This window comes from Ranitomeya variabilis, chromosome 4 (genome assembly GCF_051348905.1).
Source record: "Ranitomeya variabilis isolate aRanVar5 chromosome 4, aRanVar5.hap1, whole genome shotgun sequence".
In the NCBI taxonomy this organism is placed as follows: domain Eukaryota; kingdom Metazoa; phylum Chordata; class Amphibia; order Anura; family Dendrobatidae; genus Ranitomeya; species Ranitomeya variabilis.
Window position 1 is genome coordinate 276,518,023 of NC_135235.1, and position 72,089 is coordinate 276,590,111.

The 72,089-nt window shown below is 44.3% G+C and overlaps 1 long non-coding RNA gene across 2 annotated transcripts; it reads left to right on the plus strand.

Annotated features, from left to right (window-relative positions):
* Positions 1 to 20,779: 20,779 nt before the first annotated feature.
* Positions 20,780 to 53,482, plus strand: LOC143768818 (uncharacterized). Of its 2 annotated transcripts, XR_013214047.1 has the most exons (4): positions 20,780 to 20,964; positions 25,572 to 25,708; positions 25,924 to 26,029; positions 53,390 to 53,482. It is a non-coding gene; the product is annotated as an uncharacterized LOC143768818 (long non-coding RNA). The 2 variants fall into 2 exon arrangements; XR_013214046.1 differs by having other exon boundaries at positions 25,572 to 26,029.
* The last annotated feature ends 18,607 nt before the right edge of the window (positions 53,483 to 72,089 follow it).

Sequence of the window (72,089 nt, forward strand, 5' to 3'; positions counted from 1 at the left end):
TAAAATTGCCCTCCGCCCCAGAATCCACGCAGAGCTCTACCGAGTGGGAGGATGAGCCAAAAAATATTGTCCCCTTAAAGGACAATTTGGTGGCAAACGTCGCCGTGTCTAGTGTACCTCCACCTACAAGCACTAGACGCTGACGTTTCCTCGACCGCTGGGGACATCTGGTGGCAAGATGTCCTGACTGCTGGCAAACATGACAGAACTTGTGTGCACAAGTGGTCCGGGACTTAGATCCCTCATGTGACACTTCCATGGCCTCATGTGACTCAGGAATCAGGACCGGAGATTCCAGAGGTTTGGCAAAGGTGGGAGCCAGCCGAAACCTCTGCCTACACTGAGCTCGCTCTAACCTCCGCTCGTTAAAACAGAGGTCAATACGAGTAAAGGACAGATATTAACTCCTCCAGTGTGGCAGGAATCTCCCTTGTGGCCAGAGCGTCCTTAACGTGACCAGCCAGCCCCCTCCAAAATATGGGCCGTATCATGGGTGACTCGAGGTCCTAAAAAGACCTGTTTCAGAGTGCTCAGGAACAGCGGAGCACTCTGCACCACATGATCGCCACGCTCCCACAGCGGTGTAGCCCACTCCAACGCCCTGTCCGACAAGAGGGACACAATAAATCCCACCTTAGCTCGCTCTGTGGGAAAACGTGCAGCCAGGAGCTCGAGGTATATAGAGCACTGACTCACGAATCCCCTACAGGACTTGCTGTCTCCAGAAAATTTCTCTGACAGCGGAAGGCGAGATAATGTCGGAACAGGGGTGGCAGTGGACAAGGTTGCTGCAGCCATGCTAGCAGCCTGTACAGCAACTGCAGTAACATCCACAGCTGAGGTTGAGCTCTCGAGAGCCGCCAACCTACCCACCAGCTGCTGGATATACCGCAAAGAATGCTGAATGTCCGCCATTTACTAGCCAGACCCTGGCGCTAGTATTATGTTAGGGCTAGCGGAACGCACCAAATGGATATAGAGACTTTATTATAATATATGCGTTCGCAGCCTGGGGTCCACCGTGCAGGAGAACCTGCTGCTAGCAAATGGCGGAAGTAAATTGCGGTATGAGCTACCTCTGTTACTTCACAGAGTAGCCATGAACTCAAAGCACTGCGCCCTGTTAACCTTCACAGTGGCACAGGCTAACTACCCAAACAAGAGCAGTCAGTGGTCATGCATGCACACAAAACTCCTCGCCGGAGGTGCCAGCATGCTAGGGCCTATTTCAGCCAGGTCCCTGAATACTCAAACACACAAACTCCTCGCCGGAGGTGCCAGCATTCTAGGGGCTTAGTTCAGCCGGGTCCCTAAACACAATCATACGTGACCACACTGGCGCAAAGTACAACATAGAACAATACTAGCGCATGGTCGTGCGGCAATGCGAGCCTTAAATAGTTGCAGCACATACAGGACCTTCCTAGAAGGACCAATGAGAGGCTGCCACAGAGAGTGAGCACCTACAGGACCTTCCTGAAGGACCAATGGCCTTAGCTGCAGTGTCCGATCATGTAACACTCGATCTCCACTGAGAGATCTTACTCTGGGCATGCTCAGAACGAGAAAAGCAGGACTTAGTCCCAGAAGCATCTGCTCGCTGCTGCCCAGCACTGACTCCAATGGCAGAAGCAGGAAAAGCAGCAGTAACTCTCTGTACAGAGTCAGAGTGAGCGAGACGCTGGGACCGACGTCTCTGCTGAGCAGGCCCCACTGCGGCAGGAGAAGAATGGGAGACTGCAGCGGAGATGGCCCGAGACTCCCCCTGTGCAGAAGTGGGAACTCAACCCCTAACACAAACAACAGTACTAATGGTTGGAAAAGGTGATTGACTATCTGAGCTCTTGAAGGCCTAAACCCTGTAAGAATATCATACCAGTGATGTTCAGTAAGGTGACCTATAGATGAACACAAAGGAACTAGCTTATCTTTAACAAAAACTGCAACTGGGATTTCCCTGGTAGTCTACAATATAGAAAGAGATCATGTAAAAAAAAAAAACCTGAGTGGTCAATGGCAGAAAAGGTTATATGCCCAACTCTCTTGTCGTGTAAGGCAGAGTAAGGGTTAAAGGGAGTATCACTGGAGAAATAATGCAGATAAAGGTTCTATCTAAATTTCTCTAATACAGTAGTTCTCCATCTGTATCGATTATAAAGGTGAGTTCAAAGAGTGAGTAAAGAGGACAGTACGACATCAACTATATCTCAGGAGACTTTCTCTTTATGATCAGACACAATGCTTCATCAAGGTTCTGCCCAATCAATTGGAAAGGGAATGAAGAAAGTAGACTTTCTTTTAGCGGAGGGAACTTTTAGATTCCTTGGTCACCTCACAGCTAACGGGGAACGGTGCTCATATTGTAACTATCATACAAGTCGAGCTTTTAGTTCTTTTTTGCTATTTTCATCTAGCACGCGGAAATCTATGAAGCTAATGGATAAGCCAAGCTTGAATACATGAGTAGGCTGAAAATTCAGAAACTCTCAATTTAATATTTTGGAAAGCATTAAGGCAGAAAGATAATGTTCTGTGTTTATTGTTAGCATTGTGCCGGCACAATTAGAGTTTCCATAGATAGACCAGAGAATGCAGAATTTCCAAACTTACAATTTATTATTGCCCTGATATTACTTTCTCTTCTGGAGTAAAAGTGGCATTTACGGTAGGGTCATACAAATGTTTTTATCCCATCAGAGAAAAATCGATCAGACTATGCTAATTGCAATCTGATTAGAGTTTGATCACAGTTTGATCAGAGTAGGATCAGATTTAGTCATGAGCGAACCCGTGGAAATTCAAGCTTGGCAGGTTTGGCCAAACTTGAGTTAAAAGTTTGGGTCGGGTCTGAACTTGACCCTAACCCGAACCGAATAGAAATCAATGGTAACCCAAACTGTGGTGTAAAATGGTCATAGTAAAAGCTACGGGGCTGCAAAAGGAAGCAAGATGGGTGTAAGAGCAGGACTACTGTCCTGTAAACAAAGGTAGTTAAACAAATGACTTAAATCACTTAAATTAGTCAGTAAACATTGAGTTAATTATTTTAGCCAACAGGCTAGATAGAATCAATAGAAAGGTGTGAGGCTAGACAGCACACAGTCCAAAATCAATGTAAGTCAATATAGAATATTCTTTTCAATGTCATGTGTAAATATCCATCTATTCATTGAAACCCAGCCAGAGTTAAATTACATCAGTATGAAAAGCAGACAATGGTGAGCTGGTGTTAATATTCTGGGAAGGGGTCATTATCCATAAAGGTTTCTAGCCTTTTAATAACAGCTCACAGCTATCTGCATAGCCTTTACAGGTTAGTAAAAAGGGGTACCCACCAAAAATGATGTGGATCCTCTCTATTTTTAATAACCAGCTGAGGGAAAGCAGACAGCTGTCAGCTGATGTTATTATTCTGGGAAGGGGCCAATATCCATAAAGGTTCCGAGCCTATTCATATCAGCTCACAGATGTCTGTTTAGCTGTAATAATTATAGGGGATAACTCAGGAGACTCTTTGCGTGGAACAAGACAACTACAGGACACAGTTTTATAAGTGGTAAAGTCTATATTATCACACAGTGATTCAAACAGGTGCAGAGAGAAACTCAATTCCACAACACTTGGTGCAAATAATAAACGCAGCTTAGCAGTCTATAGGAAACTTCAGAGCAAAATGCAATCAAGCAGAAAGTCTATGAAGCACAGTTATTCTTGTGGATACTTGACACGAATAAATCCTTGTCTTAGTCCAGACACAGATAGATATGCTTATAGGCAGTTCAAATCATATCTTAGCTCAACCAGGGAGGCCTGGTAAAAAGTCTCAGGTTAATGCAAAGCAGCAGCAGCTTACATGTCCAGCAAATGCAGGTGGAAGTAAACACGAGCAGCAGATGAAGGAGGATTACTGGAAACTTGTGTATGCAGCAGGAACTCAGAGCGGAGTAGCAGGATAACCACACAGGTTCACAGGAGCAGGTGTATAGCCAGGGAGTAATCAGAGATCAGAAGCTGGATGCAAGGCAGAATACTCTAGCACAGACTGAAGGCTGGGGTGGAGTTTTATAGCAGGAAGACACAGTGCACATGAGACCAAAGATGCCATCTTGGAAAAGGGCAGTAATGCACAAAAGGTAAAAAATGTTCAAAGTCCTGACATTACTCCCTCCTTAGAAGTGGCCTCAGGACGATCCTGGACCTGGTTTCTCAGGGAATCTCTGATGAAAATGAGAAATCTTCGGTTGGACATTGATGCTTTCCACAGGTTCCCAAGAGTCTTCCTCAGGGGGATATCCCTGCCATCTTATCAGATATTGGAGCCGATTCCTGCGAATCCTGGAATCAATAATTTCCTCCACCACAAATTGTTCTTGCCCATCAATCACCACAGGCTGCGGAGGTGGAAAAACACGTCCCTGGAAGGTATTAGGAGATACAGGCTTTAGTAAAGATACATGAAAAACTGGGTGTACCTTCATTGTCCTAAGCAGCTTCAGCCTGCAGGCCACAGAGCTCACAATACCGTTGATCTTGAAAGGGCCAATGAATTTCTGTCCAAGTTTTTGTGAAGGAATGTTTAACTTCAGATTCTTAGTTGCTAACCACACGGAATCTCCAACCTTGAACATGGGTGCAGGTTTACGGAATCTATCAGCTGATCTCTTATAACGTTCTTGAGCTGTGGTCAGGGATTCCTTCAGAACCTCCAGATTTTGCCTCATCGCAGTCAGCCTTTCCTCCACTGCCAGAACCGGAGAATTAATTGGAGACCTAGGTAAGATACACGGATGATAACCCAGATTGGCAAAGAAAGGTGTAAATTTAGTGGAGGCGCTCTGAGAATTGTTCTATGAAAATTCGGCTAACGGCAGCAACTCCAACCAATCATCCTGGAGATGGCTGACATAGCATCTTAGATATTGTTCCAGCGTCTGGTTGGTACGTTCAGTCTGACCATTTGTCTGGGGATGGTAAGCGGAAGAGAGACAGACATTAATATTGAGTGCAGAGCAAAACCCCTTCCAGAATCTTGAAGTGAACTGTACTCCATGGTCAGAGATAATCTCACCTGGAACCCCATGCAACCGAAAGACATTCTGTATAACCAAGTTCACTGTATCTTTAGCTCAAGGGAGGCCGGTGCACAGAACAAAATGAGCAGCTTTAGTCAGACAATCAACTACCACCAACCATGATTGTATTCATGCCCCCTGATGTAGGCAGCTCCACAATAAAGTCCATTGATATAGACCCCCAAGGGCAGGATGGAACAGGTAATGGTTGTAGAAGAACCATAGGTGCCACATGAGGAGTCTTGTAACGAGCACATACCTCGCAAGAGAGAACATAGTCCTTGGTATCCTTCAGGCAAGTTGGCCACCAGAAGAATCGGCTCAGGAACTCTTGTGTCTTCTGTACCCCCTGTGACCAGCCAACTTGGAGTAATGTACAAACTTGAGGATCTGCAGACGGACGACCTCCGGGACATAGATACGTCAATCTCTGAACCACATGCCACCCTTAAAGACAAGATTAATATCCACAGGTGGGTTGGCCAGAAAAACATCACCTTCATAGGCCTCTCTGCACTCCTTCCACAAGTCCTGATCGTGGATAACTCCGATGAAATTGGCATCAGATAGAATGGTCTTGGACGGGGCTCCAGGTACGGAATCCGCAGCATGGATTCGGGATAAAGCATCAGCCTTCCCATTACGAGAACCTGGACGGTACGAGATAACAAAGTTAAATTGATTTAAAAATAAGTTCCAATGAGCCTGATGAGGAGAAAGACATCTAGCGGATCTAAGGAACTCTAGATTGCGATGGTCAGTTAGCACTATGATGTGTTGTGCAGCTCCTTGCAGATGATGCCTCCATTCCTTGAAAGCCGCAATAATAGCCAGCAATTCCTTGTCTCCCACATCGTAATTCTTCTCTGCTGAGGTTAGTCTACGGGAAAAGAAAGCACAAGGATGTAGCAGACCCTTCTCTCCAGTTCTTTGGGAGAGAATAGCCCCCAAAGCATTATCAGAAGCGTCCACCTCCACAATGAAAGGAAGTGTTGGATCAGGGTGTATCAACAACGGTGCTGATGTGAAACAGATTTTAAACCGATAAAAAGCTTCTTGAGCCTGTGATGACCACTTAAAGGGCTTTTCCTTCTTTGTCAAGGAAGTAATGGGATGGACAATATCAGAAAAATTTCGAATGAAGCGTCTGTAGAAATTTGCAAAACCAATAAAACGTTGGTCCTCCTTAATGTTCTTGGGTACCGGCCAGTCAAGGATAGCCTGAAGCTTACCAGATTCCATGTTCAGCCCCTGGGGAGAGATGATATAACCTAAGAACTATATCTCAGAATGATGGAACTTGCATTTCTCCGGTTTAATATACAGATGGCTCTCTTTCAGACGTCTTTAAACAGTTTTGACATGTTCTTCATGTTCCTGTGGAGAGTCAGAAAAGATTAGTATATCGTCCAAATAGATCACCACAAACTGGTCCAACAAATCTCTGAAAATGTCATTAGCAAGGTGTTGAAATGTTGCAGCGGCATTACAAAGCCCAAAGGGCATCACAAGAGTTACAAAGTGTCCATACCGGCATCTGAATACTGTCTTCCACTCATCCCCTGGACGAATACGCACCAAATTATAAGCCCCACGAAGATACAATTTAGAGAACACCTTAGCATGGCGGACTCTTTCCAGTAATTCGGGAATCAGAGGCAAAGGGTAACGGTTTCGTACGGTTACCTTATTGAGTTCTCGATAGTCAACACAGGGTCTCAGGGTCCCATCCTTCTTCTTTACAAAAAAGATAGGTGCCCCTGCTGGCGAGGAAGAAGGACGTATGAAGCCTTTGGCCAGATTTTCATCAATATACTCTTTTAAGGCTTGAAGCTCAGGTGCCGCCAAAGGGTATACGTTACCAAAAGGAATGGCTGCCCCGGGAAGCAGCTCAATGGGACAGTCATAATGCCTGTGTGGAGGAAGCTGATCTGCATTCTTCTTGTCACAGATGTCAGAGAACTCCTTATAAGCTGGAGTTAAAGAAAATACCTGTACATGTGGTTCCGGGGAGTCTCTTTGCTGAATTTTAATACCATGTTCCTTGGCAAATGCAATATCCATGAAATTGCCACCTGCACCAGAGTGAATTATAGCTGAACTGGAAATCCACTGTCCTGAACACAGGATCTTAATAGGGAGATAACAGTGAGAGTTCTTTTCCTTCAGCTCCTTGGGGGGTGAAGTCATAGAAAGTGAATGGAATACAGCATTTAAAGGCAGGCTACATTCAGAGATGTCAGATTCATCATCACAGTTGTCATACTCCCCTACTGCTGCTAGCACCTTGTTAGGCCGTAAGTGGTCAGACTGGCCGCAGTAGAAACATAGACTTTCACGAAGGCGATGCTCCCAGCGATCATTGATCTTGCGCCTCTGAATGGAATCAATTTGCATGGGCACCTCCTCCACCTCCCGAGAGGTTTTACCTGCAGGCTCTTTGGAAGGAAGGGAAAAGTTAGACACACGGTTATATGCAGCAAATTTCTCCTGCCTACGCTCAGTAAGGCGAATGTCTATGTGCACACAATGCTGTATAAATGTCTCTAGCTCTTGTGGTGACTCAGAGCGGGCTAGTTCAACTTTTACATTACTAGACAGACCCCTTTTAAAAATAGGCAGTTGTGCATAACTGTCCCAATTGGTATCTACCGCCAATCTCCTGAATTCAGTGGCATACTCAATAACAGAACGTTTAGCCTGGCGTAAAGACAACAAAGCAGATTCAGCGGTTGCACGGCGATTAGGGTCATCAAACATTAATGCCATAGCGGCCAAGAAATCATCCAAGTCATTTAACCGTGGGTCACGAGACTCAATCATCGGATGTGCCCAGGCGAGCGCTCGTGAGGTCAGTAGCATTATTACACACAATACTTTGGATCTATCAGTAGGAAAACGGTCAGCATGCACATCAAAATATAGCATACATTGATTCACAAAGCCACGAAATTTGTCGCGATCACCATTAAATCTGAATGGGGGCGACTTAGGTGGGCTAGCTGGTGGCGGTTGCCCAGAGGGTAAAGTCACTTGTGCAGCTATTTGCGTGCTTATGTCCTGAAAAGCCCATCCAAACTGGGACTCTATGCCAGCAAGTTTTTTTTCCTGGGCTGCCATGCGGTTGCTGAAGTCCTGCAAAGTCTGTCCAAACACTTGTTGATTGAGTTCAAAGCTTCCAAACTTCTTTTGGAGACCTTCCACATCTTTCTGCAGTGATCTAATTATGGAAAACACCTGCTCTAATCTGCTCTCTGCAGTCATTGTTCCAGCAGTCTCCTTTTTTTATGGCTAGAGTATCCTGTAATAATTATAGGGGATAACTCAGAAGACTCTTTGCGTGGAACAAGACAACTACAGGACACAGTTTTATAAGTGGTAAAGTCTATATTATCACACGGTGATTCAAACAGGTGCAGAGAGAAACTCAAGTCCACAACACTTGGTGCAAATAATAAACGCAGCTTAGCAGTCTATAGGAAACTTCAGAGCAAAATGCAATCAAGCAGAAAGTCTATGAAGCACAGTTATTCTTGTGGATACTTGATACGAATAAATCCTTGTCTTAGTCCAGACACAGATAGATATGATAGGCAGTTCAAATCATATCTTAGCTCAACCAGGGAGGCCTGGTAAAAAGTCTCAGGTTAATGCAAAGCAGCAGCAGCTTACATGTCCAGCAAATTCAGGTGGAAGTAAACACGAGCAGCAGATGAAGGAGGATTACTGGAAATTGTGTATGCAACAGGAACTCAGAGCAGAGTAGCAGGATCACCACACAGGTTCACAGGAGCAGGTGTATAGCCAGGGAGTAATCAGAGATCAGGAGCTGGATGCAAGGCAGAATACTCTAGCACAGACTGAAGGCTGGGGTGGAGTTTTATAGCAGGAAGACACAGTGCACATGAGACCAAAGATGCCATCTTGGAAAAGGGCAGTAATGCACAAAAGGTAAAAAATGTTCAGAGTTCTGACATTAGCCTTTACTGGTTATTAAAAAGGGGACCCCCCAAAAATGATGTGGGGTCCCCCCTATTTTTAATAAGCAGCAAAGGTTGAAAAGACATTGCAGACTGATCTAAATAGGCTGGTAAAGGGCCATGTATATTGGCCCCCTCCCAGCCTAATAACATCAGCCCTCAGCCACCCTTATTTGGTTTGAGGAAAAAATATCAGACATATGCATTCTCATTGAATAACATAGGTCGGAGTGGTATACGATATTTTGATCATACTTGGACTAAAACTGTGGTCATCTGCATGAATCTGAAAGGAAGAATCAGACTGCTGTATAAATTGGACGGGGAATGCAATGCTCAGACTGGCCGGCGACTCTCCCCGACATGAGTGTGACAGTATTTCTCTGCAGCTGTGTGTAAGGATTCCAGACTTTCCTGGTGTCTGTTTGCCCTGATCCAAGATGGAGTCTTGGATCTCACCCTGTCATGGAACTTCCTGTCTGTCCTGACTATTTAAGTCCGGGTCTTGTGTTCACCTGTGCCTGAGTATTTTGTGCTGCTGGCTCTTGAGCATTTGCCTTTTTGCTGGTTAACTCCCTGCTTCTGCTGCTCACTACTCGGTGGTCTGCCTCACCCTATTCAGCTACCTCTCTCCTCTGGAACTGCTGTGACGGGCTGTGCACCAGTGGAAGGATCTCCTTTGTTTACAAAACTTTTCCCAGTGTTGTGCCTCTTTGCACAACCACACCAGGTGAGCAAGATTCAAGCTGTGCTTTTCTCTCCAAGAAAGATCTACTCATCTACTACACTTAGATAGCGCTCTCCCTCTTTCTCCCCTCATCCTCTCTTTTCCAGGATGTCATTCACATGACGCATCATCGGTGAACAATTGGACTCCTACTAACAAGTACTTGCACACGTGTGAGCAAGTTTTGCTGGACTTCATCATTTAAGTACTGTGTGCATTCGCACTAATAACCTTATTGGACTTCCTTGTTTAAGTGTCTTGTTTGCTTCCACATCATTTCCTTGCTGGACTGGTTCACATTAGCGGTCGCGCCCCGCTACTCTGTTTGCTGTGATTTTCTATATAGAGCTGAGGACCTCGTTACTGTTGAAGGAATATCTGTACTATGTTTTGTTCGCTACTCTGTTTGCTGTGATTTTCTATATAGAGCTGAGGACCTCGTTACTGTTGAAGGAATATCTGTACTATGTTTTGTTCGCTACTCTGTTTGCTGTGATTTTCTATATAGAGCTGAGGACCTCGTTACAATTGCAGAAATATCTGTCAGTTCTGTTTACATTTCTGTTTTTGAGTAAATACATCTTTTGTTGCAACTTCGCTCTCAGACTGGCTTTATCCCATGCTATCAGATTCCGTAGTACCCATATAATTATTACAGGATACTCAGGCCATTAAAGGAATCTGCTGGGATAATGTCGACTGAGACAAAGATGGATCAGTTGTTCTCTATGATCCACTCTTTATAGGGGTATATTGAGGCTTTGCAAAACAAGGTTGCTAACTGGGAGGCTCATTTTAAACAGGCTCTTCAGGACTTAAGTAGTCAGGTAGCTGGGCAGATGACTGCACGGGCACCTCCACCCCCAGTACAGCCACAGCCAATTACTCCTCCAAAGTTACCACCATTTAGGTTCAGTGGGGACCGTTACAAGTTTCGTGGGTTTGTAAACCAATGCCTGTTGTATTTTGATGTGCATGCCGCCCATTTCCTTACTGATTGATCTAAGGTTTTATGTATTATCATGTTGCTCACTTCCCGAGCTCTTGCATGGGCAAATCCGCTTATGGAGACTCATGACCCTCGCTTGAATAACCTTGACGATTTTCTTGCTGCAATGTCTATGATGTTTGATGACCCTAATCGTCACACTACAGCGGAAACCGCCTTGTTATCACAACATCAGGGTAAGCGTCCTGTCATTGAATTCGCTACTGAGTTTAGACGGCTGGCGGTGGATACGATTTGGGACAGTTATGCCCAATTACCTATTTTTAAGAGGGGATTGTCTAATGTGTTAAAGGATGAACTAGCTCATGCAGATGCTCCGGAAGAGTTAGACGCTTTTATACAGGATTGTGTATGCATAGATATACGTGTTACTGAGCGTAGACAGGAGAGATTTGCAGCCTCTAATCATGTAACTAACTCTTCCCTTCCTTCTAAAGAACCATTAGGCAAATCCTCTTGGGAGGCTGAACCAGTTCCCATGCAGGTGGATGCACTAAAGCGGTGCGAGAGTAACGAGCGCAGGGAGCATCGTTTCCGGGAGAGTCTATGCTTTTACTGCGGTCAGTCAGATCACTTTCTTATCAATTATCCCAAGCGGCCTCGCAAGATACTAGACACAGTTGGGGAATTTGATAATCAGGATGCTGAATCCATTATATCTGAGTCTAGTTTTTCTGTGAATGCCATTTTTCACTCTCTGTCTATGACTGCCTCTCCCAAGACGCTGGAGCGTAAGGACACACAGTGCTCCCTTCCTATTAAGATCCGGTCGTCGGGCCAATGGATTCCCTGGGCAGCTATGGTGGATTCAGGGGCAGGAGGAAATTTTATGGACTTAACATTTGCCTGGGAACATGGCATACGGACCCAGCAGAGAGCCTCCCCGGTAACTATGGAAACGGTGGATGGCTCCCCTCTAGTCTCTGGACCAGTAGATCAAGAGACTGTACTTCTGGAAGTCTTCATAGACCCTGATCATCAGGAAATGCTGTCATTTATGTTGATCTCTTCACTAGGGTTGAGCGAAACGGGTCGGCAATTTTCAGAAGTTGCCGACTTTTGGCAAAGTCGGGTTTCATGAAATCCGACCCGACCCCTGTGTGGGGTCGGCCATGAAGTCGGCGATCTTCTGAATCTGGAATCGGAATTCCGATACCGATTCCCGATATGTTTAAGATATCGGGAATTGGTATCGGAATTCAGATTTAAGTGTAAAATAAAGAATTAAAATAAAAAATATCGCTATACTTACCCTCTGACGGGCCCTGGTACTAACCGGGAACCTTCCTTCCTTAGAATCAGCCTTCCAGGACCTTGCGGTGACGTCGCGGCTTGTGATTGGTCGCGCGGCCACCCATGTGACCGCTCGCGCGACCAATCACAAGCCGCGACGTCACCGTGACGTCACCGAAGGTCCTGGAAGGGCTGATTCTTAGGAAGGAAGGCTGCCGGAATGAAGCCAAGGGTGAGTATATTCCTATTAGGTATATACTCACCCTCGGACACACCCTGCTTCTTTCCGGCAGCCTTCCTTCCTAAGAATCAGCCCTTCCAGGACCTTCGGTGACGTCACGGTGACGTCGCGGCTTCTGATTGGTCGCGCGAGCGGTCACATGGGCGGCCGAGCAACCAATCACAAGCCGCGACGTCACCGCGACGTCACCGCAAGGTCCTGGAAGGCTGATTCTAAGGAAGGAAGGTTCCCGGTTAGTACCAGGGCCCATCAGACGGTAAGTATAGCGATATTTTTTATTTTAATTCTTTATTTTACACTTAAATATGGATCCCAGGGCCTGAAGGAGAGTTTCCGCTCCTTCAGACCCTGGGAACCATTGGAAACCCAATGCACTGCATTGGGTTTCGAATTTCGGCCGACCCCGACCCCGACTTTTTTATAGGATCGGCCGATTTCACTCGACCCGACTTTTGAAAAAGTAAAGATCCTATAAAAGTAAAGGTCGCTCAACCCTACTCTTCACCACATTTCCCTTTAATTTTAGGGATTCCATGGCTGCAGTCACAAAATCCTATTATCAACTGAGAGACCAAGGAAATCACTTTCCCATCAAAGGAGACACCGGTAACAGGCCAAGTGAGTCCTTGAGATATGAAATGTGCCACTGAGGTATCTACTCTACCATCTGTGTATAGTGAATTTTTGAACATTTGTGAGAAGAAGATGGCAGACCAGCTTCCTCCTCACAGACCGTATGATTGTCCCATTGAGCTGCTTCCGGGGGCCGCTATTCCTTTTAAGAATGTCTACCCACTTGCAGCTCTGGAGCTGAAGGCTTTAAAGGAATACATTGATGAGAATTTGGCTAAGGGTTTTGGTCACCCCTCCTCATCACCAGCAGGAGCACCCATCTTTTTCGTTAAGAAGAAGGATGGAACTCTTAGACCTTGTATCGACTATCGGGAGCTCAATAAGTTGACCATTCGGAATCGCTACCTGTTACCGTTGATCCCTGAACTGCTAGAAAGAGTGCGACAGGCCAAGATCTTCTCCAAGTTAGATCTTTGGGGAGCATATAATTTAATTAGGATGCGCTCTGGAGATGAATGGAAGACTGCATTTAGATGTCGGTATGGGCATTTCGAATATCTGGTGATGCCTTTTGGTCTCTGCAATGCTCCGGCAACCTTCCAACATCTGGCTAATGATATTTTCAGAGATCTATTGGACCATTTTGTCGTGATCTACCTGGATGACATCTTAAATTTTTCTGAATCTTTGCAGGAACATCAGGAGCATGTGAAAACCGTCCTGAGGCATCTAAAGGAGAATCACCTCTACATTAAGCCTGAGAAACGCGAATTCCATCACACATAGATTCAATTCCTGGGGTATGTCATCTCGCCACAGGGGCTTAACATGGAGGCAAGTAAGATCCAGGCTATTCTTGATTGGCCCGCACCTAAAAATGTCAAGGAGGTACAGCGTTTCATCAGATTCACAAATTTCTATAGACGTTTCATTCGTAATTTCTCTGAAATTTTGCAACCCATTACACAGCTAACTAAGAAGGAAAATACTTTCTTGTGGTCCGCACAGGCTCAGAAAGCTTTTGATTGTCTTAAATCCCGGTTTACATCTGTTATTGTGCTCATGGATCATCGCAACCTGGATTTCCTTAGATCTGCAAGATGTCTTTCTCCACAGCAGTCTCATGGAGCCTATATCTATTTTTGAATCAGTTTAATTTTGTCATTTCGTACCGCCCAGGTTCACGTAATGGGAAAGCAGATGCTTTGTCCCAAATCCATGCCACGGATTCCGTACCTGGGACCCCGTCTAAGACCGTCCTGTCTGATGCCAACTTTATCGGATTCATTCAGAATAAGGACTTAAGGAAGACCTTTAAGAAGGCCTACGACGCAGACCCATTTCTCGCCAACCCGACTGCTGATGTGAACTTGGTTCTCAGAAACGGTATGTGGGTCCGGGATCAATGTTTATACGTTCCAGAGACCGTAAAGCTGCAGGTCCTCAAGTTTGTCCATGATTCCAAGTTGGCGGGTCATCGGGGGGTACAGAAGACACAGGAGTTTCTGAGCCTTTTTTTTGGTGGCCTACCTGTCTGAAGGATGTGAAGAGTTATGTTCTCTCCTGTGAGGTATGTGCACGTTTCAAGACTCCTCGTGTATCACCTACTGCTTCAACCACTACCTGTCCCCTCTCATCCTTGGGGTCTATTTCAGTGGACTTTACAGTTGAATTGCCCACCTCTGGGGAAAAAGTTCTATTCTGGTGGTTATAGATTGCCTTACTAAGGCTGCCCACTTCATTCCCTGCAATGGTCTTCCTTCAGCCAAGGAGATGGCGGATCTGGTCATCCAGAATGTGTTTTGGCTGCATGGAGTTCCGGACGAAGTCATCTCAGATCGGGGAGTGCAGTTTACGTCCAAGTTCTGGAAAGGATTCTGTGATTCGCTTGGTGTTAATGTTTGTCTGTCCTCTGCATACCATCCTCAGACTAATGGGCAGACAGAACGGACGAATCAGACTCTGGAACAGTATCTCTGATGTTATATCAACCATTCTCAGGATGACTGGTTGGAGATGCTCCGGCTCACAGAATTCCGTTATAACAACTCTAAGAGATCTTCTACTAAGGTAACACCTTTCTTTGCCAACCTAGGTTATCATCCAAGTATTCTTCCCAGATCCCCGATCAACGCACCGGTGCCTGCAGTTCATGAGAGGTTGGCGGCAATGAGACAGAATCTGGAAACCCTGAAGGAATCACTGTCTACTGCACAAGAGAGATATAAGAGATCTGCCGACAGGTTTCATAAGCCTGCACCTATGTTCAAGGTAGGGGACTCTGTGTGGTTATCTACTAAAAACTTGAGATTGAACATTCCATCACAGAAGCTCGGACAAAAGTTCATTGGCCCGTTCAAGATCTCTGGGATTGTGAGTTCCGTTGCCTGTCATCTGAAGTTGCCAAGAACCTTGAAGTTACACCCTGTGTTTCATGTCTCCCTGTTAAAACCGGTGTCTCCAAATACATTTCAGGGTCAGATTACACCTCCTCCTCCGCCTGTGTTAGTGGACGGACAAGGTCAGTTTTTGGTAGAGAAGATTCTGGACTGCAGGATCCACAGGAATCAACTGCAGTACTTCATCAAATGGCAAGAATATCCATCTGAGGAGAACTCTTGGGAGCCGGTGGGCAATATCTGTGCTCCTCAAAAGATTACTCTGTTCCATTAGAAATATCCTGACAAGCCTGGTCCTGGATCGTCCTGAGGCCGCTTCTGAGGTGGGAGTAATGTAAGGATTCCAGACTTTCCTGGTGTCTGTTTGCCCTGATCCAAGATGGAGTCTTGGATCTCACCCTGTCATGGAACTTCCTGTCTGTCCTGACTATTTAAGTCCTGGTCTTGTGTTCACCTGTGCCTGAGTATTTTGTGCTGCTGGCTCTTGAGCATTTGCCTGTTTGCTGGTTAACTCCCTGCTTCTGCTGCTCACTACTCGGTGGTCTGCCTCACCCCAATCAGCTACCTCTCTCCTCTGGAACTGCTGCGATGGGCTGCACACCAGTGGAAGGATCTCCTTTGTTTACAAAACTTTTCCCAGTGTTGTGCCTCTTTGCACAACCACACCAGGTGAGCAAGATTCAAGCTGTGCTTTTCTCTCCAAGAAAGATCTACTCATCTGCTACGCTTAGATAGCGCTCTCCTTCTTTGTCCCCTCGTCCTCTCCTTTCCAGGACGTCATTCACATGACGCATCATCGGTGAACAATTGGACTCCTACTAACAAGTACTTGTACACGTGTGAGCAAGTTTTGCTGGACTTCATCATTTAAGTACTGTGTGCATTCGCACTAATAACCTTATTGGACTTCCTCGTTTAAGTGTCTTGTTTGCTTCCACATCATTTCCTTGCTGGACTGGTTCACATTAGCGGTCGTGCCCCGCTACTCTGTTTGCTGTGATTTTCTATATAGAGCTGAGGACCTCGTTACTATTGCAGGAATATCTGTACTATGTTTTGTTCGCTACTCTGTTTGCTGTGATTTTCTATATAGAGCTGAGGACCTCGTTACAATTGCAGAACTATCTGTTAGTTCTGTTTACATTTCTGTTTTTGAGTAAATACATCTTTTGTTGCAACTTTGCTCTCAGACTGGCTTTATCCCATGCTATCAGATTCCATAGTACCCATATAATTATTACACTGTGATGCTCGGGTTGGGAGAGCAGCCGGCCTGTACGAACATTGTGCTGCAATCCCTGATCGAGTTATACAGCTGCCTGACTTCCATAATAGTGATTTGTATGTTTGCCCATTATTCATTCTTTAATTTGCACCTTTTTTAAACTAACTTTAAGGCAAAAAACAGAACATCTTTGATTTTGCACAATATTTCTCAAACCACTTATTTCAAGTTATTTGGTGCAAAAATGTCAACGAATACCACAAGACAAAATATGAGAGTCACTTTAAAAAAAGCAAATGATGAATCAGGACATTAATATTTTAATAAAGGTAAAAAGTTAATCAAGTAGTTCTTGGATGATGAGTGCTGTATGAACACTATGCTGAACTTGTAGGATTTTGTCAATTATTTCTGTCTATGGGAAGAACACATTCTTATTTATGTACGGGCATTTCTTTCAGTCTGTCTTAGGGCTATGTGTAAAAAATATTCCAAAAAGTTGGACACTTGAGATAGTCAACTTTGAAATAAAAGCCAAAATGTAGACAATAAAATGTTTCCTATGTGTTCATGCTCGTGCATCGCGAAATGATGAGCGAAGCATCAGGAACTGTTAAATACAGTATAATTCCCTATTGTAGGATAGTGAAGCCAAAAGTAATGAAAAAGTAATTGACACCCTAGTTTAATGACTTAAGGATTGGACAGTTGGACAGAATCCAGCAGAAGCATGCTGTGAAATCAGCGGAAATTTAAGTGGTCAAAGAAATTCCTTGACGCGCCAAGTTTTTGCTAAAGAAATACCATAATATGCCATTATATTCTCCTTACGCACAAGTTAATTAAATACTGAAATGTAGAAGCTTTAAATGGCTGAATTGAGGAAATATCAATGGAAGCTGTATATATAAAAAGTTGAAAAAAACGAAGGTATATAAAGTTTGACTTGAAACCTCAGAGTAAGGGCTCATTCAGATACAAGAAAGACGGATCAATTTTGATCAGTGTATTTATCCAATTTTCATCTGTTTTTGGCCAATGTCTTAATCTTTACCATTAGTGTGACATCTGCATTACTTGTAAGAAAAAAATAGTTTCCAAACTTCTCCTACCCATTAAACTATCGACCAAAAAGACAAAAAACGGCACTGTCTGAACAAAGCCAAGGCTGCTCCACTCCTTGAGCCAGGTGTTAATCAACAGTCATTACACTGCCAGCCACATATGCTCAGATCGGGTGCTCTTCAGAATGAAGCAGACAATTCCAATAGTGCAGGGAAGAAAAAAGAAGGCACTCACCGATCTAAAAGTTGGCAATCTTTATTCAATCTTCATATAAAAACTTAATGGCCGGGGGAGTGAGGAAAGGAGCTCATGTGAGCAGGAGCAAATGATGGCCGTTTCACGTTGTGCTTGCGCTTCTGCGGGTTAGCCTGTGTGAAGGCATGGAAGGGAAAGGAAATATACCGGCCACAATACACTCCTCCCTCCCGTCCAGCCCCTCCCACACCACCTGAAATACAAAACATTAAAATATGCACAATTAAAAACAAAATCATTACACGTCATCCCGAGCGTCCATAACGACAGTGAGAAACATCAATACTCCACTCACTCCTGACTAATTCACAAAAAACAAAAACCTTTTTCTTTTCTCTGGGACCAGGCTGGAGAGAGGTTTATTCATTCACATTTAAGTACCTGTATGCGCTCAAATACTACACCAACCACCTCCGCACACACAATGGTCATACGTTATAAAGCAACAGCCGGACACACTAGCTGTTTTACTTACTGCAGGAACACCACCATATCTACCCTATCATTGAAGCAAAGTGGGCTCATTGCGCCAGTGCGCATGATCCACCTAGCTTCCCTTTTCAGCAACAGATTATCCAGATTCCCTCCTTGGGCTGGTAAGTTCACTTTCTCAATCGCTGCAAACATCAATACATTAGGGTTTCCATTATGCTTCTCCTTAATATGCGAGATCAATCTTGAGACTCCCATCCCTGATGCTATTGATTTACAATGTTCCCGGAACCTAACATACAACGAGCGTATTGTTTTCCCTATGTAATAGTATTTGCACGGGCAAAACACTACATATACCACATGATCTATCTTGCATTTTATAAATTCAGTCACTAGATGATCTACTGCCCCATCCGCAAAACCCGTTCTGTGACATGTTGCTTACAGAAAGGGCAATGGCCACATTTGCAGTTACCTTTAGCGATGCCAGCACTGAGCCAGTTTCCATCTCGTTTCACAATGCGATTTCTTACCAACTTATCCCTTAGTCTCACACTGCGTTTATTCACAATTAATGAACCTCTTGCTATAACATCTGCAATGTCCTTGTCTTGCTCTAAAAAGTGCCAATTCTTCCTTATGGCTGAGCGTATCTGTTGATCCATCGTACTATATCGAAAACAGAATGTGAACCTTTTCTCTTTTGCCTTTCCTACCATATGCCCAGGGATCTTCCTCCTAACCACTTCACCTCTTTTTGCTCTCTCTGACGCAGACCGCATCAAAGATTCAGGATATCCTCTTTGCCTAAATCTTACTTCCATCTCTGCAGATTGTTTGGAGAAGCCCTCATCCGTGTTATTCGCTCTCCTCACCCTGAAAAATTGACTATAGGGTAAGGCTTGTTTAACATGTCTAGGATGAAAGCTATTGTAATGCAACATCATATTAGTTGCTACTGGTTTACGATATAGGGATGTACATATAGTGCCCTCTTTAATCTCCACCAATACGTCAAGAAACTCGAGGCGTTGCCCACCGAAAGATGATGTAAAAGACATATTCATTTTGTTGTCCCGATTAAGGTACAACACAAAATCACTAAATGTGTCTGCTGTTCCGTCCCATACAATGACTATATCATCAACATATCTCTGGTAAAACTTAATCCGCTTCAGATAGATATTACTAGCGGCATATATGTATCTTTCCTAGAAAAGGCCCAAAAATAAATTTGCAAAGGTACATGCTGCCGGAGTCCCCATCGCGGTACCTACCTCTTGTACATACCATGCGTCCAAAAACATAAACGTATTATGTGTAAGGATGAAGTCGAGACCCTCACTAACAAAATCAATAAAATGTTGGCTTCTCTCTGTAGTACCCAAAATTTGTCTAATGGCCTCCACTCCCATTTTCTGGGGAATTTTCGTAGGGTTGTCAGACTGAAAATATGGTCGTCTTAAATATTCACTCACTAATACTAACAAGTCGTATTGTGTATATACACTCACCGGCCACTTTATTAGGTACACCTGTCCAACTTCTTGTTAACACTTAATTTCCAATCAGCCAATCACATGGCGGCAACTCAGTGCATTTAGGCATGTAGACATGGTCAAGACAATCTCCTGCAGTTCAAACCGAGCATTAGTATGGGGAAGAAAGGTGATTTGAGTGCCTTTGAACGTGGCATGGTTGTTGGTGCCAGAAGGGCTGGTCTGAGTATTTCAGAAACTGCTGATCTACTGGGATTTTCACACACAACCATCTCTAGGGTTTACAGAGAATGGTCCGAAAAAGAAAAAAAATCCAGTGAGCGGCAGTTCTGTGGGCGGAAATGCCTTGTTGATGCCAGAGGTCAGAGGAGAATGGGCAGACTGGTTCGAGCTGATAGAAAGGCAACAGTGACTCAAATCGCCACCCGTTACAACCAAGGTAGGCCTAAGAGCATCTCTGAACGCACAGTGCGTCGAACTTTGAGACAGATGGGCTACAGCAGCAGAAGACCACACCGGGTACCACTCCTTTCAGCTAAGAACAGGAAACTGAGGCTACAATTTGTACAAGCTCATCGAAATTGGACAGTAGAAGATTGGAAAAACGTTGCTTGGTCTGATGAGTCTCGATTTCTGCTGCGACATTCGGATGGTAGGGTCAGAATTTGGCGTAAACAACATGAAAGCATGGATCCATCCTGCCTTGTATGGAGCATCTTTGGGATGTGCAGCCGACAAATCTGCGGCAACTGTGTGATGCCATCATGTCAATATGGACCAAAATCTCTGAGGAATGCTTCCAGCACCTTGTTGAATCTATGCCACGAAGAATTGAGGCAGTTCTGAAGGCAAAAGGGGGTCCAACCCGTTACTAGCATGGTGTACCTAATAAAGTGGCCGGTGAGTGTGTATATATATATATATATATATATATATATATATATATATATATATATATATATATATATATATATAAACATTTGAAATGAGCAAATTGATTTGATTTGAGATTAATTAAATTTGCTTCGGTTTTTACAACATTACTTTGACTTTTGACTAGAATTTTACAAATACCGATTGACTAAACGCTCCTTGTGATGTCACCATGACGTGAAAATCTTACCTGGTGCAAAGTGAAGATGTGAAGATGCCAAAAGAGCAGGAGATGACGTTACGAGTAGTGCCATAAACAGATGAGTGGCATAATGGACAAGGAGCTGTGATGGCGGGAGAGGTGCGAAAGGAATATAGGTATGTCTTTTTTCCCCCTATGTTTATTTGCTTTTAGGTTTGGATTAAGTTTGATGCGAATCAAATGACTTAGCCAAATTTGAACACATTTCAAAATTAGAATTTCGTCAAAATGGCTCAACACTAATAAACACATAAAAACAATAAAAAAATAGTGTAGTTTGGTCTAAGCTGAATTCTGTAAGTCTAGAAAAGCACCACCAAATAGATATTGTCATGGTTAAGGCAACCAGTGTCCACACAGTAGAGCATGTTAACATCAGTATTGTTCTTCCCAAATAGGGGTGAAAGGGACCATTGGGCTCTTCTAAGTTGTGGGCCACAGGTGTAAGTAATGTCGGACTGGGGTGCCAAGGCCCAACAAGAAACATCAACTCCAAGACCCCACTTTTCAGCTACATGCAAATATTATCTTAGCATGCTCAATACCCCAATAATAATGGTACCAATAGTTCTCTCATGATATTGACTTGGGCTATATGCCCAAAGTCCCAACTTCCCCTGACGAAGCTGTGCCTATAGCGATACGCCTGGAGCTCTTACCTCACCCCTTGGCGTGTCTCATATCTTCTCTAAGCATCTCTACCCATGGTATATGATTCCTTAGCACCGGTGCTTTGCCTTTGGCAATTTTCTATAGAAATTCCTTTCCCATGCTTTGCTTTGAGCTTGTGAATCTATCGCTTTTTACATTGCAGCATATTCCACAGATTACTGTGGGCAGGCTCGGTTCACACTTGGTTGGGACTTTGGGCGTATAGCCCAAGTCAATATCATGACAGAACTATTGGTACCATTATTGTTGGGGTATTAAGCATGATAAAATAATACTGCAGTTTACTATATCTATTATATGGGGTTATATCAACATATACATATGACTACAGGTAAATGTGTGTTATTATTTTTGTTCTTTTCTTATATTTGTAATATTAAGCCTGTATATCATTCTGTTATTGGGGTTATTGTAACTATGGATAGGAGACACTGTATATTGGTACATTATTGTTATTTGATCAAGCACTTTATATGTTAATTATGCTTTTCCATATACATTATATATAGGGGTGATGGTTATTTGGTCCTGTATTCAGGCCTTGTTTTAAGTGGTTTTATTATGTGTTTGTCTTTTTTGAGGTGCAATTAAAGTTTGATATATTTTTTGTAAATTCTATGGGTGTGCATACCATTATTGGTCCAGTCTTTTCTCTCTTGTGCTTCTATTATTCATTACAGACCAGGTTTTTGCACCCTGTTTTCATGACCTATACAGGGGTGCACCCCTTATATATATAACTACATGCAAATATGATTTTATCCTCATTCACAAAATTCTATAGCAATAAAGAAGCCGCCTATGTCTGTATATGATGAATCAAGTGTATTGTGCCAACTACTGCATGGGGGCCCACCGGAGAATTCTCCTGTTCTCCTGTGGGCCAGTCCAAGTCTGGGTGTAACTGCTGGTCTTTACCCATTATAGTTATGTCCCAGTTTTGCCTGGTATTAGCCTGGACATAAACTTTGAGATTCTTTGCACCTTACTTGTGCTCAGTCACAGGAATTATTAAATGCTCTCAGCTTTCACAATGTCTCCTGAAATTAGCCGTAAAATGTTACTGCTTTGTAAAATCACCTTTAATGCTGTTTGAGGGGTGTGAATGGTCCTGAAAATCCTGTGATTTAACGCTTGCTCATACCCACTGTCTCACTCTGCAAATTTACTGACACTCCAGACTTCCGGAGGGTGAAGTTTATTCCAGAACTTTAAATTTTAGAGGAAAGATTGTATATAAACATGATGAATATTCCTATCAAAGGACAATAAAGAAAAAGAAACTGACAATGAATATTCCAGGGTAGCAGGCAGACGGCATATTTCTTCTACTCTTCTATGCGACCTAGGGAAATTGTGCTTGGCTTAAAATCTTGGTATCATAAATGCTTGATGAATACATCAGTGGGTTCTCATATTTGCTTGAAACAAGATATTTATATCTCTAGCGCCACCCATAGGCCAACTATTAAAGAGTTATGGAACATGACTATGTTGTAGCTGAACCAAAGACACCCAGTTGTAGACATCTGTTCCAGAGTTCTTGCCCCTCAGCAGTACAGAGCAGGGTGATAATTAGCTAGCTGAGAAACCTGTGACACATATAATGGAATATACTGTAGAAATCCCTATTTATGTTTTACTAGATGGTGGCCCGATTCTAATGCATCGGATATTCTAGAATATGCATGTCCACGTAGTATATTGCACAGCCCACATAGTATATTGCCCAGCTACATAGTATATTGCCCAGCCACATAGTATATTGACCAGCCACGTAGTATATTGCCCAGTGACATAGTATGTTGCCCAGCCACGTAGTATATTGCAAAGCCCACGTAGTATATTGCCCAGCCACGTAGTATATTGCCCAGCCACGTAGAATATAGCCCAGTGACGTAGTATATTGCCCAGCCACGTAGTATATTGCCCAGCCACGTAGTATATTGCCCAGCCACGTAGTATATTGCCCAGTGACATAGTATATTGCCCAGTGATGTAGTATACAGCACAGAGCCACATAGTATATTGCACAGCGACGTAGTATATTGCCCAGCCACGTAGTATATTGCCCATTGACGTAGTATATTGCCCAGCCACGTATGTCACAGGTTAAAAAATAAACATACTCACCTTCCGATCCGAGGGCCCCTTGTAGTTCTAACATACTCACCTTCCGATCAGAGGGCCCCTTGTAGTTCTGTCGCCTGTGCGCGGTGCATGCGGCAGCTTCCGGTCCCAGGGTGTGATGATGTTGTGGTCACATGACCGTGACATCACGGCAGGTCCTTGTCGCATACCATCCTTAGCACCGGAACCTGCCGCTTGCATGGAGTGGTCACCGGAGCGTGGCGATGAGCGGGAAAGACGGCGGAAGGTGAGTATATAATGATTTTTTATTTTTTTATTATTTTTAACATTAGATCTTTTTACTATTGACGCTGCATAGGCAGCATCAATAGTAAAAACTTGGTCACACAGGGTTAATAGCGGCGGTAACGGAGTTACCGTTACCGCCGGCATTAACCCTGTGTGAGCCATGACTGCGGGGAGTATGGAGCGGGCGCCGGGCACTGACTGCAGGGGAGTAGGGAGGGAGTAATCAGACTGTGGCCATCGCTGATTGGTTGCGGCAGCCATGACAGGCAGCTGGCGAGACCAATCAGCGACTTGGATTCCATGACAGACAGAGGCCGTGACCAATGAATATCCGTGACAGACAGAAGGACAGGCAGACAGAAAGACGGAAGTGACCCTTAGACAATTATATAGTAGATAGCTGTTTACTGAGGCACGCATTATAATTAATCTGTCATTAAGTTAAACCCCGCACAACCTCCCCACAAAAAAAAACATATATTCACATACAGGTCTTTGAAATTTAAATCTATATACACTTTTATATCTTCTACCTGTTGCTGCATTCCTGAGAAATCAGCTTTTCGATTCATATGCAAATTAGTTATTAATTGCCCTGGGCATGACAGAGCCCATCCACAACCTCTGCCTCCAGAGGTAGTTTCCCTACCCAGCACCAGTATCTTTAGCTTTACTGATAACTCACTGCTATGTGACATCAGGTGCCAGTAAGGAAATAAGACATTGAGCTATCAATCAAGTTAAAGAGGTTGATTTCACAGGAATGCAGCAACAGATAGAAAAAAAGACTTTCTGTTTCCATGTAAAGCTTAAAAAGATTCAGCTACTCAGATTTTCATGACATGATGAAATGAACATAATGGAAGCAAAAAGAATTAATTGGGTACAAAGGCAAAATGAGCAATTGTAGGTGCACAGTGCTATATAATATGATGGTTGCAATGTATTAAGAGGATAAAAATGTTGACGGGAGGGCTTCTTTAACTTTAATTTAACAGCAGGTGGCAAATTTCATTAAAAAAATCTTTCAGTATAAGCTAAAAAAGCTACTAAATTGGCAAAAGAGTTATAAAGGTGAAAAGCACAGTGGGAACAGAGAGGATTTGAAAAGTCATCAATAGTGCTGCGTATTGAGGTGACATCAAAAATGTAGTCCGGGTCATGATGAGCTCTAATTAATCATCCACTGGTCTCGACATGTGGAGAGAAGGTGATTTATAAAGAGATGGATAAGGAGTCGGACCAAGCAATAAAATAAAAAGAGGAGTAAGGAGAGAAAGGTGCAAGTGAGAGCCAGAATATGGCACAAGGTTAAAAAAGGAGAGAAAGCAAAAAGAATATTATTGGGATGAAAGAAAGAAGACATTAATTTATAAAAAATGTGCAGTACATTATATATATGAGTTCAAATATGAAATTGTGTTAATTGATTAATAGGCCTCTATTAAAATGTACAGTATAAATTATGTGCTAGAAAGAGCAGAGAGGGCATAGAGCAGCACAACAGAACTGGAAAAGGCTAAAAGTAAATTACAATTAATAAAGAAAACTCAAGAATTCAGCACCATTTTCATATTTATTGCGTATATTCTGCATAGTTAATTTGAGTACAACTAAACAAACTCGTATTGATTCAATGAGGCATTTGCACTTATATTGCACCTATCTCCAGTCACTGTAGATAAGAAAGTTCTATTTCCAAAGGAAGCTGTGTGAGGCTTAATGGAGCAGATGGCTGAGGCACAGGAGTATCTGGGAAAAGGGAGAGAAGGACTATGAGGAATGGGCTCCAGGATCAAAGAAAAAATGGTAAAACATGTTTTTAATTGCCTAATAAAAACTATGGTGAAAAAAAATTATGATCCATAAGCTTACACCTTTTCGATAAGAAACCATTACTCATAGCTGTTACTAACCCAAAATGTGTAAGCTTATGCTTCCTTCATTTTTTTTTATTTTTTTGTTTTTTCCTCACCATGTTTAAATTGCACAGTAAAAGTTATGCTTTAACATTTTCTCATTAGTGCGGGACTCACATCATGGACCCTTCTTCCACTTCCGACATGGATATCAGCCTGCTGTGTTCCTGCACTTCCTGCAAAAGACTATGTCCAAACAAGGTTTACTAAGGTACCTATGTGAATACAAGTGGATTTCACATTGAATTGTCCTCACTGCAAGGTCAGCTGGTTACCATTTTTTTCTCCTTCCCCATCTATCTGAAAAGAGATCACACACATTTCAAATACTTTTGAGAAAAAACATTTAAGGGGTTTTCTTGGCACGCAGATTATTAAAGAAGAACTCTCATCAAAGTTTTAGTCTTCTTATACTGTAACCATCATATTATACAGCACTGTGTACTTACAATTGCTTATTTTGCTTTTCTACCCAGTTAATTCTTCTCTTTTCTCTGCTCTATACAGAAAAATGAAGTCTATTTTCCCTGCAATTATCATCCCCCTCTTCAACTTCTGACTTAGCTCCTCCCTCCTCCCGCTGTCAGGGATGTTTCCAGTAATGACTCATGCAGGGAAAATTGACCTCCTGTTTCTACATAGAGCTTAGAAGGATTCAGCTTGTCAGTTTTTAATTACTTGATGTCATAGAGCTAATGGAAAAGAGAATAATTAGCTGGGTAAAAAGGCAAAATGAGCAATTGTAAGTACAAAGTGCTATATAATATGATGATGACTGCAATATTTTAAGAGCATGAAAACTTTGATGGGAGGAGGAGAAGGGCTTCTTTCAAGCACTGTAAATCAGAAATTAATAGACTTCATAATTTACTTATTGTCAAAATTCTGCTCTGTTTCTGAGCTGTCACATATGGTCATGTTACCTCCAGCTCCTCACTTCAAGCACAGAATAGAGTTTTCCAGTCTGTGCTTTAATCAGCTCAGTCAGCAGCTCTTCAGTGAGCTCTGATGTCATGTGGGTGTTCTGTGATTCTCAGGCAGTCTCACAGGGATGAAAAGCATTACAGGCTGCAGATAGAACACATAATCTTTTCAGCTTCTGATTGTGGCCAGAAAGGATGGAAGTCAGTATTCAAGTGTGCTAAATTATGTTAAAATACCTAAATACATTGTCTGACTCACTGTTCACCTACATTAAAATGATAATGTATGGTGCCAATGTCAGCACCTTTAACATTATTGCAAAATAAACTGATTTTATCCATCTTGAGACTACAGGTCCTTCTCAAAAAATTAGCATATAGTGTTAAATTTCATTATTTACCATAATGTAATGATTACAATTAAACTTTCATATATTATAGATTCATTATCCACCAACTGAAATTTGTCAGGTCTTTTATTGTTTTAATACTGATGATTTTGGCCTACAACTCCTGATAACCCAAAAAACCTGTCTCAATAAATTAGCATATCAAGAAAAGGTTCTCTAAATGACCTATTACCCTAATCTTCTGAATCAACTAATTAACTCTAAACACATGCAAAAGATACCTGAGGATTTTAAAAACTCCCTGCCTGGTTCATTACTCAAAACCCCCATCATGGGTAAGACTAGCGACCTGACAGATGTCAATAAGGCCATCATTGACACCCTCAAGCAAGAGGGTAAGACCCAGAAAGAAATTTCTCAACAAATAGGCTGTTCCCAGAGTGCTGTATCAAGGCACCTCAATGGTAAGTCTGTTGGAAGGAAACAATGTGGCAGAAAACGCTGTACAACGAGAAGAGGTGCCCGGACCCTGAGGAAGATTGTGGAGAAAGACCGATTCCAGACCTTGGGGAACCTGAGGAAGCAGTGGACTGAGTCTGGTGTGGAAACATCCAGAGCCACCGTGCACAGGCGTGTGCAGGAAATGGGCTACAGCTGCCGCATTCCCCAGGTAAAGCCACTTTTGAACCATAAACAGCGGCAGAAGCGCCTGACCTGGGCTACAGAGAAGCAGCACTGGACTGTTGCTAAGTGGTCCCAAGAACTTTTTTCTGATGAAAGCAAATTTTGCATGTCATTCAGAAATCAAGGTGCCAGAGTCTGGAGGAAGATTGGGGAGAAGGAAATGCCAAAATGCCTGAAGTCCAGTGTCAAGTACCCACAGTCAGTGATGGTGTGGGGTGCCATGTCAGCTGCTGGTGTTGGTCCACTGTGTTTCATCAAGGGCAGGGTCAATGCAGCTAGCTATCAGGAGAATTTGGAGCACTTCATGCTTCCATCGGCTGAAATGCTTTATGGAGATGAAGATTTCATTTTTCAGCACGACCTGGCACCTGCTCACAGTGCCAAAACCACTTGTAAATGGTTTACTGACCATGGTATTACTATGCTCAATTGGCCAGCCAACTCTCCTGACCTGAACCCCATAGAGAATCTGTGGGATATTGTGAAGAGAAAGTTGAGAGACGCAAGACCCAACACTCTGGATGAGCTTAAGGCCGCTATTGAAGCATCCTGGGCCTCCATAACATCTCAGCAGTGTCACAGGCTGATTGCCTCCATGCCACGCCGCATTGAAGCAGTCATTTCTGCCAAAGGATTCCCGACAAAGTATTGAGTGCATAACTGAACATTATTATTTGATGGTTTTTTGTTTGTTATTAAAAAACACTTTTATTTGATTGGACGGGTGAAATATGCTAATTTAATGAGACAGGTTTTTTGGGTTATCAGGAGTTGTAGGCCAAAATCATCAGTATTAAAACAATAAAAGACCTGACAAATTTCAGTTGGTGGATAATGAATCTATAATATATGAAAGTTTAATTGTAATCATTACATTATGGTAAATAATGAAATGTAACACTATATGCTAATTTTTTGAGAAGGACCTGTATATAATAGTCTCATGATGGTGCTTTGTAAGAGAGTAGGTAGGCCTTGAGAATAGGAATGAGTGAGCTGTGAAACAGATACACTTCCATCTCTTGAGAAGTATAATTTAGAAGCACAAAGGGAAAGCTGTAAAGACGTTCAGCCTGTAATTAATAATAGATCAGGCGGATGGCATTAGAGGACTGAAAGGAAATTAAAAAAAATAATAATTGAGTGGTAACATCAGGTTTCCTGGACTCATTATCAAAACTCACTTTCATGAAACCACTCTAAATATGGTAAAGTTCTATAGCCAATGGTACAGGTGGTATTCTTCTCACATCGACTTTCCAGTATGGGATACAGAGTGGCGGGACACATGATGTTAACACTGTTCTTACAAAACACTTTACACAAAATACCTGATGATCTGAAGGACACTGACAGTGATAGCATAGATAGTTAAAAGGCAATATCCCCAAATGTAATTATAGTTAATAATCGTATCATTTATCCACCAAACATCACCTCTAGGAGATTTTGATGATTTTTATCAGCATTTCATCATTTCATCGGTGTTATATTAAAGATACTATACAAACTCCATGTGGGACTATAATGTTATTTTTTTATTGGCGCATAGTGGGTCATTTTTTTTCTTAAATTCCCTTGTAACACTAACCTATTGTAATTAATAGCAGAATGGATTTGATGGATTTCTCTATTTACACTTTCTTTATTACATTTGGTTTCCTACTTGGTGAAAAAATAAGGGCAAAAATATAATGACTAAACTAGTGTTTCACTTATACCATGGCTGCTTTAAAAGGAGTTGGTCCACTATAAGTTATCATATGCACTGTGCGACTCATAACACATGACTTATTTGTAATTTACATGCAGTAATACAACCTATTGTGAATGGTAGATCCTGTGTTATCTACTGTATATAGAAGTGTTGTCACTCATTGTACAGGAGGAGGAGGTCAGCTGTGATATCACCTATTGTGAATGGTGGATCCTGTGTCATCTACTGTATATAGAGGTGTTATCAGCCATTGTACAGGAGGAGGAGGTGTGCTGTGACATCACCTATTGTGGATGGTGGATCCTGTTATCTACTGTATATAGAGGTGTTATCAGTCATTGGATAGGAGGAGGTGAGCTGTGACATCACCTATTGTGGATGGTGGATCCTGTTATCTACTGTATATAGAGGAGTTATCAGTCATTATACAGGAGGAGGAGGTGAGCTGTGACATTACCTATTGTGGATGGTGGATCCTGTTATCTACTGTATATAAAGTTGTTATCAGTCATTGTACAGGAGGAGGAGGTGAGCTGTGACATCACCTATTGTGGATGGTGGATCCTGTATTATCTACTGTATATAGAGGAGTTATCAGTCATTGTACAGGATGAGGAGGTGAGCTGTGACATCACCTATTGTGAATGGTGGATCCTGTGTTATCTACTGTATAGAGAGGTGTTATCAGTCATTGTACAGGAGGGGGAGGTGAGCTGTGACATCTGCAGCGCCCCCAGACGCAGGACTCGGTACCGGGCCTCTCTGTCTCAGTTCTGGGGTTGTCACGTGTTGTGAATTCTGTTCCCGAGCTCCCTCCTGTGGTTATGAATGGTACTTCGGCGAGTTCTGTTCATGGACTCCCTCTGGTGGCTGTGAGTGGAGCTGCTGGTTCTGAGATTCCTTCTCCAGCTGATCTCGTTCTCCTTGGCTGGCTGCTCTACTTAACTCCACTCAGATCGTTACTTGATGCCAGCTGTCAATGTCCTAGTACTGGTTCAGTTCTCTTGGATCTTTCAGATGACCTGTCTACTTCAGCAAAAGCTAAGTCCCTGCTAGCTTATTTGTTACCACTGATTTTTGTCCAGCTTGCTATCATGATTTTGTCCTGTTAGCTGGAAACTCTGGGATGCAGAGTGGCACCACCGCGCCGTGAGTCGGTGCGGTGGTTTCTTTTGCACACTCTGCGTGGTTTTTATGCTGACCGCAAAGATACCTTTTCTATCCTCAGTCTGTTTAGTTAAGTCTGGCCTCCTATGCTGAAACCTATTTCATTTCTGTGTTTGTGACTTCCATCTTAACTCACAGTCAATATATGTGGGGGGCTGCCTATTTCTTTGGGGAATTTCTCTGAGGCAAGGTAGGCTGTATTTTCTATCTTTAGGGGTAGTTAGCTCTTAGGCTGTGAAGAGGCGTCTAGGCAGAGTCAGGAATGCTCCACGGCTATTTCTAGTTGTTGTGATAGTATTAGGGGCTGCGGTCAGCAGAGCTCCCACTTCCCAGAGCTCGTCCTGTATTACTAGTTTGCTCATCTGGTCATTTCTAGTGCTCCTAACCACCAGTTCAATCATAACAGTACAGCTGGCCCGTAAAGTGTTAATGCATCTCAATAGAGGGATAAGAGAAGTTCTGAGACCATTTTTTTTTTCCTCTGCAGTGTGTTTTGGTTCTCTTTTCCCCTAAATCTCTGGGTGGTTCAGGACACAGGTGTAGATATGGACATTCAAGGTCTGTCCTCTTGTGTGGATCAACTCACTGCAAGGGTACAAGGCATTCAAGATTATGTAGTTCAGAACCCGATGTTAGAACCCAGAATTCCAATTCCTGATTTGTTTTCTGGGGATAGATCTAAGTTCCTGAATTTCAAAAATAATTGTAGACTGTTTTTTGCTTTGAAACCCCGCTCCTCTGGTGACCCCATTCAGCACGTAAAAATCATTATTTCTTTGCTGCGTGGCAACCCTCAAGACTGGGCATTTTCCCTTGCGCCAGGAGATCCTGCATTGCGTAATGTAGATGCGTTTTTTCTGGCGCTTGGATTGCTCTATGATGAACCAGATTCAGTGGATCAGGCAGAGAAAATTTTGCTGGCTTTGTGTCAGGGTCAGGATGAAGCGGAGGTATATTGTCAGAAGTTTAGAAAGTGGTCTGTGCTTACTCAGTGGAATGAATGTGCCCTTGCGGCAATTTTCAGAAAGGGTCTTTCTGAAGCCCTTAAGGATGTTATGGTGGGATTCCCCACGCCTGCTGGTCTGAATGAGTCTATGTCCTTGGCCATTCAGATCGATCGACGCTTACGTGAGCGCAAAAATGTGCACCATTTGGCGGTGTTTTCTGAGCAGAAGCCTGAGCCTATGCAATGTGATAGGACCTTGACCAGAGCTGAACGGCAAGAATACAGACGTCAGAATGGGCTGTGTTTTTACTGTGGTGACTCCACTCATGCTATCTCTGATTGTCCTAAGCCCACTAAACGGTTCGCTAGGTCTGCCACCATTGGTACGGTACAGCCAAAATTTCTTTTGTCCGTTACTCTGATTTGCTCTTTGTCGTCCTATTCTGTTATGGCATTTGTGGATTCGGGCGCCGCCCTGAATTTGATGGACTTGGAGTTTGCCAGGCGCTGTGGTTTTTTCTTGGAGCCCTTGCAGTATCCTATTCCATTGAGAGGTATTGATGCTACACCTTTGGCCAAGAATAAGCCTCAGTACTGGACTCAATTGACCATGTGCATGGCTCCTGCACATCAGGAGGATATTCGCTTTTTGGTGTTGCATAATCTGCATGATGTGGTCGTTTTGGGTTTGCCATGGCTACAGGTCCATAATCCAGTATTGGATTGGAAATCAATGTCTGTATCCAGTTGGGGTTGTCAAGGGGTACATGGGGATGTCCCATTGTTGTCTATTTCGTCTTCCCATCCTTCTGAAGTCCCTGAGTTCTTGTCAGATTACCGGGATGTATTTGATGAGCCCAAATCCAGTGCCCTACCTCCTCATAGGGATTGTGATTGTGCTATTAATTTGATTCCTGGTAGTAAGTTTCCGAAGGGCCGACTGTTCAATTTATCTGTGCCAGAACACGCTGCAATGCGGAGTTATATAAAGGAGTCCTTGGAGAAAGGGCATATTCGCCCGTCGTCGTCACCGTTGGGAGCAGGGTTCTTTTTTGTGGCCAAGAAGGATGGTTCTCTGAGACCTTGTATAGATTACCGCCTTCTTAATAAAATCACCGTCAAATTTCAGTACCCGTTGCCGCTACTGTCTGATTTGTTTACTCGGATTAAGGGAGCTAGCTGGTTCACCAAGATAGATCTTCGAGGGGCGTATAATCTTGTGCGTATTAAACGGGGCGACGAATGGAAAACAGCATTTAATACGCCCGAGGGCCATTTTGAGTACTTGGTGATGCCATTCGGGCTTTCTAATGCTCCATCTGTGTTTCAGTCCTTTATGCATGACATCTTCCGAAAGTACCTGGATAGATTCGTGATTGTATATTTGGATGATATTTTGGTCTTTTCAGACGATTGGGAGTCTCATGTGAAGCAGGTCAGAATGGTATTCCAGGTCCTTCATTCTCATTCCTTGTTTGTGAAGGGGTCTAAATGTCTCTTTGGAGTTCAGAAGGTTTCATTTTTGGGCTTCATTTTTTCCCCTTCTACTATCGAGATGGACCCTGTTAAAGTTCAGGCCATTTATGATTGGACTCAGCCTACTTCTGTGAAGAGCCTTCAGAAATTTCTGGGGTTTGCTAATTTTTACCGTCGCTTCATCGCTAATTTTTCTAGTGTTGTTAAACCATTGACTGATTTGACCAAGAAAGGTGCTGATGTGGTCAATTGGTCCTCTGCAGCCGTTGAGGCTTTTCAGGAGCTGAAGCGTCGTTTTTCTTCATCCCCTGTGTTGTGTCAGCCACATGTTTCGCTCCTGTTTCAGGTCGAGGTGGATGCTTCTGAGATTGGAGCAGGGGCTGTTTTGTCTCAAAGAGGTTCTGATGGCTCTGTGATGAAACCATGTGCTTTCTTTTCTAGAAAGTTTTCGCCTGCTGAGCGCAATTATGATGTGGGTAATCGAGAGTTGTTGGCTATGAAGTGGGCATTTGAGGAGTGGCGACATTGGCTTGAAGGAGCCAAACATCGCGTGGTGGTCTTGACGGATCACAAGAATCTGACTTATCTCGAGTCTGCCAAGCAGTTGAATCCTAGACAGGCTCGATGGTCGCTGTTTTTCTCCCGCTTCAATTTTGTGGTTTCGTACCTTCCGGGTTCTAAGAATGTGAAGGCTGATGCCCTTTCAAGGAGTTTTGTGCCTGATTCTCCAGGAGTTCCTGAGCCGGCTGGTATTCTCAAAGAGGGGGTAATTTTGTCTGCCATCTCCCCTGATTTGCGGCGGGTGCTGCAGGAGTTTCAGGCTGATAGACCTGACCGATGCCCAGCGGAGAAGCTGTTTGTCCCTGATAGACGGACTAGTATAGTTATCTCTGAGGTTCATTGTTCGGTGTTGGCTGGTCATCCTGGAATCTTTGGTACCAGAGATTTGGTGGCTAGATCCTTTTGGTGGCCTTCCTTGTTGCGAGATGTGCATTCTTTTGTGCAGTCCTGTGGGACTTGTGCTCGGGCTAAGCCCTGCTGTTCTCGTGCCAGTGGGTTGCTTTTGCCCTTGCCGATCCCGAAAAGGCCCTGGACGCATATTTCCATGGATTTTATTTCAGATCTCCCTGTCTCTCAGAGGATGTCAGTTATCTGGGTGGTTTGTGATCGCTTCTCTAAGATGGTCCATTTGGTACCTTTGCTCAAATTGCCTTCCTCCTCTGATTTGGTTCCATTGTTTTTCCAGCATGTGGTTCGTTTACATGGCATTCCGGAGAACATCGTGTCGGACAGAGGTTCCCAGTTTGTTTCAAGATTTTGGCGGTCCTTTTGTGCTAAGATGGGCATTGATTTGTCTTTTTCTTCAGCTTTCCATCCTCAGACAAATGGCCAAACCGAACGAACCAATCAGACTTTGGAAACATATCTGAGATGCTTTGTTTCTGCTGATCAGGATGATAGGGTGTCCTTCTTGCCTTTGGCTGAGTTCGCCCTTAATAATCGGGCCAGCTCGGCCACTTTGGTTTCGCCTTTTTTCTGTAATTCTGGTTTCCACCCTCGTTTTTCTTCAGGGCAGGTTGAGCCTTCAGACTGTCCTGGTGTGGATTCTGTGGTGGACAGGTTGCAGCAAATTTGGACTCACGTAGTGGACAATTTGACATTGTCCCAGGAGAAGGCTCAAAGTTTCGCTAGCCGCCGTCGCTGTGTTGGTCCCCGACTTTTGTGTTTGGTTGTCATCTCGTTTTGTTCCTATGAAGGTTTCGTCTCCTAAGTTTAAGCCTCATTTCATTGGTCCTTATAAGATTTCTGAAATTCTTAATCCTGTGTCATTTCGTTTGGACCTTCCAGCTTCTTTCGCCATCCATAATGTGTTCCATAGGTCGTTGTTGCGGAGATATGTGGCTCCTATGGTTCCCTCCGTTGATCCTTCTGCCCCGGTGTTGGTTGAGGGGGAGTTGGAGTATGTGGTGGAGAAGATTTTGGATTCTCGTATTTCGAGACGGAAACTTCAGTACCTAGTCAAGTGGAAAGGTTATGGTCAGGAGGATAATTCCTGGGTGGTTGCCTCTGATGTTCATGCTGCCGATCTTGTTCGTGCCTTTCATTTGGCTCGTCCGGAGCAGCCTGGAGGCTCTGGTGAGGGTTCGGTGACCCCTCCTCAAGGGGGGGGGTACTGTTGTGAATTCTGTTCTCGAGCTCCCTCCTGTGGTTATGAATGGTACTTCGGCGAGTTCTGTTCATGGACTCCCTCTGGTGGCTGTGAGTGGAGCTGCTGGTTCTGAGATTCCTTCTCCAGCTGATCTCGTTCAGGCCTTGGCTGGCTGCTCTATTTAACTCCACTCAGATCGTTACTTGATGCCAGCTGTCAATGTCCTAGTACTGGTTCAGTTCTCTTGGATCTTTCAGATGACCTGTCTACTTCAGCAAAAGCTAAGTCCCTGCTAGCTTATTTGTTACCACTGTTTTTTGTCCAGCTTGCTATCATGATTTTGTCCTGTTAGCTGGAAGCTCTGGGATGCAGAGTGGCACCACCGCACCGTGAGTCGGTGCGGTGGTTTCTTTTGCACACTCTGCGTGGTTTTTTGTTAGTTTTTATGCTTACTGCAAAGATACCTTTTCTATCCTCAGTCTGTTTAGTTAAGTCTGGCCTCCTATGCTGAAACCTATTTCATTTCTGTGTTTGTGACTTCCATCTTAACTCACAGTCAATATATGTGGGGGGCTGCCTATTTCTTTGGGGAATTTCTCTGAGGCAAGGTAGGCTGTATTTTCTATCTTTAGGGGTAGTTAGCTCTTAGGCTGTGAAGAGGCATCTAGGCAGAGTCAGGAATGCTCCACGGCTATTTCTAGTTGTGATAGTATTAGGGGCTGCGGTCAGCAGAGCTCCCACTTCCCAGAGCTCGTCCTGTATTACTAGTTTGCTCATCTGGTCATTTCTAGTGCTCCTAACCACCAGTTCAATCATAACAGTCACGGTGGCTAGACCCGGTCCGTGACCCTGTTAAGGGGCGTCCAATGAAAGGTGTAGGTGGTGGTGCGTGGTGCAGGTCGCGGTGAATAACAAGGACACAGGGTTGCAGTCTCTTTACCTCTTTACTGAAGGCTTCAAGATCCTCAATCCAGAGTACGGTTAACAGGGCTGTCTGAGACCGGCCGGTCCGATGGCACCTCCAGAGTTTCCTTTGCAGGTGGAAATCTGTGCCTACCTTTTAGCGCCTGTGTGTTGTAGTACTTCCCTGCTGAGCACCACGGGATAGTCCTCACAACTGTTGTGTCTGTTTCTGATGTTCTTTCCCACAACTTATGTCTGTTCTGATGTTCTTCTCCGTCCCCCAGATGATATGGCTAGGATGCACCCGTATGACGGGTAGGCCTGGAGTTCTTCCGGGACCCTAGTGACGCCCCTCTCCCACAGTTGCCCCCTATGTCTGCTTAGGTGATTTAGGTGAGACAGCCAACCTATAATTAACTGTCCTGCCGTTGGTTTGAAGTAATGCTTGGAGCCCAATACTTCCTCGGCGTTCCGGCCACTGGCTACGCGCCTCAGTAGGATGTTGCCTCAATCTTACAGCACGACTCCTACTGGTGTTATCTCCTTTTTGCTATGATCTCGTTTCTCACTCTTCACAATAAACCTCGCTTCTTGTCCTTTCTTGAGATACCGCCGCGATGTAGTGCAGGCGCGGTTCCTTAATGTTCTGTCTTGTTCACTAGGCCTCTGTCAGGATCCCACCCCTGACAGGGACCCCCCTGAATCTTCCCCTGCAACACCCTCTGCCACAGGATGTTGCCTGGTTCCAACCCAGTCAGCTTCTGTCTAACTTTCTATCCAACCCCCAGTTTTACCAGATTGTGAGGAGTGGCCTAATACATAGTGCCCTTTGCTCCCCCTGGAGGCCAGACTATGAAGTGTATTGGTGTCTGTGATACCTGGTCAGGTGAACTCCTTAAGTGCCATCAGACGTACCATCACTCCCCTTAGCGGCGGAGCATCAGTACTGCAACTACCAGGACTCTGGGGCGCTGCACATCACCTATTGTGGATGGTGGATCCTGTGTTATCTTCTGTATATAGAGGTGTTATCAGTCATTGTACAGGAGGGGGAGGTGAGCTGTGACATCACCTATTGTGGATGGTGGATCCTGTGTTATCTACTGTATATAAAGGTATTATCAGTCATTGTACAAGAGGAGGAGGTGAACGGTGAGCTGTAACCACCTAATATGAATAGTGGATCCTGTGTTGTCAGCTCTGTGTAGAGGTATTAACTGTCATTATGACTAGAGATGAGCGGTGTTCGAGTCGAACTGTTCACCAATTTCAAATTCGAGCTGTTTTGGGCGATGTTCGAGTCGTTCGACGAACCCGAACAATTTGCTTAAAATTCGGCTGTTCGAGTTTCTGTTCGATAACTGTTCGTTCACCAAAAGCCTAGCTTGATTTGCACATTAAAACTGTTTATCATTGTTAATGGACTGTTTCAGTTTATAGTGGGCGGGGGATAGATCTGTGCTGAAATAACACCGATCTCCATTTCTTTTTTTCTTTCCCGCATTTACAGAGGGGCGGTGCAGTCTCTCAGCCTATCAGCAGTGCGCACACACACAGCAATGTGCATGTGATGCAGACATGCAAGGGCATGTGCCATTGGCTGTGTATGTCACATGTCACTCCTTGCCCAATGAGAACCAGCCATTTGCCCCGTCGTCACCATTTCCTCCCTGCTGCAGCTTAGTGTTAGACGGCACCGCTGTTGCTGTGGGCGCTATACAGTCAAAGAGTTTTTTTTGCCAGCAAATTTTCTGAGAGATAGGTTTAGGGAGTCGGGAGTTGGGACTATTTGTAATATCAGCCCTTTTCAGGGTAGGTTACGGCAGTTCATAGCACTGTTTGCCAGGCAGGTCTGAGCCAGTGCTGTGCAAGTGTTAGTCACAGCATTTGGTGTAATCTAGCTCAGCCAATCCTTTTGGGCTAGTAGCACTGTCTGATAGTCATCGGAGTAGCCCGCCTGTGAAGCTAGCTACACCGCCTGTGTATCTCAATTTTTACTGCATCTAACCCAGTAAATCGTTTTGGGGTTTTGGGCTTAGTAGCAGTGTCTGCACGTCAGCAGGGTAGCCCGCCTGTGAAACAAACTATACCGCCTGTGTATCTCTATTTTCACTGCATCTAATCCAGTTGATAGTTTTGGGCCTAGTAGCATTGTCTGCACGTCAGCAGAGTAGCCCGCCTGTGAAACAAACTATACCGCCTGTGTATCTCTATTTTCACTGCATCTAATCCAGTTGATAGTTTTGGGCCTAGTAGCATTGTCTGCACGTCAGCAGAGTAGCCCGCCTGTGAAACAAACTATACCGCCTGTGTATCTCTATTTTCACTGCATGTAATCCAGTTGATAGTTTTGGGCCTAGTAGCATTGTCTGCACGTCAGCAGAGTAGCCCGCCTGTGAAGCTAGCTACACCGCCTGTGTATCTCTATTTTCACTGCATCTAATCCAGTTGATAGTTTTGGGCCTAGTACCACAGTTTGGCCACTCAGTTCTGCTCGGTTTTCATCCATCGGTTGTTGTGCCAACAACTTCAGATACAGAGTTGGCAATTAAGCACTAAAATGAGTGGCAAAAGGCCTGCTGCTGGTGGAAAGGGGAATAGGCGTGTTGGAAAGGGAAAAAAAGGTTGTGTCCGTGAGGTAGGTGGTAAAGCAACAGAAACATCTGCAGAAGAAAGACCATCTTCCAGCCAAAGTAAGATGTCTACTTCTTTTCGTGGACAATCTGATATGATCCCTTTATTACGACCATCGCTACAAGCATCGCCAAAAATTCCAGATGAGGCACAAAAACAGCAGGTTCTTGAACGGATATCAAGTGCTCGTTCAAGTGGGCTCTCCTCCACGTCAACTTCAACATCACAACTACTCCAGTCCTCAGAGTTGTCACCCCAATCGCACTTGCTTCCTCACAGCTCCCAAGTCTCCAGCTGCCCGTCTGAGCATGGGGTAGCACACATGGTTGAGTCTGTAGAGCTGTTTACGCATACTATAGCCTGGGAATCAGAGGTCTGCTCCAGAGCTTCTGTGAATCCAGACGAGGAAATGATCTGCACTGATGCCCAGAATCTTTGTGAGTTGGATCCAGGCCCAGATGAAGAAGGTTCTGAGTATAATGTAGACCCTCGTTCCCAAACTGTAACTCCTGTTGGTGGAGACAATGAGGAAGATGATGATGAGACTGAGATACCTGATTGGAACGAAAACTTGACTTTTCGGTTGAGGCAGGAAGAGGTTGGCTCTGAGGACGACGGGTGTGAGAACACACAGGATGATGATGACGAGGTTGTAGACCCCACTTATTGTCAACCCCCAGTCCGCCAGTCCATGAGGTCAGCAGAGCAGGTGGAGGAGGATGCTAGTGACGAGTGTTGTGGATTCTGTTTGTGGGCTCCCTCTGGTGGTTACTGCTGGTACTGGGTGACTTTGGTGGGTTGCGGCCTTTGGTTTCCACCTGTCCATCAGAGGCTGGGTGTTTCCTATTTTACCTGGCCTTTCTGTCATTTCCCTTGCCGGCTATCAATGTATTCAGATGTGCCCTGTTTGGTTCCTGCCTACCTGCTCCCAGATCTTTCAGGATAAGCTAAGTGCTGATTTTCAGTTGTTTGGTTTTTTGTCCAGCTTGCTTATTATGTCTCTATGCTAGCTGGTAGCTCTAGTGGACTGAGGTTCTCCCCATGTGCCATGAGTTGGCACATGGGTTCTTGTAATCTCAGGATGGTTTTTTGATTAGGGTTTTTTTTTGCTGACCGCTCAGACCCCTTTTGTATCGTTCTGCTTTCTAGTTTACAGCGGGCCTCAATTTGCTGAACCTATATATATCATCTCTATGTGTGTGCCTTCCTCTCATTTCACCGTCAATACATGTGGGGGGCAACTGTACCTTTTGGGGTTCATTCATCTGGAGGCAAGTGAGGTCTTTATTTTCTCTGCAGTACTAGTTAGCTCTTAGGCTGGTGCGTGGCGTCTAGAACCAACGTAGGCACGCTCCCTGGCTATCTCTAGTTGCGTTTGTCAGGCGTAGGGCAGCGGTCAGCCCAGGTTCCATCACCCTAGAGCTCGTCCGATATTTTGTATTACTTTGCTTGTCCCTTGCTATCCCTAGCCATTGGGATTCATGACAGTATAGCCGGCCCACAAAGTGTTAATTGTTTGGGCTGAAGCAGGAGAAAAAGAAGTGTTTAAGGGAAATTTTTTTTTTTTTTTTTCCCTGCAGAGTTTTGCTGCCTAGCCCTTAATTGCTGTCTAGCTGCTTCTTACCTCCTCTTAACCCTTGAATGGCTCTGATATTAGCTGTTTAACATGGATGTCCAGAGTTTGGCTTCCAGCCTGAGTAATCTCGCGGCAAAAGTTCAAAACATACAGGATTTTGTTGTTCACACTCCCATGTCTGAACCTAGAATTCCTATTCCAGAGTTCTTTTCTGGAGATAGATCTACCTTCCTGAATTTCAGGAACAATTGTAAATTGTTTCTTTCTTTAAAATCTCGCTCCTCTGGAGACCCTGCTCAACAGGTCAAGATTGTAATATCTTTCCTGCGGGGCGACCCTCAGAATTGGGCATTTGCATTGGCACCAGGGGATCCTGCATTGCTCAGTGTGGATGCGTTTTTTCTGGCATTGGGATTGCTCTATGAGGAACCCAACCTGGAGATTCAGGCTGAAAAGGCTTTATTAGCCCTCTCTCAGGGGCATGATGAAGCGGAAATATATTGTCAAAAATTTCGGAAATGGTCGGTGCTTACTCAGTGGAATGAGTGCGCCCTGGCTGCAAACTTCAGAAATGGTCTTTCTGAGGCCATTAACGATATTATGGTGGGGTTCCCTACGCCTACAGGTCTGAATGAGTCTATGGCTATGGCCATTCAGATTGATCGGCGTTTACGGGAGCTCAAACCCGTGCACCAGTTGGCGGTGTCTTCTGAACAGGCACCTGAGACTATGCAATGTGATAGAATTCAGTCCAGAAGTGAACGGCAAAATTATAGGCGGAAAAATGGATTGTGTTTTTATTGTGGTGATTCAGCTCATGTTATATCAGCATGCTCTAAACGTACAAAAAGGGTTGATAAATCTTTTGCCATTGGTACTCTGCAGCCTAAGTTCATTTTGTCTGTGACTCTGATTTTTTCACTGTCTTCCATTTCCGTCGATGCCTATGTGGATTCGGGCGCTGCCCTGAGTCTTATGGATTGGTCATTTGCTAAACGCTGCGGTTTTAGTCTGGAGCCTCTGGAAGTTCCTATTCCTCTGAAGGGAATTGACTCTACACCATTGGCTATGAATAAACCGCAGTATTGGACACAAGTGATTATGCGCATGACTCCCGTTCATCAGGAGGTGATTCGCTTCCTTGTACTGTATAATTTACATGATGTACTAGTGCTTGGTCTGCCATGGTTACAAACTCATAATCCTGTCCTGGACTGGAAAACAATGTCTGTGCTAAGCTGGGGATGTCAGGGGGTTCATGATGATGCACCTCCGATTTCAATCGCTTCATCTACTCCTTCTGAGATCCCTGCGTTTTTGTCTGACTATAGGGATGTTTTTGAGGAGCCTAAGCTCAATTCGCTCCCTCCTCATAGAGATTGTGACTGTGCTATAGAATTGATTCCTGGCAGTAAGTTCCCTAAGGGTCGTTTATTTAATCTGTCACTGCCAGAGCATACTGCTATGCGGAATTATATTAAGGAGTCCTTGGAAAAGGGACATATTCGTCCATCTTCGTCCCCTCTGGGAGCAGGTTTTTTTTTTGTGGCAAAAAAAGATGGTTCCCTGAGGCCTTGTATAGATTATCGCCTTCTGAATAAGATTACAGTCAAATATCAGTATCCATTGCCATTATTGACTGATTTGTTTGCTCGCATTAAGGGGGCTAGGTGGTTCACTAAGATAGATCTTCGCGGTGCGTATAATCTGGTGCGGATAAAACAGGGTGATGAGTGGAAAACCGCATTTAATACGCCTGAGGGCCATTTTGAGTATTTGGTAATGCCTTTTGGACTCTCCAATGCTCCGTCAGTCTTTCAGTCCTTTATGCACAATATTTTCCGTGAATATCTGGATAAGTTTATGATTGTGTATTTGGATGATATTTTGGTGTTTTCTGATGACTGGGAGTCTCATGTTCTACAGGTCAGGAAGGTGTTTCAGGTTCTGCGGGCCAATTCTCTGTTTGTGAAGGGCTCAAAATGTCTCTTCGGAGTCCAGAAGATTTCTTTTTTGGGGTACATTTTTTCTCCTTCTACTATTGAGATGGATCCCGTCAAGGTTCAGGCGATTTGTGACTGGACACAACCTACATCTGTTAAGAGCCTTCAGAAGTTCTTGGGGTTTGCTAATTTTTATCGTCGGTTCATTGCTAATTTTTCCAGTATTGTTAAACCTTTGACTGATTTAACTAAAAAGGGTGCTGATGTTGCTGATTGGTCTCCTGCGGCCGTGGAGGCTTTTCAGGAACTTAAGCGCCGGTTTTCTTCTGCTCCTGTGTTGTGTCAACCAGATGTTTCACTTCCTTTTCAGGTTGAGGTTGATGCTTCCGAGATTGGAGCGGGGGCGGTTTTGTCACAGAGAAGTTCTAATGGCTCGGTGATGAAGCCATGTGCATTCTTCTCTAGAAAATTCTCGCCCGCCGAGCGCAATTATGATGTGGGTAATCGGGAGCTTTTGGCCATGAAGTGGGCATTTGAGGAGTGGCGTCATTGGCTTGAGGGTGCTAAACATCGTGTGGTGGTCTTGACTGATCACAAGAATCTCATTTACCTTGAGTCTGCCAGGCGTTTGAATCCTAGACAGGCTCGTTGGTCGTTGTTTTTTTCTCGTTTCAATTTCGTGGTTTCATACCTGCCAGGTTCAAAGAATGTGAAGGCAGATGCTCTTTCCAGGAGTTTTGTGCCTGACTCTCCTGGAGACTCTGGGCCTACTGGTATCCTTAGGGATGGGGTGATATTGTCCGCCGTATCCCCAGACTTGCGACGTGCATTGCAGGAGTTTCAGGCGGATAAACCTGATCGTTGTCCACCAGAAAGACTGTTTGTTCCGGATGATTGGACCAGTAGAGTCATCTCCGAGGTCCATTCTTCTGTGTTGGCTGGTCATCCTGGAATATTTGGTACTAGAGACTTGGTGGCCAGGTCTTTTTGGTGGCCTTCCTTGTCTAGGGATGTGCGTACCTTTGTGCAGTCTTGTGAAGTGTGTGCTCGAGCTAAGCCTTGCTGTTCTCGGGCCAGTGGGTTGTTGTTATCCTTGCCCATCCCGAAGAGGCCTTGGACGCACATTTCCATGGATTTTATTTCTGATCTCCCGGTTTCACAGAAAATGTCCGTTATCTGGAGTGTGTGTGACCGCTTTTCTAAGATGGTTCATTTGGTGCCCTTGCCTAAGTTGCCTTCCTCCTCTGAGTTGGTCCCTTTATTTTTTCAGAACGTGGTTCGTTTGCATGGGATTCCGGAGAATATCGTTTCTGACAGGGGATCCCAGTTTGTGTCTAGATTTTGGCGGACGTTTTGTGCCAAGATGGGCATTGATTTGTCTTTCTCGTCTGCATTCCATCCTCAGACGAATGGCCAGACGGAGCGAACTAATCAGACCTTGGAAACTTATTTGAGGTGTTTTGTTTCTGCTGATCAGGATGACTGGGTTGCTTTTTTGCCACTGGCCGAATTTGCTCTTAATAATCGGGCTAGTTCTGCCACGTTGGTCTCTCCTTTTTTTTGTAATTCGGGGTTTCATCCTCGTTTTTCCTCTGGTCAGGTGGAGTCTTCGGATTGTCCTGGAGTGGACGTGGTGGTGGACAGGCTACATCAGATTTGGAATCAGGTGGTGGACAATTTGAAGTTATCTCAGGAGAAGACTCAGCAGTTTGCTAATCGCCGTCGCCGCGTGGGTCCCCGACTTCTTGTTGGGGATTTGGTGTGGTTGTCTTCTCGTTTTGTCCCTATGAAGGTCTCTTCTCTTAAGTTCAAGCCTCGGTTCATCGGTCCTTATAGGATCTCGGAGATTCTTAACCCTGTATCTTTTCGTTTGGATCTCCCAGCATCGTTTGCTATTCATAATGTGTTCCATCGGTCGTTGTTGCGGAGGTATGAGGTGCCCGTTGTTCCTTCGGTTGAGCCTCCTGCTCCGGTGCTGGTGGAGGGAGAATTGGAGTATGTTGTTGAGAAGATCTTGGATTCTCGTGTTTCCAGACGCAAACTCCAGTATTTGGTTAAGTGGAAGGGTTATGGTCAGGAGGATAATTCCTGGGTGGTCGCCTCCGATGTTCATGCGACTGATTTGGTCCGCGCCTTCCATAGAGCTCACCCTGATCGCCCTGGGGGTTCTCGTGAGGGTTCGGTGACCCCTCCTCAGGGGGGGGGGTACTGTTGTGGATTCTGTTTGTGGGCTCCCTCTGGTGGTTACTGCTGGTACTGGGTGACTTTGGTGGGTTGCGGCCTTTGGTTTCCACCTGTCCATCAGAGGCTGGGTGTTTCCTATTTTACCTGGCCTTTCTGTCATTTCCCTTGCCGGCTATCAATGTATTCAGATGTGCCCTGTTTGGTTCCTGCCTACCTGCTCCCAGATCTTTCAGGATAAGCTAAGTGCTGATTTTCAGTTGTTTGGTTTTTTGTCCAGCTTGCTTATTATGTCTCTATGCTAGCTGGTAGCTCTAGTGGACTGAGGTTCTCCCCATGTGCCATGAGTTGGCACATGGGTTCTTGTAATCTCAGGATGGTTTTTTGATTAGGGTTTTTTTGCTGACCGCTCAGACCCCTTTTGTATCGTTCTGCTTTCTAGTTTACAGCGGGCCTCAATTTGCTGAACCTATATATATCATCTCTATGTGTGTGCCTTCCTCTCATTTCACCGTCAATACATGTGGGGGGCAACTGTACCTTTTGGAGTTCATTCCTCTGGAGGCAAGTGAGGTCTTTATTTTCTCTGCAGTACTAGTTAGCTCTTAGGCTGGTGCGTGGCGTCTAGAACCAACGTAGGCACGCTCCCTGGCTATCTCTAGTTGCGTTTGTCAGGCGTAGGGCAGCGGTCAGCCCAGGTTCCATCACCCTAGAGCTCGTCCGATATTTTGTATTACTTTGCTTGTCCCTTGCTATCCCTAGCCATTGGGATTCATGACAGACGAGTCTGATGATGAGGTAACAGTGCACCTTCCTGGACAGAGACGGAGTACTGGAAGAACGTCAACAATTCATCCTCAACCCCAATTGTGCCTCAGACCAGAAGTCGTGGTGGCTCTTCAGGTCGCACGGGCTCTAAGCCTTGCATAGCCTGGGCATTTTTTGACATCGCAAAGGATGACCCAACTCATGTTGTCTGTAAGATTTGTCAACAAAATCTCAGTAGAGGCCAAAAAATCACTAGCTTGAGTAGTTCATGCATGAACCGTCACATGGATATGAGGCATAAGTTGCAGTGGGAAGCTCACTGTGCTACAATGCCTAGTGGGCCGGGTCAACCACCATCTGCCCCATCAAGTGCATCCGGGTCCTCTTCATCCTCTGTGACTGTGGGGACAGCAGTCACACATGGTTTTGGAAGCAGACCTTCCACCTCTTTACCCGCAACAGCCAGTGTGATTGGCAGGTCGTCAGGACATTTGCAAGTGGAAACACCTGCTGCTGTTGAGCGCTCTCCGACATCGACACCACATATTGATCAAGGCAACATAACATCTCCACCTGCACCTTCCTCACAGACCAGTAGCTTGCCGGGGACACCCTACTCAACTCCATCTAAGCACGGCAGCCAGCCCTCAGTCCCTCAGATGTGGACAAGTAAAAGACCATTTCCTCCTAGCCATGACAAAGCTAAGAGGTTGAATTTCTCCATCTGCAAGCTGTTGGCTACAGAAATGCTGCCTTTCCGCCTGGCAGACGCAGAGGATTTTCGAGACCTTATGTCCGTCGCAGTGCTCCAGTACCAGATGCCCAGTCGCCACTACTTTTCAAAGAAAGCTGTGCCTGCGCTACACCAGCATATCGCACACAACATCACCGCTTCCTTGTAAAACTCTGTGTGTGACAGGGTGCATTTCATCACAGACACTTGGACGAGTAGACATGGACAGGGGCATTACATGTCTGTCAGGACTCTGAACATTTTTTACCTTTTGTGCATTACTGCCCTTTTCCAACATGGCGTCTTTGGTCTCATGTGCACTTGTCTTCCTGCTATAAAACTCCACCCCAGCCTTCAGTCTGTGCTAGATTACTCTGCTCTGCATCCAGCTCCTGATTACTCCCTGGCCTTGCACCTGCACCTGCTCCTGTGAACCTGTGTTGGAGATCCTGCCACTCTGCTCTGAGTTCCTGCTGCATACACCAGTGTTCAGTAATCCTCCTTCATCTGCTGCTCGTGTTACTTCCATCTGCATTTGTTGGACATGTAAGCTGTTTGTTGCTCTGCAAAACCTGAGACTGTTAACCAGGCCTCCCTGGTTGAGCTAAGATATGATTTGAACTGCCTTATAGCATATCTATCTGTGTCTGGACTAAGCCAAGGATCTATTTGTGTCAAGTTTCCTCAAGAATAACTGTGTTTCATAGACTTTCTGTTTGTTTGCATCAAGTGTTGTGGACTTGAGTTTCTCTCTGCACCTGTTTGAAACACTGTGTGATAATATAAACTTTACCACTGATAAAACTGTGTCCTGTTGTCTTGTTCCACACAAAGAGTCTCCTGAATTATCCCCTATAATTGTTACAATGTCGGTGACTGGGCACTGGGTAACTACGGCGACATCAGGAGAAGGTGCTGCTATCCAAGTCTTGCCGTCCCCACGAGTTGCTCGTCAATCCTCTGTATCTAGAAGTTCCTCCACTGCTTCTGCCTCCTCAACCTCCTCTCGGTCCTCCACCTGCACCCAAAGCCTGTCTGGTAATGCCACCCACGTTGTAACTGTGCAGAAGGAATCCTGCTCTCCTCCTCACTATGCTGTCACCAGGGCTCAATGGTATCAGGCAGTGTTTACATTGAAATGTCTGGGAAATGTGAGTCACACAGCTGAGGAGTTGTGGTCAGCTCTGGAGACCGAGTTCCATCAATGGTTGTCTCCACTCAACCTGCAGCCAGGGAAGGCCGTGTGTGACAATGCTGCAAACCTGGGTGCAACCCTTCGCCGGGGCAATGACACACACGTGCCTTGTATGGCTCACGTTTTGTACCTGGTTGTCAAGCAATTTTTATCCCACTATCCCGGACTAGATGGGCTTCTGCAGAGGGCACGGTCGCTGTGTGCTCACTTCCGCCGTTCGCATCCCGCAGCTCGATGACTTGCATCTCTACAGAAGTCGTTGAGCCTGCCAGTTCACCGGCTGAAATGCGATGTGTCCACATGGTGGAATTTAACTCTGCACATGTTGCAGCAACTGTGGCAGCACCAACGAGCCCTGGTGCAATACGTAATGACGTATAGCCTGGGCCAACGAGATAAAGAGATGGGGCAAATCACGCTGCAGGAGTGGTCTCAGATCAGGGACCTATGCACCCTTCTGCACAGTTTTGAAATAGCAACGAAGATGTTTAGTGCTGACGATGCCATTATCAGCATGACCATTCCGGTGATTTACATGCTGGAGCACACCTTACACAGTGTTCGGAGTCAGGTGGTGGAACAAGAGGAGGAGGAGGAGGAGGAACAGGAGGAGTCGTATGCGGAAGGGATCATATCTCCAAGGTCAAGAAGGTTGGCAGCACCAAGGCGGCTGGGGGAGAGGGATTACCAAGGGTGCATGGTAGCAGCCAAACTGTTGAGGAAGGTGCAGGAGGCGAGGAAGAAGTGGAGGACGAACTGGCGCTGGGAAAGGAAGACTGATCAGATGAGGGAGACCTTGATCAAATTTCTGTTGTGCGAGGTTGGGGGGAGAGGGCAGACGATGGAAGCATGATTCTCACCTCGCCACCACCAAGACAACAAGGAATTGGTCCTCCTGGATGCACAAGACACATGAGTGCCTTCTTGCTGCACTACCTGCAACATGACCCTCGGATTGTCAGAATCCGAAGTAATGCCGACTACTGGGTTGCCACACTCTTAGATCCCCGGTACAAAAGCAAATTTGGCGAAATAATTCCTGCCATAGAAAGGGATTCACGCATGCAGGAGTAACAGCAGAGACTGTTACTGAATCTAACATCTGCTTTTCCACAAAACACAAAAATTCACACGTAGTGAATCTCTGAGTTCTAACTTGCCAACCATGGGACTATCGAGTCATCACTCAAACCATAACAGTAACATCGTATGTGGTGGTAACAGCAATTTTTTCCAATCGTTTCAAGATTTTTTTAGACCAACCTTTGCAAGGCCACAGGAGACAAGAAGTCTGAAGCACAGCCAATGCCTAGAGAGGATGGTACAAGAGTATCTCCAAGTTAACATCGATGCCATGACTGTGGAACTGGACCCTTGCTCATTTTGGGCTTCCAATCTTGAAAAATGGCCTGAGCTCGCCACTCACGCCTTGGAGATCTTGTCATGCCCCGCAGCCAGTGTTCTCTCTGAACGTGTGTTCAGCGCTGCTGGTGGTGTGCTGACAGATAAGCGCACGCTAGGGTTGAGCGAAACGGGTCGGCAATTTTCAGAAGTCGCCGACTTTTGGCAAAGTCGGGTTTCATGAAACCCGACCCGACCCCTGTGTGGGGTCGGCCATGAAGTCGGCGATCTTCTGAATCTGGAATCGGAATTCCGATATCGATTCCCGATATGTTTAAGATATCGGGAATTGGTATCGGAATTCAGATTTAAGTGTAAAATAAAGAATTAAAATAAAAAATATCGCCATACTTACCATCTGACGGGCCCTGGTACTAACCGGGAACCTTCCTTCCTTAGAATCAGCCTTCCAGGACCTCGCGGTGATGTCGCGGCTTGTGATTGGTCGCGCGGCCGCCCATGTGACCGCTCGCGCGACCAACCAGAAGCCGCGACGTCACCGTGACGTCACCGAAGGTCCTGGAAGGGCTGATTCTTAGGAAGGAAGGCTGCCGGAACGAAGCCGAGGGTGAGTATATTCCTATTAGGTATATACTCACCCTCGGACACGCCCTGCTTCTTTCCGGCAGCCTTCCTTCCTAAGAATCAGCCCTTCCAGGACCTTCGGTGACGTCACGGTGACGTCGCGGCTTCTGATTGGTCGCGCGAGCGGTCACATGGGCGGCCGCGCGACCAATCACAAGCCGCGACGTCACCGCGACGTCACCACGAGGTCCTGGAAGGCTGATTCTAAGGAAGGAAGGTTCCCAGTTAGTACCAGGGCCCGTCAGATGGTAAGTATGGCGATATTTTTTATTTTAATTCTTTATTTTACACTTAAATATGGATCCCAGGGCCTGAAGGAGAGTTTCCGCTCCTTCAGACCCTGGGAACCATTGGAAACCCAATGCACTGCATTGGGTTTCGAGTTTCGGCCGACCCCGACCCCGACTTTTTTATAGGATCAGCCGATTTCACTCGACCCGACTTTTGAAAAAGTCGGGTTTCGTGAAACCCGACCCGATCCTATAAAAGTAAAGGTCGCTCAACCCTAGCGCACGCGACTGTCCAGTGACAATGTAGACAGACTAATGTTCATCAAGATGAACAAATCCTGGATCCGCAAGGACTTTTCTACCCCTGTGTCATCTTGGGGAGACTAAAAGCTTGATGATTTTTGAAAATCACCTCACCAACCATTTTAAAAAACTATGGCGAAATTGATACCACTTAAGTGGTGTCTGTTGCTGAATTTTTGGAAAAGATGGAGACTTTTTGATTTAGTCTCCTTGCTGAGTTTTACATGACGTTGCCATCGTCAATTCCAGGTGGGTGGGGTCATCTGCAGAGTTGTTTACTCATACTATGGCCTGGGATTCAGAGGTCTGCTCCAAAGCTTCAGTGTCTGCTAGTCAGCAGAGTAGCCCAGCCACCCACCACCTGTTTACCTAAGTACTATTTTTAACAGCATCTGGCCCAGGAAATCCTTTGGGGCCTAGTAGAATTTGGTGCTACTCAGCAGCGTACTTCACCCATGAAGCAAGCTACACCGCCTGTTTACCTAACTACTATTTTGTAACGGCATCTAGCCCTGGAAATCCTTTTGGGCCTAGTAGAATTTAGTGCTACTCAGCAGCGTACCCCACCCATGAAGCAAGCTACACCGCCTGTTTACCTAACTACTATTTTGTAACGGCATCTAGCCCAGGAAATCCTTTTGGGCCTAGTAGAATTTGGTGCAACTCAGCAGTGTACCCCACCCATGAAGCAAGCTACACCGCCTGTTTACCTAACTACTATTTTGTAAAGGCATCTAGCCCAGGAAATCCTTTTTGGCCTAGTAGAATTTGGTGCAACTCAGCAGCGTACCCCACCCATGAAGCAAGCTACACCGCCTGTTTACCTAACTACTATTTTGTAACGGCATCTAGCCCAGGAAATCCTTTTGGGCCTAGTAGAATTTGGTGCTACTCAGCAGCGTACCCCACCCATGAAGCAAGCTACACCGCCTGTTTACCTAACTACTATTTTGTAAAGGCATGTAGCCCAGGAAATCCTTTTTGGCCTAGTAGAATTTGGTGCAACTCAGCAGCGTACCCCACCCATGAAGCAAGCTACACCACCTGTTTACCTAACTACTATTTTGTAATGGCATCTAGCCCAGGAAATCCTTTTGGGCCTAGCAGAATTTGGTGCAACTCAGCAGCATACCCCTCCCATGAAGGAAGCTACACCGCCTGTTTACCTAACTACTATTTTGTAACGGCATCTAGCCCAGGAAATCCTTTTGGGCCTAGTAGAATTTGGTGCAACTCAGCAGTGTACCCCACCCATGAAGCAAGCTACACCGCCTGTTTACCTAACTACTATTTTGTAACGGCATCTAGCCCAGGAAATCCTTTTGGGCCTAGTAGAATTTGGTGCAACTCAGCAGTGTACCCCACCCATGAAGCAAGCTACGCTGCCTGTTTACCCAACTGCTATTTTGTAACGGCATCTAGCCCAGGAAATCCTTTTGGGCCTAGTAGAATTTGGTGCAACTCAGCAGCATACCCCACCCATGAAGCAAGCTACACCGCCTGTTTACCTAACTACTATTTTGTAATGGCATCTAGCCCAGGAAATCCTTTTGGGCCTAGTAGAATTTGGTGCAACTCAGCAGCATACCCCTCCCATGAAGGAAGCTACACCGCCTGTTTACCTAACTACTATTTTGTAACGGCATCTAGCCCAGGAAATCCTTTTGGGCCTAGTAGAATTTGGTGCAACTCAGCAGCGTACCCCACCCATGAAGCAAGCTACGCCACCTGTTTACCTAACTACTATTTTGTAACGGCATCTATCCCAGGAAATCCTTTTGGGCCTAGTAGAATTTGGTGCAACTCAGCAGCGTACCCCACCCATGAAGCAAGCTACATCGCCTGTTGATCTAATTACTAATTTTTAACTGATCTAGCCCAGGAAATCGTTTTGTACCTAATAGCATTTTGTGCTACTCAGCAGAGTACCCCACCTATGAAGCAAGCTACACCGCCTGTTTACCTAACTACTATTTTTAATGGCATTTGGCCAAGGAAATCCTTTTGGGCCTATTAGCAATTTCTGCTACTCAGCAGAGTACCCCACCCATGAAGCAAGCTACACCGCCTTCTTTCTTTCTCAATCTAACCCCTCGGCTCTGGGGTGTCCACTCTCCCTCCTGCTCTCTCCTTCTCACAGGTGGACTACCGTGTGTTTTCACACTGTGGCGAATCTTTTGGGCCCAGGCATAAGAAGTCGTCGAGGTAATGGATAATATGTGCCGCCTTACAAACGTCCATGATGACACATTCGAGGAAGCAACTAAACACCTCAAATAGTGAGCTGGATATGGAGCACCCCATGGGCAAACAGTGATCTATGTAGTATGCCCCTTCACAGAAGCAGCCCAATGGGAGGACACTATTCGGAGGCACAGTTAGTAACCGGAATGCCCCCTCAATGTCTGTTTGGCCATTAGGGTGCCCATTCCCAACTTCTTGACCCACCTGATTGCCTCGTCAAAGGAGGTACAGTACATAGTACTGTACTTGGTTCCGTGTCGATGTTGTCGCTTACTGACCTGCCCCTTGGAAATGACAAATGGTGGATTAGTCTGAATGTATTGGGTTCATTTTTTGGCACAACTCCCAACGGGGGTACCACTACGTCTTCTAAGGAAAGTGTTCTGAATGGACCCGCCGCCATTCTACCTACAGATATATTTTTTTTTTTGTCAAGACATCTGTATGTTGGTAGAGTGAGTTTAGATTTTTACTCCAGCCTTTCTTAACTTTAGAAGGGCATGACATGCCTATATCTGTGTCTCCTCCTCCTTTTACTCCTCCACCTCTTTTCTTTTCGCATGACTATGTGTAGTTGTGACTTTTCCTTGTGTTTGTTGTGTCTTCTGAGCAGTTTGTCAGCTTTTGGACACCTTTTAAGGTGTTTTCTATGTGTTTTCCATGTGTTTGTATTTGTTTGTGTTTGCCTGCCATTGGTTTCAATAGGGTTTGACGGTGTTCGTCGAACAGTTCGACGAACAGTTCGGCGAACATCTCCCTGTTCGACGAACCGAACCGAACCCGAACACTAGGGAGGTGGCTCATCCCTAATTATGACCCAATCTGCAATAATATTTGGAATGCTGAAAAGTGTTTGTAATGAACAGGATATAAGAGACTAAAATAGCCCAGGTGACCAGTGTCAACATTGCAACATTTCTATATTTCTCTACACAGATTGTGATATGAAAAATATAAATTGGCATACCACAACAACAACAATAAATATTATAAAATCCTGATTTAAACAATAGGTTTTTCGCTCATTATTTATTTTCTTTGAAGTACAGTGATAGCAAATCAATATAATGAAAAAGGGGTTTATCTACAGATGCTTATCTCTCCGGTCGTGTGGATCGAGGCTTTGCTCCAATGCTCGGCAGGAGGTTGCTCTGCACTGATGAGGGCCAATTGATCTAAACAGATCTCACATCATAACATTTGCAATAAATGGTATACATTGTCTTTTAGTAACAAGTAAAAAGGAGAAGTGAGATCCCAGCCTGCTGTCTGCTGTCCTTATCTACTTAGTTGACATTTCGATTGACAGTAACATCTTTCAGGTCATTAACAAGGAAAAACATGGTTTGTGATGAAGAGATATCACAGCGCCGGTTTCCTTATAACCATTTTATTATTATTTTTTCTTTATTTCCAGCTGATGTTTGTTCCTTGCTTTACTCCTGCTTGTTAATTTTAACTAGATCAGTTTGCAAGACGCTAGAGGTGAAAGAGACAGATGAAAAATAGAAGACTAATCAAATCCAGCTCTCGTTAGACAAGGACAGAAGCTCTCGTAACCGCACAGATAAATCGAGCGCCGGGTCACAATGCGCTGATCCATTGCAGTTATGGTGGCACTATTTTAAGACCGCGCACCGGTGTGTGGTGGAAGGTTCTGCAGTTAAAGTTAATTACAACATAACCTTTCAGTAAAAGATCTTGGTAACCTTGGGCACAACACTGATTTTTTAAGAAGCAAAAATACATCTTCACTTGGAGGAAGAGTAATCATTCATCTCACAAATTCTGCCATGCTCACTTTTGTCTGGAAATAAAATCCTAAAAATATACAACAAAGCAATGAGAAATATGTGGCTGCATGTCAATTATTTTTATATTTAATGGTGTTTTATACTTATTTTATTAATTGACATTCTTGTATTGGAGGAATATGTATATATTTAGTTGTTTATTTCATTTATTTGTGTATTTTTGCTTTCTGTTTTTTTATTTACTTATCTGTTTATGCAATCTTTTATGTTAAAGAGATTGTTGCATACTCTTTACTCTTAAGGTACCTTCACACGAAGCGACGCTGCAGCGATAGCGACAATGATGCCGATCGCTGCAGCGTCGCTGTTTGATCGCTGGGGAGCTGTCACACAGACCGCTCTCCAGCGACTAACGATGCCGAGGTCCCCGGGTAACCAGGGTAAACATCAGGTTGCTAAGCGCAGGGTCGCGCTTAGTAACCCGATGTTTACCCTGGTTACCAGCGTAAAAGTAAAAAAAACAAACAGTACATACTCACCTGCGCGTCCCCCAGCGTCTGCTTCCTGACACTGACTGAGCTCCGGCCCTAACAACACAGCGGTGACGTCACCGCTGTGCTTTCACTTTCACTTTAGGGCCGGCGCTCAGTAAGTGTCAGGAAGCAGATGCTGGGGGACGCGCAGGTGAGTATGTACTGTTTGTTTTTTTTACTTTTACGCTGGTAACCAGGGTAAACATCGGGTTACTAAGTGCGGCCCGGCGCTTGGTAACCCGATGTTTACCCTGGTTACCAGTGTAAAACATCGCTGGTATCATTGCTTTTGCTTTCAAACACAACGATACACGGCGATCGGACGACCAAATAAAGTTCTGGACTTTATTCAGCGACCAGCGACATCACAGCTGGATCCTGATCGCTGCTGCGTGTCAAACTAAACGATATCGCTAGCGAGGACGCTGCAACGTCACGGATCGCTAGCGATATCATTACAAAGTCATTTCGTGTGAAGGTACCTTTAGTTCGCACCTGTTCACACAAGTTTTCTGATTTGGAAGTGCCAGTCAGTCTTTTGTTACTTTCTTCTTATGATTGACAGCCTGAATTGTAGGTGGGATGTTACTTTCGGCTTATGATTGACAAGCTGAATTGTAGACATAGTGATACTTTCGTCTTACGATTGACAGCCTGAATTGTAGGCGGGGTGTTACTTTCTGCTTATGATTGACAGGCTGAATTGTAGGCGGAGTGTTACTTTCTTCTTATGACTAACAAGCTGAATTGTAGGTGGGGTGTTACTTTCTTCTTACGATTGACAGCCTGAATTGTAGGCGGGGTGTTACTTTCGTGTTACGATTGAAAGCATGAATTGTAGGGGGTGTTACTTTCTGTTTATGATTGACAGGCTGAATTGTAGGCTGGTTGTTACTTAATTCTTACAATTGACAAGCTGAATTGTAGGTGGGGTGTTACTTTCTTCTTACGATTGACATGCTGAATTGTGGGCGGGGAGTTACTTTCTTATGATTGACAAGCTGAATTGTAGGCTGGTTGTTACTTTCTTCTTACAATTGACAAGCTGAATTGTAGGTGGGGTGTTACTTTCTGTTTATGATTAACAGGCTGAATTGTAGGCGGGGTGTTACTTTCTGCTTATGATTGACAGGCTGAATTGTAGGCGGGGTGTTACTTTCTTCTTACGATTGACAACCAGAAATGCAGGTGGGGTGTTACTTTTGTCTTACGATTGACAAGCTGAATTGTTGGTGGGGTATTACTTTTTGCTTATAATAGTCACTCTGAATTGTAGGTGGGGTGTTACTTTCTTCTTACGATTGACATGCTGAATTGTAGGCAGGGTATTACTTTCTACTTATGATTGACAAGCTGAATTGTAGGCTGGGTGTTACTTTCTTCTTAGAATTGACAAGCTGAATTGTAGGCGGGGTGTTACTTTCTGCTTATGGTTGACAGGCTGAATTGTTGACAGGGTTTTTGCCATCTTGACTTTTAATTTGTTTGCTGGACAGCCTATCAAAAAATCATGGAAAAACAATATTTTTTATGGACACATTGGAAAACCATATTAAATCGTGAATACTATAAGGGATATTTGTCTACAGCCCATGATTCTGATATGTAGCTGTCAACCAAATTCACTTTGAAATGGAACATTATTGATGAGCTTTTTGGTAAGTTTTTGATGTCTTACAGTCGAAATAAATTATAGAAGATTCTTCTTTTTAAATCTTAATTCAACTGTTTGCTCAAATTTGGACAGGAAATTAGATTTACATTGAAGTTATTTGATGCAAATTGAATACTTTTTACCATGCTCTTGGTATTACGCCGGCCACTCACACGCCTCCTAAGCTCTGCCCTACTTACCGCCTGTTCTGCTCTGCTCCACCCAGTACCTGACTATCTCTCTGAGCTGCCTAGTGCTTCTCTTTTAGCTTCACTATTTGTGAGTCATAGTGGGAGCGGTCAGCCTCTGCAGGAATTTGTGTCATTCTGTCTTGCAGAAATCTGCTTCCATGGTCTATCGTCTGCCAGCAATCGCTATATCACGTGACTCCACCCTCTATTCCCTGCCTGAACTCAGGTTCTTAGTAGCTCTGTCTCTAGTTTCTTTATTGGCATATTCCTGCTTTGTCAAACATGTTATCCACCCGCTATGCCTTCTAGTTTATCCTGATCTCTCCACTCCTGACCTTGACTACTAACTCTGTACCTGTGTTGCCTGCCCTGACCTCGGACTGCCTGACTATGCTTTTGTTTCACCCACCTGTAGCCTGTACCTGACTCTCTAAGGGTATGTTCCCACGGTCAGTGAACGCTGCGGGTTGGACTGTACGTACCTCCACATCATCCAGATGTTACAGCATAATGGATGGGATTTCAAGAAATCCCATGCCCACTATGCATGCATCGATGCCCGCAACTTCCCTGCAGAGACGAACATGCGGCATGTCTTACCATACCGCAGCTGTCAAATTATCTTGCGGAGATGCGAGTCTCCACAAGAGAAATGTCACCTATACCAATGTATTAGATGCTATGATTCTGCATGGTTGAATAAACACATGCAGAATCATCTGCGTTCAAAAGCCAACAGCACTTTGGATGCAGCGGACATGTGCTGTGTCCAAAGCGCTGCCAAGCACTGAATGCCTGCACATACTCTAACCCTCTAGTCAGTTACTGCAGTCCCAGGGATTGCCCTGGAGTTGTACCTGGTGTCTACGGGCGACCCAGCCTATCCTTACCATCATTGGCTCTATTGAAGACCCGGTAGACCTTAATCACTACCCTCCAGAGTAAGCCCAACCCATGTTTCAGTGGGTCCACACCCACCAGCATTTCATTGGGGTCTATACAGCATAATAAACATCAGCTGAAAAAAATAATCACTTCACCACTTACCGAATCCGATCCTTGGCATGCACTCTTCGGCTCTTCTGTCAAATTCACTCAACGCTGACTAAGCCTCTCATGTTGGGAGGGAAAATAATGGAAGTGCTGAAGAAGATGTATGGAGCACCAGATGACCACCCATTTTTCTGAATTTTCTCAAAGCAAATTTTAAAAAAATTCAGCTTCAATACCATTATTACTATGTATTACTATGAGATATTTGTTGTAAATTAGAATATAAATTGCATTCTGGGGACAAATGCAAGAACTGAAGGAGGACTGTTATAAATAACTAAATAAATGGCCTTAGAGGATAAGATAACATCAGAAAGCTCATTTGACTTACAGTAGTTAATGCGAATGAAAATAAACTGCTTCAAATCACAGCTTAAATTAAGATGTCGTAATGGTACAATTATACAGTCACCAATGATTCATCAAGTATATGTAAAAAATATATTATGGCTGCAGTAAACCTTGCAGGGTGCCAGCCGGTCCTCCGGGGTGGATGACCATATCGAATTGGTTTATATGTTCGTTGTTCCTCTTTTTCTTATAGAAAAAAAATAATAAGAGCTCAACAAACTAATTCACTATCATTTTATATTATATGTATCATTCTGAAGATATTACTATTTTTAAGAAGAGAATAAGAGACATTTTAGGGAATATTATAATCTTCATAGTCTTAGAATTGCCTTTGAGCGACAAATATCAATCTCCTTTTCTGAAATTACATATCGAGATATAAATTGTAGAAGTAAAGCAATAAGTATAACTAAACATAACAACTTGAGATGAGAGGATCGATCATTGAAGGATCGAGTTTAAATAGAATATCCCAAAATTTGCGGTGGCACACACATTCAAACGCTTTATGATTTTCAAAAAAAGAAAAAATGCCAGACTGCCAATTTGGTGAACCATGTAGGGCTAGTAAATAAAAAAAACCCTACTCACCACTCTGACCACCTCTCTGCTCACTACCTGGTATTCACTGTTTCTCTTTCCTTCTTCAAGACCCATATTTGCAGATTCTACACTATAGGACTGGACTTCCAGATGCAATCAGGCCTTGGGGGTCACTGCTCGTCGTAAGGTCGCGACGTCGTGACATCACAATGTGCACCTCAACTTTGCGATACACAGTGACTGGGTTGGAAGTCAAAGCCTATTGTGAAGAAGGTGAATGTGCAGCACATGAGGGGGGAGGAAGAAGACCAGACCAATCACAGCAAGCCGTGACGTAATTTCAGGTCCGGAATGCCTATTTCTGCATTCAGGACCTGAAATTACGTCACGGCTTGCTGTGATTGGTCGCGTCGTGGTCACATGGGCGGCACGCAACCAATCACAAGCCGTGACGTAATTTTAAAATGTGCGCGTTTCCTGCCTCCCGTGACGTCACGGCTTGTGATTGGTCGCGTCGCCCATGTGACCGCGACGCGACCAATCACAAGCCGTAACGTAATTTTAAAATCCTGAATGCCTAGAATTAGGCATTCAGGACCTGAAAATTACGTCACGGCTTGCTGTGATTGGTCGCGTCGCGGCCACATGGGCGGCACGCGACCAATCACAAGCCGTGACATCACGGGAGGCAGGAAACGCGCGCATTTTAAGCAAAGAACGCTGCCGGTTCCCTCGGTAAGGTCCAGGCTGCGTCGGAGAGGTGAGTATAGCAATATTTTTTATTTTAATTCTTTATTTTACACTTTAATATGGATCCCAGGGCCTGAAGGAGAGTTTCCTCTCCTTCAGACCCTGGGAACCATCAGGGATACCGTCCGATACTTGAGTCCCATTGACTTGTATGGGTATCGGGTATCGGTATCGGATTAGATCCGATACTTTGCCGGTATCGGCCGATACTTTCCGATACCGATACTTTCAAGTATCGGACGGTATCGCTCAACACTAGTCTTGAAGTAACATGCAAATTAGCATGGAAGTGCATTGGGAGTATGTCATTATACTCCGACGGCATCAACTCACCATCAATGCACTTCAAGACTAATTTGCATGTGGCTATCAACGCTTGATTCTCAGCAATGTTTCATTAGATTGCTACAGGACTGGGAGTATCATTTTAAATATTGTTCTTTGACCCATACATCCATCCATGTTTGATTACTAAAATCGTCCTGACTGATTCCCTTTAAACAACTGTACCAGATATTAGTTGGTTACTTACATTCTTCACTAGTTCCTATAATTTTGGCATCTCTATTAGATTGGTAGAATTTACTGTCGATTCACGTTAAATGGTTTGTCCAAGTTATTATCTATCCTTAGGAGGAGTTCCGACTGCTGGGACCCGCACCAATCAACATTTTTTTTCCAGTGGTGCACTTTTATGTTTGTTACCAAATGGACGTCCGATCACCACTCAATTAAGAGTTATCCATTTTTTTTTACTACAGGTAACTAACTAAGCAAGGAGTTGCTAACTACCTACCTGCATGTTCTGCTCAGTGACGATATCTGGCAGCACAGAGTGGTCACAGACTGCTCCTACCCGCAATTCAACAGCTTCCACTGATGTCACGTTGGTAGAGCAGTAACTTCTCATCCGCTCTGCTCTGTTGATGAGACATTACTGCCAATGTCATGCTGATTGACAGCCAGCTCCCTGCTGCCTAACTGCGGGGAGCCAGCTATCAATAACCTTGACATTAGCAGTCACAATCCATCAACAGAGAAGCCTAGAAGAAGAAGAGCTGCTCTGTTGATGTGAAGCAGCTGAATTGGCGGCATCAGTGGTCAGTGACCACTCTGAGCAAGTGCCAGGTAGAATAGGCAGGTATTAGGTATTAGCAACTGTCTGCCTGTTAGTTTGTAGGGCCACAGCAAAAAAAAATGAAATAGTGCTGGACATCCCCTTAAATTCTCCATGGGATTGCCAGAAAAAAAGCCAAGTGCAGCTCTTGCAGCCCCATATGGAATGAATGGAGAGGTGTTTGATCATGCGCACTGCCGCTCCATTCTAATGGGATTGAAATTGCCCCGTTTTGCCAATCAATGTTGGTCCCCACCAATCAAAAAATGTCACCTATCACAAGTATAGGTGATAACTTGTTTTCACCGGATAAGCCCTTCAATGATAATCAACACTGTTTGCTTACTTCCATATAGATGAAAACAAAACTGCTATTGTATACTGATGACGATGTACAATATTAGAAAAAGCGGAACCCATGGTGTTCCCCCATAACTTTCATGTCTTAGTTCTTCTTTTGACAACATCAAACTATATTCTTAATTAAATTGTTTGAAGACGAACACAAAGTGCGATAATTACCAGTACATAAGCTTTTCTGTTTCCACTGTCCTCAGTTCTAGCGCATAGCTAAACAGACACATCTACAGTATGTTTGATGTTCCGCACAGTGTGGTTTTAAATGGGATTACCAATCTACTATAATGCATAAATAAATGGTTTTCACTGCACACAGTAAAGAAACACACATCCGGCAGAAGTTCCCATGGACGTTTAATAAAATCAAAGCCTTTGATGATTGATTCTCATTAATTAATGGATTGTTCTCATTGCTTGATACTTAGGAATTCTTACATTATTACCATTTCTAGGATAATGCAATTGCTATGGCTCTATGGAAAGTCTTGACCTTGTATTTTGAAACTTCCTGAGAGTTTTTCCATTATTTTATGATATATAATGTTCATTATTTAACAAAACCGTCAAATTTTTAAACATTCCAAAACTTAGTCTAAAACGTCTTAAAATGCGCCGAATTTATCACAAGGGTTCATACTGTTAGTTAAATCTAATTTTAAGACTGTCTAGTAGTGTTGAGCATTCCGATACCGCAAGTATCGGGTATCGGCCGATACTTGCGGGTATCGGAATTCCGATACCGAGATCCGATACTTTTGTGGTATCGGGTATCGGTATCGAAACAACATTAATGTGAAAATGTGTAAAAGAGAGAATTAAAATAAAAAAATATAGCTATACTCACCTCTCCGACGCAGCCTGGACCTCAGCGAGGGAACCGGCAGCGTTGTTTGCTTAAAATTCGCGCTTTTCCTTCCTTACGTGAAGTCCTGGCTTGTGATTGGTCGCATGCCGCCCATGTGGCCGCGACGCGACCAATCACAGCAAGCCGTGACGTAATTTTAGGTCCTTCAGGATTTTAAAATTACGTTCTGGCTTGTGATTGGTCGCGTCACGGTCACATGGGCGACGCGACCAATCACAAGCCGTGACGTCACGGGAGGCTGGACACGCGCGCATTTTAAAATGCGTGCGTGTCCAGCCTCCCGTGACGTCACGGCTTGTGATTGGTCGCGTCGCCCATGTGACCGCGACGCGACCAATCACAAGCCAGAACGTAATTTTAAAATCCTGAAGGACCTAAAATTACGTCACGGCTTGCTGTGATTGGTCGCGTCGCGGCCACATGGGCGGCACGCGACCAATCACAAGCCGGGACTTCACGTAAGGAAGGAAAAGCGCACATTTTAAGCAAACAACGCTGCCGGTTCCCTCGGTAAGGTGTAGGCTGCGTCGGAGAGGTGAGTATAGCAATATTTTTTATTTTAATTCTTTCTTTTACACATTAATATGGATCCCAGGGCCTGAAGGAGAGTTTCCTCTCCTTCAGACCCTGGGAACCATCAGGAATACCGTCCGATACTTGAGTCCCATTGACTTGTATTGGTATCGGGTATCGGTATCGGATTGGATCCGATACTTTGCCGGTATCGGCCGATACTTTCCGATACCGATACTTTCAAGTATCGGACGGTATCACTCAACACTACTGTCTAGTCTAAGTTTACGCAACATATTAGATGGCGTGGTTGTAACGTCTGAGGCCACAAGCTTGGAAAGGCTTCCTTGGACAGGCTTGCCACAAGCTACTCCAACTGGAAAATTCCAGAGAAACCCCGACACCCTTTAGCCTCTATAAAGGGATCTGAAATTATACCAGGGTCTGGTGCAGTGCTATCTATGGAAGAGCTGCCATCTGGAGGAGCAAACCAGAGGCTGGAATGGTCACCAGCCAGGGTCAAAGCTGAGATTTAGCGTAAAAGACAAAAACAGAATTCGTATTGTGATGCAATGGTATGACCATACACAGTGAAACGACAGTGACCCAAACAAGTTCAAACAAAATGTTCTTTTATTGTGTTACTTCACACAGTCAATATAGTATACAGCTTCTTCATACAGTCCATTAATAATGCATGGCTATATGACGCAGTCAATACACAGGCCGAACTTCCCTCTGTCCAGTTTCCCTGGGTGACCGGACGCCGGAAACAAGTCTCTGTACTCACTCAGCGCACTGCACTCTTTATCCTCTGGAGTGCAGCCGGGTACACGTAAGACAGCCCAAGATGCAGGGTGTCAGTCTCTCTGGTTCCTTTAGCCTCTGTGTTGCTCCACACAGAGAGACCTCTGCAGACAACTGCCCTGTCTGCTTCCAAGAACACACTGACACACCTCCCCCACTACTCCAGTCACTGCTTCACTATTCTAATTACAGCCACACCTGTGTCTGTAGTACGCCCTCATGGCCTCACTACGCTTCCATGCACATTCTGCAGAGCACATACAGCGCCCCCTAGCTGTTCCAGGGGTCACTGCCTCACAGTAAGAATAGTCAGAAAACATAAAAGGAGGTCAAAACAAGGAATAATGAGCTAAACAGACAGGACTGAACCAGAAAAGCACAAGACTATATCTGGCAGCTTCCAGCAGTAAGCTGGAAGCTTAAGTAGAGTGTGATGCTTTAAAATTGGCTGGAGCAAGAAGGTCCAGATGGACACCACACACACCCATACTGTCAGACTGGATAGCCCTACAGGTCCCAACTACCCAAATCTAAGTGGCAGGACAGAGCCTGCGCCATCCAGAGCCTCAAGTTCCAACATCTCTTCTATCACCAGAGCCGTGAGCAAATTGATTATGGTGGTGCATGGCGACAGAAGCAGATATGTGTGCCACAAGATTAGAACATTTTGGGTGCACTGTGCCACACAGATATTGATGGGAGTAATGACAACTTTTGCACAATGATAAATAAACAAAATGTTAAAGGGGTTTTCTGATTTCAAGTCAGTTTTTTTGTATTCATTAAGAGTTGCACATCTCCTAGTGAACATGGTGCACTTGGTAAGTAGCGTGAACTTTCGTGCAACACAGGCGAAATCTTGCTCCAGTCCCTAAATGAAGTGAGATTTCTGGCATAAAGAAAGCCACAGGTCATCATGAATTAGAAGAGCGGTGATGTCACGCCCCCGCGGAGCTGACAGTCCTGCCCCAGCTCCTGAAACCAGAAAACTTTATTAATTAAAAATACATTAATAATCCCATCGCCCTATAACGGGTAATACTATATGACCCTTTTATTCTTTATTTTTTTTCGAGCAAATTTCTATATTTATTATAGTATTCTTCCATTTCAAGGGAACATTACTATTTGACCCCTTTCCACCAAGTTTAGACTTCTATTTAGATAAGTACAAGAGAATATAGGATTTACATTCATCTTTACTTGCCAAGAATTACAAAAAAAACTTTTTTATGTGTGTATATTTATATAGTTTGGATCACTTTCATAATTTTATACAAATGGAAGCCAAAATTATCTATTAAAAGAGTGTATACCTTGCCAAATGCAGCTGCATATCATCAAGCCGATCCATCTTTTCATCTCTGCTCTATTTTAAAGCAATTGGAACGGGTGTTCCATGTCGACGTGTCCCACTTTTTACAATTACATCCATCCCAAAAGTCATACATCGTACAATGGAATTGCAGATTTTGACGGTATTTGCTATAGCTCAGGTACATTCTTTACATTTCCTAGGAGAAAACCTTCAGACTTGTTAAATCACTTTAAAGCGGTTTGGAGGAGTAATGTTTAACAGCAGGATGCTAACTAACTATACATCACTGAAAGCTCCAAGTTAAATGTCAACTGATTACTACCCACTGACATCAAGAAGAAAATGGCATCTGCGATGGACAGCTGCCTAAGGTTACTCTGACACATAAAATATTTTAATAGCGAGTCTTTTCCATCACTGTGTTATTTGTCACAATCCATATGAAGGTGCTGACAGTGTGATAGAAATGATGGAATATTTTTTATATCTATCTTTAAAGTTATCTTTGTGAACTGGATGTTTCTATCATTATTGAGTTTTTTTATGGTCTCACTAAAACCAGGACAAAGGGTAGACATATTAGATGGCTATGTGGAGGTCTCCTGAGCCAACATTTTCTAGCTATGGAAGAAGGGTCCATGAGGACTGGGTACAGCACCAATGAGAGGATATTGAAACATGACATTCATAAGCTGACGCGTTTCGGGTTAGCAACCCTTTTTCATAGCTATTGCCAACTCAAAATGCGTAAGCTTAGGGATCCTTCCTCAGTCTTTTTATCTTTTTTCTTTTTTTCTCACCATGTTTTTAATTATACAGCAAACATTGTGTTTTATCATTTTCTTATTACTGCTGGAGCCAAGTGCTCATGGACGCTTCTTCCATTACCAGCCTGGTGTCTTCCTTACTCCTTGCACCTCACCCTGATCAAACATGGTCCACCAGGGTTCCGAAGTGAATACAGGTGGTTTTCACACTGAATTTTTCTCCCTGGAAGGTGAGTTGGTTACCTCTTTTTTTATCAGTCCTACATTTTCTAGCTATACCATTGGCTCTCATTATTTATTAGTGTTTGTGTGAATCAGTTTGCAGGACCCAATCAAACCACCCAGTCAGTAATCTGTGGCTGTCGGATGGGAGCTCTGTGAACCACTTCTTTTCGAATTCACTGCTACCTAAGAATTTCAGGAAATTTGGCTTTAATTTTTATTTTTTAACCTCTCCCACCCATGAGGTCATAAAAACTATTTTGCTCTTTATTTTTTTTTCAACTTTACAGTTTCTTTTCTGTGACAGGGACATTCAAAGAAGCCTCAGTTAGAGGAGGGATCCAGTTGGATGAACACGTAGGTAGGCTGTGCTGGTGGAGTGAATCATTTCTTGAGAAATGACGATGAGGAAAAGGATTTTTATTCACAACGCGTTTCAATGCCATACCAGCGTCTTTTTCAAGCGAAAATATCAAACATGACAACAGATGGGTTTTTAAAGGCCCAAAATGGATGCCAATTACCAGCACTGGTGTCCTTTATGAAAAGCTTTTAGAGGATGGCCCGCTTTAAGAAAATTAACGAATGTACAAACCTATTTTGTGGTTGTCCTGTTAGTAGAAAACTAGACCAAAGTTCTAATCCAGGAAGAAGAACCTCATTATTAGTCACAAATTTGTATCAGACATCTGTGTTGTATGGAAAGAAATGGATGGGGAATGGCTCAGGTGCGGCGCACACCCCGATGCGCGTTTCGGACTGTGTCCTTTGTTAGCTGGGAATTGGTGTTTTAATACTATTTTATTGTACACTATATGTTCTCTTATCTTAATGGTGTGGGCACCTCTTGTAAATAAAAAAAGCAGGCTGAAATATTAGATTTTTTCCTCATTTCAACCATTTAATGTAATTGTGTGAGGTCATGATGTTGTGACGGATGAGTCATAGAAGAGATTCAAATGATGACCAATGGGCCATATTGGTTTCTAATAGGTTCCTCAGGGGTTCCGTTGAGTTTTCCATCATTTTAATGGCAAGAATATCACCGTGTGCTGATAGCTTAGGAGGGGGAGAACACATCCTAATAGATGGGATTTCCTGCCAAGAGAAGCTAAAGCTACGTTGAGTCAATTAGGTAAAAGCTATATAGAAAACATGAATGAAAAACATAGCCAAGAAAAAAAGAATAAAAGAATAGGCTGTCCAAAGGCTTGCTGACCAAGAATGCAGCACACTGAGACATTGTAATTATTTTCCAAAATTACTTTTTGTCCAGCTAATAACACAAAAAAAATTGAGAAAATTCAATTCATTAAGTTTTATTGAGACTTTAGTGTTTGTAATTACACTTATGCCAAAGGTGAATGCCACTGGGAGAAAGTTTTGGTCACAGACATGGTGAAATCGTGAAACTTTATATATGGCCAAGCAAGCTGAGTATATAAAATAGTCCGGGGTTAAAGAGCCTGAAATCAAGTCAATTGCCATACAATGATTGTGACCATAGTGGATGATTTCCTGACCATAGGACTCAGAGAGAATGAGTAAATTAATACTCATTAAAGCTAAAGCACAGGTGCATAATACTGAGCTATTATTCTTGGAGAGGGTGGTTGCCTAGTATTATACATGCACACAGATAGCAGATGTCAGTTGGTGCTTGTTAAATTCTATGAAGACCACTAGAGGCAAACACAGAAGTTCTCCTGAAATGCTAGTTACACTTCTCCATAGAACTTTATGAGCACCAACTGTCATCTCCTATCTAACTCATAGGAAAATATTCACTGAAGACAAATTTTACCAGTGAATTGAAAATTTTGAGTGTGAGACGAAACGTCGCTCTGAATAAAATCCACGTTTTTCACCTTTAAGTTTATGGTATTGTGCTGTTCCACTTTTTTTTGCAATCTATCTATCTATCTATCTATCTATCTATCTATCTATCTATCTATTATCTATCTAGCCGTCTATCTATCTATCTATCTATCTATTATCTATCTATCTATCTATCTATCTATCTATCTACTATCCTTCTATCTATTATCTATCTATCTATCTATCTATCTATCTATCTATCTATTATCTATCTATCTATCTATCTATCTATCTATCTATCATCTATCTATTATCTATCTATCAATATATTATCTATCTATTATCCATTATCTATCTATCTATCTATCTATCTATCTATCTATCTATCTATCTATCTATCTATTTATCTATCTTTCTTTCTATCTATCCTTCAATTTCTTTCAGTTTTGATGTCCCAATTACATGACTACGATACATAGGAGCAGACGGTGCTACCACTTGACTAATTCCGGCATCTCAAGGGTTTGCTCTGCGCTATCAAGAGAGAAGCGTGAAGCAAAAATCCTCTTCATTTGTCGCAGCTCTGCCATCAGCTGCGCACAGTGATATTGAGGCCTATCCATGTGAAGATAATGGAGCCGTTGGCGGCAGAAACCCTCTGAGATGTAATCATTTGTTTTGCATGTGGATGACGCAAGAAATAGCAAGCGCATCTTGATTGCTTTTCAGGAATCGTCCCCTTCTTAGCAACAGACATCTCTCTTGCCCGTATTATAGCCACCCAAGGGGGCAGCAACAGCTGAGCTCCCAAACATCACATGCCACCTAAAGAAGTGACACCATGGCCTTCTGATTGCACACCAGGCTCCACAGAGTTGTCATAGAAGCCACTGACCCATCTATAGTGACAGCACAGTAGACATGTGATAATGATAAGCTTTATGCCATCTTCCTTCTCCATACATGCTGCTGTTTCACATCACTCCATCTTTTCACTGTAAAGCTGAATATGAATCTGTAATGACGGTAATTGGACGCAGAAGCACAGAGCAAGGGTTAAACAATTATTCACTTTATCAATATAGGAACAACCTCCTCGCAGGGAGAAAACTGGGGAAATACAGTTTAAGGGCCGAGGATAAAACAGGGTAAAAGTAATTCAGATTAACAGTCTATCAGTTTCACTCATCGTGACTTGGTCATCCGTTTCTCTCTCAGAGTCCAATGGCTGTTTGGCTGCCGGCTGAGGCCGGTGCTGAGTCTTCCAGCTTCTCCACCAAACAAACGGTCCTACTTCTGGTGGCAGCGGGCAGTCACTGGTTTTGCCCGTTGAGCCCCTAGTCCATACAGCTGCCGTGCAAGAGAGTGGAGTCCTCCGTAACCTTCCACTTGGCGTAAGTTCTCTCCACGCCCACCAGTACTTGAGAGTTCTCGCTGCACTTGTCCAGGATCTCTACTCTGCAGTCCTCACTCGCTCTGCTCTCAGGCAGGAAGCCCCTCTCTTTTCCAGCTCAAACTCCCTCATACTCCCTCGACTCACCACGCCCCTTCTCTGCAGGTTATGGGTCCCCGCCATCCTCAATTTCCTTCCCCCCTGCAACAAGAGGTGTGGCCCCAGCAGTTCCGGTTCCGGCACCCTGCCAGCACCCACAGCCCAGTGTTCTTCCTTACAGATTCATGCTGCACTGGTGCCGCCATTAGGAGAACAGCGGAGCATCACTACATCAATAGGTAACATGCAGCAGGGACACTGTATGAATACACAGACATATGGGACTAATATAAAAGGGAGTGTGCTGCCAAACATGACCTAGTCTTTAATTCAAGTTTGTATTTTATATGCAACATAATAACATAATAATAACATCATGATTACTTAATGTGGATCGAGTATGTTGGACACAGTTCACAACCACTTTACACAGCCATTTTTAAATAAAGCCGGAAAGCATACTGCGCGACCTATCACTGATCTCCGTTCTTTTTTCAATGTAAGCTATCCAAAAGTCCTGCTGTCAGCCACCAGCTTAAGGACCATGTTTTCTGCTTTTCCAAGACGCGTACTCCTGCCAAGGTGTCACATCTGCAGAAGAAAAAAAAGAAGCAGCAACAAAGAACCCTAGCCATAAATTGAGTTAGGAAGAAGGACAGTGTGAATCCGCCAAGCTGTATCTCATCTATATATGCCTCTAATGCCTCCATGATTAACTCTTAAAGTCTCAAGAACCTCCATTACCACTGCTCATCACTTTCTTATTTATTAACTCCTATTCTTCCTGGTCCTCTAGCTATATATTCTTTAAAAATAGTGTCATTGGCGCGTTATTATTCAAATGAGCTTGCAAGTGCAGAGATTTGGTCTACATTACAGCTGTCCGACTTTGCCGGCTGCCACTTTCTCCTCCCAGTGTCGGCTTCTTACTTGTAATTGAATTATCTTTGATTTGCTCCCCAGGCCAATATCTCACGCAGGTGTCATCATTCCAGGGGTGGTACAGGTGTAGTAATACCCTAATAAAGTTGCGAGAGCTGGAATTTTCATCTGAGCTTGCGTTCTCGATGCTTCACAGAATGTCAGTCTCTGTGACTTGCTCCACCGCCTGAGATCTCGCTTAGGTACTGTCATTCCTGGGGACAACACATGCGTAGATGGATATTGTGGCTTCAAACTTTCAATTTAGACAACGTTTTATTTAGACTGAGTCAAATCTGGCCAATTCAAGCAAACAAATTGAGAGAGATCATAGGAGGTTGGAATAGAATCAAAGGCTTCTTAAGCTTCGGTACGGTCAACTGGGTAAACTAATGGGCTAAATAATGGTAAAGGATTATTCTCATCTTAGTAGGTATCATCTATGGGATAGGTGGAAATTTGCTGATCCATGGGACTCCCAATAATACTGAGAGCAGGATAATGAATGGAGTGGTGGTCAACCATGCATGCCATTGTTCAAGGCATTCTCGAGGGATGGAGTGGAAGTGCACATGAAAGGCCATCGCTCCATTCAAACAGAGCAGGTGTGGGGATAGGTGGTGATTACTGATGAGTGAGCGTGCTTGGATAAGATGTTATCCGAGCACGCTTGTGTCTTAATCGAGTATTTTGCCCGTGCTCGAAAAAAATTCTCTTGTCGACAGCCACAACTCATGCAGGGATTGCCTAACAAACAGGCAATCCCTTCATGTGTTGTGGCTGTTGAGCATCCGCGGGGACTCAAGCATTTTTTCGAGCACGCCAAAAATGCTCGATTAAGATACGAGTGTGCTCGCATAACACCTCATCCAAGCATGCTCACTCATCACTAGTGGTGATCCCAACTGTAAGACCCAAGTGATCTACTATATAATTGTCTAAGGGTCACTTCCATCTTTTTGTCTGTCCTTCTGTCTGTCTGTCTTTCTTTCTTTCTTTCTGTCACGGATATTCATTGGTCGTGGCCTCTCTCTGTCATGTAATCCAAGTCGCTGATTGGTCTTGTCAGCTGCCTGTCATGGCTGCCGCGACCAATCAGCGACGGCCACAGTCCGATTAACTGTCATGGTTCCCAATGGCAAGGGAACGTCAGAGAACTTAAATAACAGACTAGCTCTTGGGTGATGGAATCTCGAGCTGACCGTGAGCTAAACCTACCACACAACTAACAGTGGCCGGGTGACGTACCTACATTTATCCCTAGATGCCTAGCGCCAGCCGGAGGACTAACTAACCCTAATAGAGGAAAAGACAGACCTGGCTTACCTCTAGGGAAATTCCCCCAAAAAGGAGACAGAAGCCCCCCACATATATTGACGGTGAGTTCAGAGGAAAAGACACACGCAGTATGAAGGTAGGTTCAGCAAAGCGAGGTCCGCTTACTAGATAGCAAGAAGATACAATAGGGAACTTCACGGTCAGCTGAAAACCCTATTAAAATACCATCCCGAAATTACTTTAAGACTCATGTGTCAACTCATGACACCGGAGTGGCAATTTCGGCCCACAAGAGCTTCCAGCTACAGAAAAATAACATAACTGTGAACTGGAACAAAAATGCAAAACAAACTTAGGACTAAGAGTCCAACTTAGCTGATAGTAGTCTAGAAGCAGGAACATGCAACAGAAAGGCTCTGGTTACATTGATGGCCGGCACTAGAATAACTGAGCAGCAAGGCTAAATAGGATACTCCCATATCCTGATGGAAACAGGTGAACAGAGAAAGTGAAGCACACAAGTCCAGTACCACCAGTGACCACCGGGGGAGCCCAAAAACCAAATTCACAACAGTACCCCCCCCTCAAGGAGGGGGCACCGAACCCTCACAAGAACCACCAGGGCGATCAGGATGAGCCCTATGAAAGGCACGGACCAAATCAGAGGCATGAACATCAGAGGCTGTCACCCAAGAATTATCCTCCTGACCGTAGCCCTTCCACTTGACCAGATACTGAAGTTTCCGTCTGGAAACACGGGAGTCCAAGATCTTCTCCACAACGTACTCCAATTCACCCTCAACCAACACCGGAGCGGGAGGCTCAACGGAAGGCACAACCGGTACCTCATACCTGCGCAATAATGACCGATGGAAGACATTATGGATAGAAAAAGATGCTGGGAGGTCCAATCGAAAGGACACGGGGTTAAGAATCTCCAAAATCTTATACGGGCCGATGAACCGAGGCTTAAACTTAGGAGAAGAAACCCTCATAGGGACAAAACGAGAAGACAACCACACCAAGTCCCCAACACGAAGACGAGGACCAACACGACGACGGCGGTTAGCAAAATGCTGAGTCTTTTCCTGGGACAACTCCAAATTGTCCACCACCTGTCCCCAAATCCGATGCAACCTATCCACCACAGTATCCACTCCAGGACAATCCGAAGACTCCACCTGACCGGAAGAAAAACGAGGATGAAACCCCGAATTGCAAAAGAAAGGAGAAACCAAAGTGGCAGAACTAGCCCGATTATTGAGGGCAAACTCCGCCAACGGCAAAAAGGCAACCCAGTCATCCTGATCCGCAGACACAAAACACCTCAAATAAGTCTCCAAGGTCTGATTAGTTCGCTCAGTCTGGCCATTAGTCTGAGGATGGAACACAGACGAAAAAGACAAATCAATGCCCATCCTAGCACAGAACGCCCGCCAAAATCTAGACACGAACTGGGTCCCCCTGTCAGAAACGATATTCTCCGGAATACCATGCAAGCGAACCACATTTTGAAAAAACAGAGGAACCAACTCGGATGAGGAAGGCAACTTAGGCAAGGGCACCAAATGAACCATCTTTGAAAAACGGTCACACACCACCCAGATGACAGACATTTTCTAAGAAACAGGGAGATCAGAAATAAAATCCATAGAGATGTGAGTCCAAGGCCTCTTCGGAATAGGCAAAGATAACAACAATCCGCTAGCCTGAGAACAACAAGGTTTGGCCCGAGCACAAACATCACAAGACTGCACAAAAACTCGTACATCTCGAGACAGGGAAGGCCACCAGAAGGACCTAGCCACCAAATCCCTGGTACCAAAGATCCCGGGATGACCTGCCAACACAGA